At 50.3% G+C, this 71,330-nt stretch overlaps 3 protein-coding genes across 3 annotated transcripts; 1 reads left to right on the top strand and 2 right to left on the bottom strand.

Moving 5' to 3' along the window:
* Positions 1 to 1,285: 1,285 nt before the first annotated feature.
* On the top strand, positions 1,286 to 6,129 carry LOC100193560 (LAG1 longevity assurance homolog 3). The gene is made up of 6 exons (NM_001138669.1): positions 1,286 to 1,601; positions 3,916 to 4,145; positions 4,237 to 4,392; positions 4,556 to 4,741; positions 5,450 to 5,631; positions 5,809 to 6,129. Exons 1-6 carry the CDS (start codon positions 1,452 to 1,454, stop codon positions 5,838 to 5,840), a joined length of 936 nt encoding a protein of 311 aa, NP_001132141.1. The 5' UTR covers positions 1,286 to 1,451; the 3' UTR covers positions 5,841 to 6,129.
* Positions 6,130 to 35,351: 29,222 nt separating this feature from the next.
* Positions 35,352 to 35,936, bottom strand: LOC100276652 (uncharacterized). The gene has a single exon (NM_001150386.2). The coding sequence runs from the start codon at positions 35,855 to 35,857 to the stop codon at positions 35,543 to 35,545; it is 315 nt and encodes a 104-aa protein (NP_001143858.1). The 5' UTR covers positions 35,858 to 35,936; the 3' UTR covers positions 35,352 to 35,542.
* Positions 35,937 to 36,435: 499 nt separating this feature from the next.
* LOC103627347 (GPI ethanolamine phosphate transferase 1) lies at positions 36,436 to 59,830 on the bottom strand. The gene is made up of 18 exons (XM_008647649.4): positions 59,369 to 59,830; positions 59,086 to 59,277; positions 58,560 to 58,715; positions 52,436 to 52,729; positions 51,201 to 51,418; positions 51,021 to 51,095; positions 50,871 to 50,937; positions 50,264 to 50,586; positions 49,666 to 49,899; positions 49,400 to 49,587; positions 49,044 to 49,179; positions 48,842 to 48,950; positions 39,207 to 39,309; positions 38,917 to 39,103; positions 38,231 to 38,329; positions 38,092 to 38,150; positions 37,536 to 37,641; positions 36,436 to 36,863 (listed from the first exon to the last, which is right to left on the bottom strand). Exons 1-18 carry the CDS (start codon positions 59,586 to 59,588, stop codon positions 36,699 to 36,701), a joined length of 2,931 nt encoding a protein of 976 aa, XP_008645871.1. The 5' UTR covers positions 59,589 to 59,830; the 3' UTR covers positions 36,436 to 36,698.
* Positions 59,831 to 71,330: the final 11,500 nt, after the last annotated feature.

Below are 71,330 nucleotides of genomic sequence, written 5' to 3'. Positions count from 1 at the left end.
CCACGAGGACGTTTCACATCATGCGCGCACCATCGTTTTCGCCGTCGTCGGACGTCCCGTTCGTCTTCCCGGCCTTCGCCACGTTCTTCCTCCCCAACCTGCTGCCCCCACCCACGGTCGCAACCGCGAGCCGACCGACGCTCGTCGACGCAGGTATGGGGCGAGTCGGTCATGCTCTTGGCCTTTCTCCATGCGTGCCATCGAGGAGGACACGGTGGCGCCTGCCATGCTTAGGTTATCTTGGCAATGAGTAGTCCAGGTCTGAGATATTGGACAACTAAGGCCTGTAGCGTGCAGCAGTCGGCATATGCTACGGAGTTGGTGGTAGTGTTGTGTCACTTCGGTGGGTCCAGGGTTAGGAAGACACTCGCATTCTCTCGCCCTTCTCGGATTGACGCCTGGTGCAGGTGTCTCTCGGTTTAGAGCTATTCCGGCTGTGCTTCTTTTTCTCTGCTTATGTGCTCTCTTCCCATATATTTAACAATATAATACATATGTCGCCTCCAAATGCTCAGGTCTTTGTCGTGTCCTTCTCCGACAACGAACAAGTATGTCCGCCTCTTCTCTTTCCCTCCTGCTCTACGAAACCTTGAAAGTGGGGGAGGCGAGAGATGGAGGTCTCTGATTTGCTGTCTATGGTACCCGTGCGTTCATAAAAAAAATATTATGCGAAGAGCGGAGACAATCAATCAAAAATCTTGATATCTTTTTATAGATAATTTATGTGTGTATTGTGTGAGCCGTCGCAACGCACGGGTAACCGACTAGTAAAAAGTAAGTGCTACTAAATATACATCATAAGATTAGACTAATGATTAATTATAAAATAAAGTTTCATAATAAATTATTTGAAATAAATAATTACGATCATAGTAAATTTATTTATTATCGACATAAACATTGATACAATTTTCTATAGATTTTATAAAGTTTGATTTGTTCCAAACTTATAATTATACATTTTGAGGCAGGGAGTAATTGGTACAAGCGTGCACTGTTTTGGAACTGCATAATTTCAAATATGGAAAACTGCCCACCTCTAAAGTTTTGTCTCCTGATCTCCTCTTCCGCCACTGAGTAATGATCAGCGATTCATGTTGACGTCGACCAGTTGGCTACAATTCCCAACGTCTTAGAATTTTCCGTACCGTATCTCGGGCAGCGGCAGCGGCAGCGGCAGCGAGTGCAGGACTGCAGGCACGAGAAAAAGTGAAAAACAAAACAAAACAAAACTTTGTGGCAGACGAACAGGGAAAGTGAAAAATCGCTTTCGCACAAGTCGCGGAACAGAGGCAAGCGCTGTGCCACACAGCGGGAGTCCTCCCCGACTCCCCGAGAGATTTGCTGCCCAGAGCCTTCGAATCGGGTTCAATCCCGTCGATCTTTCTGCCCGCCGCCGCCACGGGACTCCAGAAGTTGCCTTCGATTCGGCCGGGGCCGTGGAAGCGGGGATGGGGCTCGGAGAGGCGGCGGGGCGGCTCCTGGCGGCCGTGGACTGGGAGCGCGAGGCCTACCCTGCGTACGACGACTTCCTCGCGCTCCCCGCCTTCGTTCTCTTCTTCCCTACCGTCCGCTTCCTCCTCGACCGCTTCGTCTTCAAGGTGCGACTGCCCTTGCCGTCTTTCGTTTTTCCTTCCGTTGTTTCGGTGAAGGTCTTCGACTCTGGCGCTGAACGCTAGCGCGTAGCTTGCTGCCGACAAACTCGCCTCAACTTTCGGCGGGTTTCGTAACTCTAATTACAGCTTACACAATTGCCTCGGCTAAACTGCTTGTCTGGCACTATTTTTAGTCATCTCATCATCTATCGTGTGTCTTGGGTTAATTTGACACGTGGAAAGCGATTGGTTCAGCGATTTTATCCTTTAAGAGCAATCAAGCTCAAATGATTAGCTTCTCCTCAAGATCTAAAATCATGTCTTTACCTTTTCTTTTCTTCTCATAACAAAATTTCCCTCTCCTCACGCCTATAGCTTCAAAAACTGTTTGGCTCCAAACTCTTATGGCCACTGAAATATGCTTAGCGTATGGGCACAATGTTTCTGCACGGTATCGGGAGTCCAATGCTGTGTAATGGTGGTCCCGGATTCCAGGATTATTCCAATGCTAATGTTGTGCACAGAAGCGGCCCTAGACATTTAAGATTGGGTATTCAAAAATTCAAAAGATCAAAGAAACTAGTGCTCTAACACTATTTTTTGTAATATATTATTGACAAATTATTATAGATCACCAAAAACTTGGGTATTCAATGAATACCCATGAACCACCCCTGGGCCCGCCCCTGGTTGTGCAGCTTCCGCATAGATGGTAACGGGAGTTAATATGGATGCTTACTCTTTTAACATTGGTTCTTGTTAAGGAGGGGGTAGCCTGGTTGGTTGGTTTGCAGACGCTAACAGGTTTCCTGAAGAAATTGCTGGTTGATACATCAGTATGTTAACAGCTGTTCAGACCGGTATTTTTTATACTTAATGAGGGTCACATTATTTAAATCCAACTGGCATACTATTTCTAGGATTAGTTGCTCTTTTTAGTACTGTAAACAGTAAACTAAGTACAATTGGTTGATTCATGATCATGAGTATGAAGACCTGTTTAGAATGTCTTCTGTTGGACAACAATTTCTGGAGTATGAGAGGGCCTGTTTATTTATTAGTCAGCTGAGGATTTTGAGCTCGGCAAATGGAGTAAAATCCATTGAAGTACTACAATACCTGTTAATTACAATATCAAAAGTTCCAGATGTGGAGTGTGAGAACAGTTCGCATCACCTTCATGATTTTCTGGGACCATAAATTTCACTGAGCTTTATATATTCCCTGTTAAAGTGCCTTTTGGTTTTCTATGTTAAGTTTTCTATAGTGATCCCAATAAGGTGTTATTGAAAATTTCTATGCTAGCTATATGTATGAATATTCAGATATGGGAATTAATTATAACCAGTCAGCACCCAGCAGTTGTATTTTGGATTTTGGATACAAGAAATGAAGAGCTATACCATTCATTTTGGTGAAGCTAAAATATTTACAGCGGAATAAATTATGTAAATTTATAAATATTGCTTACTTGGAGGCTATTCAAGATGTTAAGTTCAACAAGATGAAAAATGAAACTGTTCATTTTACCATTGTGTTATTATAGAAAATAATCTACAATCACTTCATACAAATCTGGGTAATGGGGTTTATGGCCCGAAGCCATTTCTACCATTTGTATTATCTTTCAGCTCAAGACATTTTCATTTCCCTGCTCAGATCATTTTCATCAGTACTTATCATTTTTGTCATTATTGGGTTCACATTTGCTTATGCCTTTGAAATATATTAATCCAAAAAGGGTTACATTACAAGGATGCATGTCTTCGGATTCCTTCAAAATACAATTTTGGAGTTGTTTGATTTTCTGCATAGGACGCCACAACTTGCCTAAAGTTAGTCGCTCAAATTGAAGAACTAACCTTAGACATAAAAGTTAGGCAGGTTATGACGCCTTAGGCAGAAAACCAAACACGCCCTTTATGCTTCTATATAGTCTGGTCTCTGATGTTCCAATGGTTTCTCTTTTGATCAACCTACCCTTTTTCACATTTTCATTTCTTATGCATTTATTTTAATGGTCCACCTACTCCTTTTTTTCACTTTTTTCGTCTCGTCTTCATTTATTTTAACCATTGATATATGATATTCCTTAGGTTGTGATTGATCCTTTTGTATCAGGTCATCATTTTCTTTATTCTCATTTTTGCAACCCCCTCTTAAGATTCTGGGGGCTGTGTTGTAAGGGTCCGCTCTTTCTCTCCCTTTAATACAAAGATTAACTCTCCTATGTGTTTGAGGAAAAAAATACATGATGTTCCTTCCAAAGTTTTGTATTAATCGGCAACCTAACTGCTTTTGTTCTCTGTAACTGTTTTAGTGGGTTGCAATGAGGCTTATACATGGGCAGGGACATCAGAGAGCTAATAATGACACAGAAGAGGCAAGGAAGAAGATAAGAAAATTCAAGGAATCAGCTTGGAAATGTGTTTATTTCCTGTCTGGAGAGCTTTTATCTTTGTCTGTCACATATAATGAGCCTTGGTTCACCAATACCAGATATTTTTGGGTAGGACCAGGAGAACAGGTCTGGCCTGACCAAAAGATAAAGTAATTCTTATCCTTCCACTGTACTTTTTGATAGAAATTCTTAATGCTTCTCAGGCTGGTATAAATCTAATGGTTGCACCCTTACTCTCAGATTGAAACTTAAGGCTGTATATATGTATGCTGCTGGATTCTACACATATTCCATATTTGCACTTATGTTTTGGGAAACAAGGCGTTCAGACTTTGGAGTGTCAATGTCACATCATGTTGCTACTGTTGTTCTGATTGTTCTATCTTACGTGTTCAGGTATGTTCCTTATCTTGAATAACTGTTAGATTTTGTTATTTTGTGAATTTGCAACATCATTCTTAGTCATCATTGCTTATTTGTTAATTCCTTTTTCTAACTCATCTCATAATTCATAGACAATTTTTTTAACAATCTTCTGATCTTCTCCTTGGTCAACCAGATTTGCTAGAGTTGGCTCTATAGTATTGGCAATTCATGATGCAAGTGACGTTTTCCTGGAAGTAGGGAAGATGTCCAAGTACAGCCATTGTGATTGGCTTGCCAATGTTTCGTTTCTGTTTTTTGTTATTTCATGGGTTCTTCTCCGTCTCACATATTTTCCGTTCTGGATTCTGAGAAGTACAAGGTAAAATTTTCTGTTCTGACTCATAAGTCTATAAGATTCTTATGCCAAGAAAAATCACCGAGTCAAAGTCTGTTTGCATATACAGTAGAAAGCAGACTGGTATCTTTTTGTTTTATTGTTTGCACAGTGATTTCCACTAGTCTACGACTAAGGATAAAAATGGGTAAAGTGGTAGAACTGAGGGTACAACCCTTCGTATAGTCTGGTAGTAGCATCTTGTACTCTAAAAAGAAATTTTTCTGTACTTTCATTTACCACATAAATAAGTTTTGGATATTTTTTGTAATTTGTATGCACCACTGGCACAAATTAGAGATTTCACACCTTTGTGGACTTCTGATCATATAACTCAGTGTCCATAATATACCATAATAAATAATTATGGACATGTTAAATTCTGATAAGGTACCATACAGATTCACCCCATTGCAGTGTTGGTCCGGTTCACAGTCTGTTTGTTGTGGTGCTTGTTGAGTTTTTTTACTCTGAGGTTGTGGTATTCGTTTGTGAGTTAGTGTTGTTTTCTGTTGTAACTATGGTTTTCCCCTTGTTTTTCACCTTCTCAATTAATACAAAGACCAACTGTTAACCTGCTGGCTTCTTTTTTAAAAAAAAGAAAACAGATTCACCACTTTGCTTGTAGAAGTAAACCAACTCAATGTTTTTGGATTCTTTTTTTCATGATCTGACTAAATCCATTCGTTTCAGCTATGAGGTCTTGTTGACTTTGGACAAAAAGAAGCACAACTTTGATGGTCCTATATACTATTATGTGTTCAATTCCCTTCTATTTTCACTACTTGTTCTCCACATATATTGGTGGGTTTTAATATATCGGATGCTTGTGAGACAAATCAAGACAAGAAATGTTGGAGATGATGTTCGATCTGGTAAGTCCTGTCCTGTCTGAAGTTTTGGTATGCTGCACACGAGCATTTTTTTTTGAAAATGCTGCGCAAATCAGTTTTGTTTGCTTGTGGGTAAAACTTAGTTATAATTATGTTCTTTCAACTTGTGTTGAGGTGAAAAACTTTCTTCGATTTTACTTTGCCTTGCTTTCCATACAGATTCTGAAGGAGAAGACGACCATGAAGATTGATTGGGGGCATCATCTTACTTTGTGTGTTATAACGGTGCTTATACATTCTTTTGCTGGATTCCAACAGATTATGAGAGGACGAGCATTGTTCCTCACGAGATTCACCGAAGCCGGGCTATGGGTTAGTTGTGTCTTGGCTGCCAATTTGTGCTGTACTAAGTATGCATTAGAAACAACGCTGCAATGCATTAGAAAAAAAGCTGGAACTGGATGTCGAATATAACATTCTTTTCAGTGTTCACACAAAGTGCAGCGGTAAATGTAGCACCAATTTAGGGGCCGTTCGTCTCTTTCGGAATGGAGGCATGGAACAATTCCTAGCCGGTTAAGTTTTGATCAGCTGAAATGATTCCTGATCTATTCCTGGACAAACGAACAAGGCCTTAGCATTCCGGAAACAAAAGGACCGGTTGTAAATCAAAGCCTTTCTGCCGACATACCATGTACATTATGTTTGCCAGGATGACACCGCTTGGAGTTTTGTGAACGGTAGCGCTGGCCGCCGGTGAAACGCTTCTCTTGAGCTCCTGTTGTTCCATAGCTGCAGGCTCTTTTTTTAGGCATTAGCTAGCCGACCGTGTGTTTTGTATTGTTTCACCCTGTAGATTATAGTAAAAGGTGAGATAGTAAGACTAGTTGTCTCCAACTATATCCCTTATATTCCTCTTGCGTCTATCCTTTGTAGACTTATTATTTAATATTAAAGTGCGTGCATAAGTGGATTTCCTTCTAACAATTTAGGCCTTTTCGTTTGTGCCGGATTGATGGGTCGGAACAATTTCTAGCTGGATTGCTTCTCTAATTTATATAGACTTTGATTAGCTGGAACGATTCCGGGTGCAATCCAATGTAAACGAACAAGGCCTTAACCTTTTAGGTTAAACCGGTTAGTATATCCACTTTAATATGATGTTGAAGTATATAAATGGATTATCTGTCTTCTTCTAACATCTTAAATTTTTGGTTAAACTGGTTAGTGTGTCCACTTTAATATAATGTTGAAGTGTTCCAACATCTTAAGTTTTTGGATTAAACTGGCTAGTGTGTCTGCTCTAACATTGTATTAGAGCCAGATGTCTCGATTTTTAATCTTGATAGAGGTTTTATTTGTGTCTTCGTCCCTTTATTTTTATGTTTACGTCTTCCTCTTCGACTGCACGTGAGTAGAGGGTCAGGTTATTAAAGTGTATAAGTGAATTGCCTTTTTCTAACAAATTAAACTTTTAGGCTAAACTTATTAGTGCATCTACTCTAACATTTAAAATATTTCTTTTTGTATATCTCATTTCTCTCGGTCTCTCCATTATTATTCTCGGCATCTTGTCATCTACGTCAAAGACTTATGTTAGTGATGTATTTTGCTCTAGTTTTTTTGTACTTGTGTAAATACTCTTAAATATTTATCTATTATCTAAAGTATAAAAATAGATGGAGAAAAAGAGAATGTCTATATAGAGAGGGTGAATGTGTGTTCTCTATATTTAGAGAATGTTTCGATGAATATCGTTAGAGGCCGTAGATAAGAAAATTCCTTTTATATTTAAGGTAAAAAACATATAAAGTTTTTCATTGGAGACAACCTTATTACCCTGACCAGGTGCACGGATTATTCCTCCAATCCATATGCATTGAGATAGATTGAGGTGTAAATTAATCTATCTTAATACATGTGGATTGAATTAAATACTAGAGTAACTAAATAAGGCCTATCGGGTGCAGGTGCAGCGAGAATTTGTGGTAAAAACTAAAGATGGAGAACGGTACAACAGTCAAGCCAACATGTGCGTCGGTACCAATCCAACTATTGAGTTTGGTTTTAGCCATGCAACTCTGACACCATAAATCTTTAACCATGGGACTGTGATAACAAGCAAATTTGACCATCTAACTGATTTTGAAAGGTGGTTTTGTGTTCATCATAAATAAGAAAACTAGTTTTTTTTTTAAAAAAAAATATGGTAACTAATTAAAAGTGCATCTTGTTTCCATGTGAGTTGGTAGTTAGGTGACAAAACAATTAAGCACTAATAAGTTTGATTAGTTTTTACAAACACATGGTTGAAAGATGCCTATAGCGCCTGATTGGTTTACTTGGCCTGCACACCCAGTCCCACGCGAGCCTGGCCGGACAGGTACGGTCATTTCTGGCGTATGTGCAGATGCAGGTAAATGAACTTAGAATGATTTATTTTGCATCCACTCATGCAGCCACCGTTCCTCACGTATAGGCAACCAAACAGACGCTCAGCCAAAGTCAACGCACGCGATGATTCAGGACGATGGAATGGTGCAGATAACCAATAATGTTTATGGATGATGAATGAATGAATGATTGACAAGGAGATAACGATGGCTCTAGGTTAGGTTGTTTAACTAACCATGGTGTGAGTGTATGGGTAATGTGTCTCTTGTCTTATGGTGCGCAGGTGTAGAGTACAAAGATGATCGATGATGAATGTGAACATCAAGCAGGTTTTGCACTGATGGTCTAGGATGGAGCAGTAAAGGGTGGACGCCATAGCTTGGATCGAGGAACTAAAGAAGTCGAAGGACTAACCGTGGGCGAGCGGGTGTATAACACCTAAGGTCATGACAAGTGCAACAGTAGACTGTTGAGAAAGTTAAAATGTTGGTAGATCGTGTAAAATGGAGGCACTGTCATATAAAGTTTCACTACAGGAATTCTGAAGATTCCCGTCGACCGGCTTAACTCCCGTCGGCCAGAGAAAAAGCCGACGGGAGTTAGTTAACTCCCGTCGTCTACCTTCCAGTCGACGGGCCTTAAGTTAACTCCCGTAGGCCCAGACACAGGCCGACGAGAATAAGTTAACTTCCATCGGCTCTAACAAAAGCCGACATGGATTAGCTTATTCCCGTCGGCCTATGCTCTAGCTGACGGGGATTACTGGTTTATGAGCGCCGCGGGGACCCCACGCGGGCTCATTTCTCTCTGTTTCCTCTCAAACCGCCGTCGCCATACCTGCCTGTCCGCCGCCGGCCCCCACCGCCCCCCGCGACTAGGGATGGCAGAGGGTCGGGTTTTATTCGGGTATAATAATACCTGACCCGAAATTGTACCCGAGACTTCTACAAATATCCATATCCACCAAGCCAATCGGGCGAGAAACTGTACTCGTACCCATGCCCATCGGGTATCCACCGGGTATCGGGTATCTAGTGGATATGTTATTGTAGACTAAATAACATTCGATCAGTGTTATAATAAATGCATAAAATATTTTAGTTTACATCTAAGCACCAATGCAACACGAGAATGACTATATTTGGCTACACGTCGATACAATATCTCAACTCATAATTATCACATCCAATAAATTTAAATTTGAGTACAGAGAATAAAAGCTTAATGAGTTCATGATAGTTGACAGTTATAACATTGTAAATGTCTCATTGGTCTCGATTACATTATAGTTGACTGTTAACACAACACAAATTAATATTCATTAATCAACAACACATGCGAGTGAGTTTTCCTAATAAATGTAGCACATTTTTAGTGGATGTAGCACATTTAAAACATTTAAAGGGGTATATTGATATTTCGGGTATCCACTGGATACCCGTGGGTAAAGTATTTTACCCATACCCGACCCAATGTATTTCGGGTATCCGACCCGATAGGACCCACGGGTGAGTTTTTGTACCCGTATCCATATCCGGTGGGTACGAAACCCGCGGGTATCCATACCCACGGGTCCAATTGCCATCCCTACCCGCGACGCCCGCTGGCCCCCCACCGCCCACACCGCCGTCGCGCCCGGCCCGCCCGTCCTCCACCGGCCGTCGCCTCCCACCGTCCCCGGTGGCCCCGTACCGCCCCCCGCGACGCCCGCTGCCCCGCCGGCCCCCACCGTCGCCGGCCCCGCCGCCCCCAAACGCCTCCCGGAGCGCCGTCGCTGCCCCCGACCGCCTCCCGGAGCGCCGTCGCTGCCCCCGACCATCTCCCCGAGTGCCGCCGCCGCCCCCGACCGCCTCTCCGAAGCGACGACGTCGCCCACGTCGTTGAGGTATATACGTCCTTGAACTATTAAATGTTAATGCCTACGAGTGTGATTGTTAAATATGTGTGTACATGTTTATTTTTGTCGGTTTTTTATGACCGATGGGAGTTAACTTTCATGTGATTAGTGTTAGTTTAATAACACATGTGATTAGAGTGTGATTAGAGTTAGTTTAATATCACATGTGTGGCTTGATGTTAGGTAAGTATTAATTCTATTATTATAGTAGATTTAACTTATGTTATTGAATTGTTAAATTTGATGTTATTTATTGATTAGATTTAACTTATAATATTAGGATGTATGAAGGTTTCGATATTGATAAATTTGATGTTATTTATGTATATATATAGGTTTACTACTTACCTATAGATGTATGTGTGACGTGTAGAAACGTGATTGTCTCACACACATTCTTTACTCGTATACACAGCCGCAATAATGGGTGATAGACGTGATTGGATGTATGAAGGTTTCAAGAAGGGTGGGTGTCACATAAGTGAATGGTTTGCCAAGACGCAAATATTTCTGTACCATGCAACTGCTTTTTCACAATGCGAATTTATGGAGGCTTGCAATGCACATACCCAAGCGATGTATCAAGTGAGTATACATAATCTGAACTCTAAATTATTATATTTCAATACAATATCTTCAATAGTAACACATATGTTTAACAGTTAATGCAGCAACAGGGTATGACAACAAATATTCCACCACCACCACAATGGAGCCAGTTTGCAAACACACCAGCTCCGCCACCACAGTTCAACACCCCTCCGACACATATACCTGCACCTGGAGATAGAGTATGAACTCTCGATTAATTTATACACTTGTATACTTTTTTATATTTGTATTAAAAATATTGATATTTGCTAACTTGCATAGATTACGCTCGAAGCGGGTGGTAGTGGGTCTGATCCCGCAGCAGGGACTGGATTTGTTGACTCCCTCTTCGCGTTCCCTCCTCTTGGTGGCGGCAGCGGTCAAAGCTCTAACCACCCAAGTGGTGGTTATCTCTAAACACTTGAACTCATGCACGCTATGTTTCTTAACTCGTGGATGTTATGTTTGTGTAAACACTTGATCTTAACTCGTATTTGAAATGTTTGTGTAAACACTTGATCTTAATTTGTGATGTATGAATCATATCAATGCATGTGTTTGTGATGTGTTTGTTCTGTGTGACGATATATATGTTTTGTGTGCAATTGTGGAGAAATAGTGACCTAATTTGGTGCTGTTTTTGCAGCATTATAGGTTAATTCCCGTCGGCCCAGTTAATTCCCGTCGGCTATGGTCAAACCGACGAGGATTAACAATTAATCCCCGTCGGTTGGAACAGGACGACGGGAGTTAAGACTTATCCTCGTCAGCCCACGTAGCCGACATGAGTTTAGGCTTATCCCCGTCAGCCCACGTGGTCGACGGAAGTTAAGGCTTATCCCCGTCGGCTAGTACTTGGCCGACGGGGATTACTTATTCCCGTCAGCTGTGTCGACGGAAATAAGGTTATTCCTGACACATGATGGCCATCGGCTTGAGGCCGACGGGAGTTAACCAATTACCGACGGGAATTAGTTATTCCCATCGGTTTATAGGTTATTCCTGTCGGTTTTTAGCCGGCGGGAATTAACTAGATTCCTGTAGTGTTTAATCTTGTCGGGGACCATAATTAGGGGTACCCTCAAGGCCCCTAAATCTCAGCTGGTAACCCCCATCAGCACAAAGCTGCTAAGGCCTGATGGGTGCGATTAAGTCAAGGATCGGTCCATTCAAGGGACACGATCGTGCCTCGCCCGAGCCTAGCCTCGGGCAAGGGAAGCCGACCCCAGAGAACCTACGTCTCGCCCGAGGACCCCCCTCCAGCAACAGGCACACTATCGACTCGCCCGAGGCCCAGTCTTCACCGAGAAGCAACCTTGGCCACATCGCCACGCCGACCGACCAAATCGCAGGGGCATTCAATGCAAAGGTGGTCTGACACCTTTATCCTGACGCACGCCCTCCAGTCGACAGAGCCGAAGTGACCGCAGTCACTTTGCCGCTCTACTGACCGGTCTGACAAGAGGACAGCGCCGCCTGCGCCGCTCCGACTGCTGAGCCACCCGACAGAGTGAGGCTGACAGCAGCCAAGGCCGGCCTCGGGCGTCATAGGAAACTCCGCCTCGCCCGACCCCAGGGCTCGGACTCGGGCTCAGCCCCAGAAGACGGCGAACTCCGCTCCGCCCGACCCAGGGCTCGGACTCGGGCTCAGCCCCGGAAGACGGCGAACTCCGCTCCGCCCGACCCAGGGCTCGGACTCGGGCTTAGCCCCAGAAGACGGCGAACTCCGCTCCGCCCGACCCAGGGCTCGGACTCGAGCTCAGCCCCGGAAGACGGCGAACTCTGCTCCGCCCGACCCAGGGCTCGGACATGGGCTCAACCCCGGAAGACGACGAACTCCGCCTCGCCTGACCACAGGGCTCGGACATGGGCTCAGCCCCAGGAGACGACGGACTCCGCTTCGCCCGACCCCAGGGCTCGGACTCAGCTCTGGCCTCAGCTGACGGTCTCCGCCTCGCCCGACCCAGGGGCTCGGACTCGACCACGGCCACGGGAGACAGACTCGACCTCGACCTCGGAGGAGCCTCCACATCGCCCAACCTAGGGCGCAGACCGACCACGTCGACAGGAGGCGCCATCATTACCCTACCCCGAGCTGACTCAGGCTACGGGGAACAAGACCGGCGTCCCATCTGGCTCGCTCCGCCAGATAGGCAATGATGGCGCCCCGCACGCTCTGTGACGACGGCGGCTCTCGGCCCCCTTACAGAAGCAAGAGGACGTCAGCAAGGACTCGACAGCCTCGACAGTTGCCCTCTCGCCAGGCTCCAGCACTCCTCCGACGGCCACGACACCACACGAACCGGGTGCCAAAACCCCTCCGGCTGCCACAATGGCATGTACTTAGGGCGCTAGCTCTCCCCCGCTAGACACGTAGCACTCTGCTACACACCCCATTGTACACCTGGATCCTCTCCTTACGCCTATAAAAGGAAGGACCAGGGCCCTCTTACAGAGGGTTGGCCCGCGCGGAGAAGGACGGGACGGCGCTCGCTCAAGGCCGCTCGCTCCCACTCCCGCGTGGACGCTTGTATCCCCCTACTGCAAGCGCACCTGACTCAGGCGCGGGGCTAACACGAAGGCCGCGGGATCCACACTCTCTCACGCCTGCCTCCCTCCGGCCGCTCCCGCTTCCTTTCCCCCCTTTGCGTTCCGCCTTGCGTCGACCCATCTGGGCTGGGGCACGTGGCGACAATTCACTCGTCGGTCCAGGGACCCCCCGGGTTTCGAAACACCGACAGTTGGCGCGCCAGGTAGGGGCCTGCTGCGTGTTGATGAACAGCTTCCCGTCAAGCTCCAGATGGGCAGTCTCCAGCAACCTTTCCAGCCCGGGACGGTGCTCCGTTTCGGGAATCTTGAGTTCATGTCCCTCGACGGCAGCTACGACATGATACTCCTTCCCCCGCCGTGCGACAACGACAATGGCGGTCGACAACCCGCTCGCCAGCAGGGAAATCGACGACGCCTTCTCCACGTGGTGGAAGGACGACATTCGGGCTTGTCCCGTCCCCTCCCCCGCCGACGGAGGAGGAGGCGGGGCAACCAAGGCCAAGCGGGAAGCGGCACCTCGTTGGATGTCGAGCGAGTCGACGGTGCCGGCGCCCCAACGGAGGGCGCGTCGGGCATCGATCTCGCGTCTGAGACGAAGACGAGCGCCGCCTCCCCGCAACACGCCGATCTCAAGCAAACGCACGACGCCAGCACGCTCGCGAAGGACTTGCTGGGCGTCACCCTCGTACCCGAGACAACGGTGCAGTCAGTCCCAGACGCGACCTCGTCACCGACCGTCGACCGAAAGGTATCGACCGATTCCCATCTCGTGTCTTTTGGATTCGGCCTCGACCCACCAAGCGACTCCTCTTCGGTGAGCACTTTCATAGAGGCGAGTCCAAACCCTCTGGGGTATCGTGTGCGGTCACCCTGGGACCGACTGACGGCCGACTCGACCTACGAGCCCTCGGGGTCCGAGGAAGATGGCGAGCCCGACCTCTGTTGGGATTTCTCCGGACTTGGTAACCCTAGTGTCGTGCGGGACTTCATGACCGCATGTGATTACTGCCTTTCCGACTGTTCCGACGGCAGCCGCGGCCTCGACAATGAGGACCGCGGCCCAAGTCGTGAATGTTTCCACGTCGATCTAGGGGGTCCCGGCGAAGGCGACCATCTTGGTATGCCGAAAAACGGTGATCCCCCTAGGCCCGTGCCTCGCGTTGACATCCTTCGGGAGCTAGCTGTGGTCCCCGTCCCGGCGGGGGGTCCTGACCCACAGCTCGAGCATATCCGCGAGAGGCAGGCCAGGCTCGATGAGGGAGCAGGAACGCTTGTGCCGATCCGCCGGGACATCAGGCAGGAATGGGCTGTCCAACCCCCGGCCGGAGAAGTGCGTCATCTCCCCCAGGACATCCAGCACCGCATCGCCGACGACGTCAGGGTGAGGCCGCCGCCGGATTCCAGCGGAGTCGGCCAGAACCTGGCTGCAGCAGCAATGCTCCTCCGCGCGATGCCAGAGCCATCAACCACGGAAGGGCGACGTATCCAGGGAGAGCTCAAGAATCTCCTGGAGGACGCCGCGGTCCGACGGGCTGAAAGCTCTGCCTCCCGAAGGCAGGGTTTCCCCTCAGAACATCGCGCCGCGACTTCCCGATTCATGCGGGAAGCCTCGGTCCACTCCGGGCGCACGCGCGACACAGCGCCTGCGGCCCCGGGTCGCCTCGGCAACGAGCGCCACCATCACAGCCGTTGGGCCCACCTCGACGACAGGGCGCGCAGAGGCTACCACCCCAGGCGTGGGGGACGCTACGACAGTGGGGAGGATCGGAGTCCTTCGCCCGAACCACCTGGTCCGCAGGCTTTCAGCCGCGCCATACGACGGGCACCGTTCCCGACCCGGTTCCGAACCCCGACTACTATCACAAAGTACTCGGGGGAGACGAGACCGGAACTGTGGCTCGCGGACTATCGGCTGGCCTGCCAACTAGGTGGAACGGACGATGACAACCTCATCATCCGCAACCTCCCCTTGTTCCTCTCCGACACCGCTCGAGCCTAGCTGGAGCACCTGCCCCCGGGGCAGATCTCCAACTGGGACGACCTGGCCCAAGCCTTCACCGGCAATTTCCAGGGCACATACGTGCGCCCTGGAAACTCCTGGGATCTCCGAAGCTGCCGCCAGCAACCGGGAGAGTCTCTCCGGGACTACATCCGGCGATTCTCGAAGCAGCGCACAGAGCTGCCCAACGTCACTGATTCAGATGTCATCGGCGCGTTCCTCGCCGGCACCACCTGCCGCGACCTGGTGAGCAAGCTGGGTCGCAAGACCCCCACCAGGGCGAGCGAGCTAATGGACATCGCCACCAAGTTTGCCTCTGGCCAGGAGGCGGTTGAGGCCATTTTCTGGAAGGACAAGCAGCCCCAGGGCCGCCCACCGGAAGATGCTCCCGACGCGTCAACTCAGCGCGGTGCCAAGAAGAAGGGCAAGAAGAAGTCGCAAGCGAAACGCGACGCCGCCGACGCGGACCTTGTCGCCGCCGCCGAGCACAAGAACCCTCGGAAACCTCCCGGAGGTGCCAACCTCTTCGACAAGATGCTCAAGGAGCTGTGCCCCTATCATCAGGGGCCCGTCAAGCACACCCTTGAGGAGTGTGCCATGCTTCGACGACACTTCCACAAGGTCGGGCCACCCGCGGAGGGTGGCAAGGTCCTCGACAACGCAAAGGAGGAAGATCACAAGGCAGGAGGGTTCCCCGAGACCCATGACTACTTCATGATCTACGGTGGGCAAGTGGTGAATGCCTCGACTCGGCACCGCAAGCAAGAGCGTCGGGAGGTCTGCTCGGTGAAGGTGGCGGTGCCAGTCTACCTAGACTGGTCCGACAAGCCCATCACCTTCGACCAGGCCGACCATCCAGACTACGTGCCGAGCCCAGGGAGATACCCACTCGTTGTCGACCCTGTAAGGAAAATGGACCCCGGGCCATTTGGCTAATTGAGTTTTGGTGTTTGATGAACAACACAATCCGTGAACTTATAAGTCTTCTAGTGTTTGTGTTTGTAGTTCACAGGATGCGAAGAGAATTGGACCAAGGCAATGAGGATGCAACACCTCAAAAGAAGACATAAAAAGATGCATAGGAGTCCAATACTCAAGAACAAAGAAGCCCGAAGAAATCAGCGAAGAAATCCAAGATAAGGGTTGTCAGCCAGCGCCTGGTGGCGCACCGGACATTGGTGTCCGGTGTGCACCGGACTGTCCGGTGAGACACCGGACAGTCTGCGCAGAGAGGCCGCAGAAAGGCGCTCTCTGGCTGTAGCACCGGACAGTCCGGTGTGCACCGGACTGTCCGGTGTGCACCGGACAGTCCGGTGTGCCAACGGACAGACGGCAACGGTCGGATCCAACGGTCGACTGCTACAGGCGCCAACGGTCGGCTGACGTGGCGTGCACCGGACAATGAACAGTAGATGTCCGGTGGTGCACCGGACTGTCCGGTGCACCCGACGACAGAAAGCTGCTGCTTTCTGTCCAACGGCTAGTTTGGGGTGTGGAGGCTATAAATACCACCCCAACCGGCCATTCTCAAGTGTGAGAGCCCAAGCAACATACCAAGGCATATAGTGCACATATCCAAGAGCTCAAACACCCAAGTGCTTAATAGAATCACTCGGTGATTAGCGTAGGTGCTTTGCGAAGTGCTTAGGTTAGTTAGACCGCTTTAGCGCTTGCTCTAGGTGAATCCTAGTTAGTTGAGTGAGTTTTGTAAAACCACACAACCCCTCGGCTCTTGCGTGAGTCGTTGTAATTGTACCGAGTGGGGCGAGAGTCTTGCGAGACCGTGACAACCGCGTTTGTGTCACGGCCGCCACCGTGTACCGGAGGGAACGAGGCCCGCGGCGTTTCGGCCGGAAGCTCGATAGTGGAGACGACAGGGAGCGTCCGAGAGGAGCTGGAAGCGGAGCACCACTTGCGCGTGGAGAAGGCCCGCGGCTCTCTACGGAGTTACTCGACCGTGGTGCTTGGCCCTCGCGTGGGCTTCCCTTTGCGTAGGGGCACCAACGAGGATTAGTCGGGACCTTGCGTGGTTCCGGATACCTCGGTAAAAATACCGGCGTCATCCACGAGAGTTTGCTTCTCTACTTAGCTCTTTACATTCCGCATTTATATTAAGCATTTAAGTTTCAATCTTGTAGTCATACTTATTTAGTATAGATTGAAACTTAGCCTTTTGCGGTAGAGATAGCAACACTTAGACAAAACCTAGTTTGCACATTCTTGTTTTGATTATTTGCATAGGTTTTGCTCTAGGGATTTAATTGTGGCCTAGTTTAGTAAAAGTTTTAGAAGTCCTAATTCACCCCCCCTCTTAGGCGTCACTCGTTTCCTACAATTGGTATCAGAACCCGGTTTGGCTCATTTGAAACGCTTTAGCTTCACCGCTAAAAGAGCCGACGCTTTTTAGAGGAAGGGATGGATACCCATAGGCCACCACACTTCGACGGCACTAACTTCCCATATTATAGTGCTAGAATGGCTTGTTACCTAGAGGCCGTTGATCTAGGTGTTTGGAGAGTCACTCGTGACGGGATGAAACCTCTCAAGAATCCCGAGAAACCCACCACGAGTGAGGAAAAAGAAATTCATTTAAATGCTAGAGCCAAAAATTGCTTGTATGAATCTCTTAGCATGGATATTTTTAATCAAGTATTTACCTTGAAAACTGCTAATGAGATTTGGCTAAAATTGCATGAGCTCCATGACGGCACATCAAATGTCCGTGAGCAAAAACATTGCCTAGTCTTAAATGAGTATAATTCTTTTGCCATGAAAGATGATGAGCTTGTTAGAGACATGTATTCTCGTTTGAATCTAATAATCAATGAGCTCAACTCTATTGGCATTAATAAGCTAGGTGATGCGGACATTGTGAGGAAGATTATCTCCCTGCTACCACAACAAAGATATGGGAGCATCATCACCATCCTTCACAACATGGAGGACTTGAGCAACATGACCCCGACCATTGTGATTGGGAAAATCGCGGCCTTTGAGATGTCGCGAAAAATGAGTCGGGGAGAGGAGCCAACTTCCTCAAAGCCATATGCTTTTGCATGTGATGAAAGGAAGGGCAAAAAGAAGGCTCCCACTCCAAGTTCCTCAAGTGAAGAAGAGGAAGAAGAAGAAAGTGATGATGATGAAGATAATCAACCATGCACATCATCCTCCGAGGACGAAGAAACAATCCGACGCGTCGGAAAGGTAATGAGGATGATCCGCAAGATTAATCTAATGGGTGTGCCCCTGCAGGTCGAGGATCTTCTCTTTAACATTGACAGGAAAAAGCAAAGGAAGAGAGGATGCTTCGCATGTGGGGAGAAGGGCCACTTCAGGGACAACTGTCCAAATATGGCCAAACCCAAAAAGGAGAGGAGCAAAGGCAAAGCACTCACAAGTGTTAGAACTTGGGATGATTCTTCAAGTGAAGATGAACCTCCAAGGACGCGCAGCCACCGGTCCTCGTCACGATCATCACGGTCATCACACAAATGCCTTATGGCAAGAGGTAACAAAAGCATTCCATCCTCTAGTGATGAAAGCAGTAGTGATGATGAAGGTGAGGGAAAGGCCTCTCTAGAAGAGCTTGCGGAAGCCGTAAATTTTTTTCAGGATGTTTGCACTAAGCAAAAAGCTCAACTTAAAACTTTGAAAAATAAGTTGGTTAGCTCTCAAAATGATTACAAAGGTTTGCTAGAAAAATTTGAAACTTTTGCAAACTTAAATAGTGAGCTATCAACTAAAATTGAGCTATTAGAATCTAGTGCTCCATCCACTGCTACCGATGATAGCCTTATTAAAAAGAATGAAAAACTTAAGGCTAAGTTAGCTAGCTCCCAAGAAGCTATTGAAAATTTGCTAGAGAAAATGGAAATTCTTAGCATACACAATAATGAGCTAACTACTAAGCTAGAAAACATTGGTAGCACCCCAGCAGCATCTTTAGTTGAAATAACTGAAATAATTAAGAAAGATGCTTCTACTTCCTGCTTTGATTTAATTGATGATTCTAACCCCTGCAACCAAGTCATTGTTGAGAATATTGTTGTAGAGACATGTTCGGATAAGGTTGCAAAGGAAAATGAACAATTAAAGCAAGAAGTGGCTCGCCTTGGCAAGGCTTTGTACGACAAGAAAGGCAAAGCCAAACAAATCCGACCTCCACAGGATAACACCACTGCGGGAGTGAACAAGCCTGTAGAGGGAGAAACTGTGATTTGTAGGCTATGCCACATGGAAGGCCACAAGTCTTTCCAATGCAAGGCGATGACCGGGGATAAACAAAGGCAAAAGCTCAAGCAAAAGCCATCAAACAAAATCTCCAACACCTACATCAAAAAGGTGAACAAAAAGGATGCTACACCATATTTGATCAAGAAGAAAAAGAATGGAAAGGTGATAGCAATCAAGGCCAACAAGCAAGCCAACAAAGGAAAGGGGGCCAAATGCATCTGGTTGCCAAAGGAGATAATTTCAACCATGAAAAGCACCAAGAAGGTTTGGATCCCGAAAGGGAAGTGAGTGGACCGAAGGTCCTCGGGAAATTTGGAGACTTGGCAAAGTTGGGATGTATATCATGGGGTACATCATATTGGATCAAGTTTATTGCCAAGTGGGTTAGTAAAAACTTTGGACCCAAATTTCCCACCCATGACTAAGGTAACTAGTTTTATTGTATTCTTCATTTTTAGGTATGCGTATCTACTTACCTTCTATCTAGTTTACCTTTCTTGCCTAGTATTACATTTGTTATGTACTTTTGTTTAAAATCATGCATACTAGGTAAATCACATGGTAGGATTGCTTGCTTTCAATTCATATACTTAAGCAAACCTACATGGTTTAAAATGTTTATTTAAGCACGGCACATAGCTTCTATATCACTCCATAGTAAATGATGCATAAATTGAAAATTTTGATTTCTACAAAGTGTATCATTTAACTTATATGTGCCAAAGTTTGGATTATGGATAATTTGCCCCTCTTGATATCAAATCAAAGTGCATGTCTCCTACAAGTATTCAAAACTTGTATGCACACCTTTAGGGGGAGGTTACTATATAATCTAACACTTTGAGACTAACACCTTTTCAAGTCTATGTCATATGATAGTCTCATTGTAAGGAAAATGAAGTCCCCGGAGAATGACAACAATCTTCCACTGCAAAATCTCCAAGAACTCTTATGTCTCTCAAGCTCACCATTGACTTTCAATTGGTATCTTTTGAGACTACATTCAGTATCATTTACATGTCTTCTCCAATATTTGATTAGACTATATTTCATATCATATGCTTTCATGTTGCAAAAATGCATAAGTAGTTAACTCATATTCTGTTACCTATGCATAAGGGAAGTTAGTCTTTTCAAACCATGTCTTGCACCTCTAATTTTCACATGCTTTTTCCTAAGTAGAGGATCTCTGTCAAGGGGAGTATTTCTTCATCTCTAAAGGGGGAGAAAAACTCTTTCTAAAAGAGACAACTCATTTAGGAGGAGTAATCTTTTGAGGACTTCTTCAAGTGGTATCATTCACATAGTTTAATTTAATATCCTTCTAGTGATATCATTTGATACAATTCTTGATGAGGGCAAGCTTTTATTTACTTCCTACATGCTTTTAATGTCTTCCTTTTCGGTGGTTGATGCCAAAGGGGGAGAAGTTTAGGGACCAAAGCAATGAAAACTATATCAAACACCAAACACCACCAATTTAAAATTTTATATCTACAAATGGCTTTTCAAGTGGTTTTGGTTATTTGGTCCAAAAATAGGAAGTAAGTGAATTATGGAGTTAGGGGGAGGCTTAAGTCCATAATATCACATTGTGGGGACAATCATGCATCTTAGCAAGTAGATTGCATATTTTCACTCAAATACTTGTATTATTTGCTTGCTTTGGTTGTGTTGTCATCAATCACCAAAAAGGGGGAGATTGTAAGGAAAATGGACCCCGGGCCATTTGGCTAATTGAGTTTTGGTGTTTGATGAACAACACAATCCGTGAACTTATAAGTCTTCTAGTGTTTGTGTTTGTAGTTCACAGGATGCGAAGAGAATTGGACCAAGGCAATGAGGATGCAACACCTCAAAAGAAGACATAAAAAGATGCATAGGAGTCCAATACTCAAGAACAAAGAAGCCCGAAGAAATCAGCGAAGAAATCCAAGATAAGGGCTGTCAGCCAGCGCCTGGTGGTGCACCGGACATTGGTGTCCGGTGTGCACCGGACTGTCCGGTGAGACACCGGACAGTCTGCGCAGAGAGGCCGCAGAAAGGCGCTCTCTGGCTGTAGCACCGGACTGTCCGGTGTGCCAATGGGCAGACGACAACGGTCGGATCCAACGGTCGACTGCTACAGGCGCCAACGGTCGGCTGACGTGGCGTGCACCGGACAATGAACAGTAGATGTCCGGTGGTGCACCGGACTGTCCGGTGCACCCGACGACAGAAAGCTGCTGCTTTCTGTCCAACGGCTAGTTTGGGGTGTGGAGGCTATAAATACCACCCCAACCGGCCATTCTCAAGTGTGAGAGCCCAAGCAACATACCAAGGCATATAGTGCACATATCCAAGAGCTCAAACACCCAAGTGCTTAATAGAATCACTCGGTGATTAGCGTAGGTGCTTTGCGAAGTGCTTAGGTTAGTTAGACCGCTTTAGCGCTTGCTCTAGGTGAATCCTAGTTAGTTGAGTGAGTTTTGTAAAACCACACAACCCCTCGGCTCTTGCGTGAGTCGTTGTAATTGTATCGAGTGGGGCGAGAGTCTTGCGAGACCGTGACAACCGCGTTTGTGTCACGGCCGCCACCGTGTACCGGAGGGAACGAGGCCCGCGGCGTTTCGGCCGGAAGCTCGATAGTGGAGACGACGGGGAGCGTCCGAGAGGAGCCGGAAGCGGAGCACCACTTGCGCGTGGAGAAGGCCCGCGGCTCTCTACGGAGTTACTCGACCGTGGTGCTTGGCCCTCGCGTGGGCTTCCCTTTGCGTAGGGGCACCAACGAGGATTAGTCGGGACCTTGCGTGGTTCCGGATACCTCGGTAAAAATACCGGCGTCATCCACGAGAGTTTGCTTCTCTACTTAGCTCTTTACATTCCGCATTTATATTAAGCATTTAAGTTTCAATCTTGTAGTCATACTTATTTAGTATAGATTGAAACTTAGCCTTTTGCGGTAGAGATAGCAACACTTAGACAAAACCTAGTTTGCACATTCTTGTTTTGATTATTTGCATAGGTTTTGCTCTAGGGATTTAATTGTGGCCTAGTTTAGTAAAAGTTTTAGAAGTCCTAATTCACCCCCCCCCCCTCTTAGGCGTCACTCGTTTCCTACATACCCCATCATCGGCAACGTCAGGCTCACCAAGGTCCTCATGGACGGAGGCAGCAGCCTCAACATCATCTACGCTGAGACCCTCGGGCTCCTGCGGATCGATCTGTCCTCGGTCCGAACGGGCGCTGCGCCTTTTCACGGGATCGTCCCCGGGAAGCGCGTTCATCCCCTCGGACAACTCGACCTACCCGTCTGCTTCGGGACGCCCTCCAACTTTCGAAAGGAGACCCTCACGTTCGAAGTGGTCGGGTTTCGAGGGACCTACCACGCAGTGCTGGGGAGGCCATGCTACGCCAAGTTCATGGCCATCCCCAACTACACCTACCTCAAGCTCAAGATGTCGGGCCCCAACGGGGTCATCACCGTCAGGCCCACGTACCGACACGCGTACGAATGTGATGTGGAGTGCGTGGAGTACGCCGAGGCCCTCGCCGAATCCGAGGCCCTCATCGCTGACCTGGAGAGCCTCTCTAGGGAGGCGCCCGAAGTGAAGAGCCACGCCAGCAACTTCGAACCAGCGGAGACGGTCAAGTCCGTCCCTCTCGACCCCTGCAACGACGCCTCCAAGCAGATCCGGATCGGCTCCGAGCTCGACCCCAAATAGGAAGCAGTGCTCGTCGACTTTCTCCGCACGAACGCCGACGTTTTCGCGTGGAGTCCCTCGGACATGCCTGGCATACCGAGGGAAGTCGCCGAGCACTCTCTGGATATTCGAGTTGGGGCCCGACCCGTGAAGCAACCTCTACGCCGATTCGACGAAGAAAAGCGCAGAGCCATAGGCGAGGAGATCCACAAGCTACTGGCGGCAAGGTTCATCAAAGAGGTATTCCATCCCGAATGGCTTGCCAACCCTATGCTAGTGAGAAAGAAAGGGGGGAAATGGCGGATGTGTGTAGACTACACCGGTCTAAACAAAGCATGTCCGAAGGTTCCCTACCCTCTGCCTCGCATCGATCAGATCGTGGATTCCACTGCTGGGTGCGAAACCCTGTCTTTCCTCGATGCCTACTCAGGGTATCACCAGATCAGGATGAAGGAGTCCGACCAGCTCGCGACTTCATTCATCACACCCTTCGGCATGTACTGCTATGTTACAATGCCGTTTGGTTTGAGGGATGCGGGGGCAACGTACCAGCGATGCATGAACCACGTGTTTGGCGAACACATCGGCCGAACGGTCGAGGCCTACGTCGATGACATCGTAGTCAAGACGAGGAAGGCCTCCGACCTCCTTTCCGACCTTGAAGCGACATTCCGATGTCTCAAGGCGAAAGGCGTGAAGCTTAATCCCGAAAAGTGTGTCTTCGGGGTCCCTCGAGGCATGCTCTTGGGGTTCATCGTCTCCAAGCGGGGCATCGAGGCCAATCCGGAGAAGATCGCAGCCATCACCAGCATGGGGCAAATCAAGGACTTGAAAGGCATACAGAGGGTCATGGGATGTCTCGCGGCTCTGAGCCGCTTCATCTCCTGCCTCGGTGAAAGAGGACTGCCTCTGTACCGCCTCTTAAGGAAAGCTGAGTGCTTCGTTTGGACTCCCGAGGCCGAGGAAGCCCTCGGGAACCTGAAGGCGCTCCTCACGAACGCGCCCATCTTGGTGCCCCCCGCTGCCAGAGAAGCCCTCTTGATCTACGTCGCCGCAACCACCCAGGTGGTTAGCGCCACGATCGTGGTTGAGAGACGAGAAGAAGGGCATGTGTTGCCCGTCCAGAGGCCAGTCTACTTCATCAGTGAGGTACTGTCCGAGACCAAGACCCGCTACCCACAAATCCAGAAGCTGTTGTACGCGGTGATCCTGACACGACGGAAGTTGCGACACTACTTCGAGTCTCATCCGGTGACTGTGGTGTCATCCTTCCCCCTGGGGGAGATCATCCAGTCCCGAGAGGCCTCGGGTAGGATTGCGAAGTGGGCGGTGGAGATCATGGGCGAGATGATCTCGTTCGCCCCTCGGAAGGCCATCAAGTCCCAGGTCTTGGCGGACTTCATGGCTGAATGGGCCGACACCCAGCTCCCGACGACTCCGATCCAACCGGAGCTCTGGACCATGTTTTTCGATAGGTCGCTGATGAAGACGGGGGCCGGCGTGGGCCTCCTCTTCGTCTCGCCCCTCGGGAAGCACCTACGCTACGTGCTACGCCTCCACTTCCCGGCGTCCAACAATGTGGCGGAGTACGAAGCTCTGGTAAACGGGTTGCGAATCGCCATCGAGCTAGGGGTCCGATGCCTCGACGCTCGCGGTGACTCGCAGCTCGACATCGACCAGGTCATGAAGAACTCCCACTGCCGCGACCCGAAGATGGAAGCCTACTGCGATGAGGTTCGGCGCCTGGAAGACAAATTCTACGGGCTCGAGCTCAACCACATCGCCCGACGCTACAACGAGACTGCGGATGAGCTGGCTAAAATAGCCTCGGGACGAACAACAGTTCCCCCGGACGTATTCTCCCGAGACCTGCATCAACCCTCCGTCAAGACCGAGGACACGCCCGAGCCCGAGGCACCTTCGGCTCCGCCCGAGGCACCCTCGGCTCAGTCCGAGGTACCCTCGGCCCAGTCCGAGATACCCTCGGCACGATCCGAGGTACCCTCGGCTCGGCCCGAGGTACCCTCGGCCCCCGAGGGTGAGGCACTGCGCGTCGAAGGGGAACCGAGCGAGGTCACACCTAATCAAAGCTGGCAGACCCCGTACCTGCAATATCTCCACCGAGGGGAGCTGCCCCTCGACCAAGCCGAAGCTCAGCGGTTGGCGCGGCGCGCCAAGTCTTTTGTTTTGCTGGGAGATGGGAAGGAGCTCTATTACCGCAGCCCCTCAGGCATCCTCCAGCGATGCATTTCCATCGCCGAAGGCCAGCAGCTCTTGCAAGAGATACACTCGGGGGCTTGCGTCCATCACGCAGCACATCGAACCCTCGTTGGAAACGCCTTCCGACAAGGATTCTACTGGCCGACGGCGGTGGCCGACGCTACTAGAATTGTCCGCACCTGCGAAGGGTGTCAGTTCTACGCGAGGCAGACCCACCTGCCCGCTCAGGCTCTGCAGACCATACCCATCACCTGGCCGTTTGCTGTGTGGGGTCTGGACCTCGTTGGCCCCTTGCAGAAGGCACCCGGGGGCTACACGCACCTGTTGGTCGCCATCGACAAATTCTCCAAGTGGATCAAGGTCCGACCCCTAAACAGCATCAGGTCCGAACAGGCGGTGGCGTTCTTCACCAACATCATCCATCGCTTTGGGGTCCCGAACTCCATCATCACCGACAACGGCACCCAGTTCACCGGCAGAAAGTTCCTGGACTTCTGCGAGGATCACCACATCCGGGTGGACTGGGCTGCCGTGGCACACCCCATGACGAATGGGCAAGTGGAGCGAGCCAACGGCATGATCCTGCAAGGACTCAAGCCTTGGATCTACAACGACCTCAACAAGTTCGGCAAGCGGTGGATGAAGGAACTCCCCTCGGTGGTCTGGAGTCTGAGGACAACATCGAGCCGAGTCACGGGCTTCACACCGTTCTTTCTAGTTTATGGGGCCGAGGCCATCTTGCCCACGGACTTGGAATATGGTTCCCCGAGGGCGAGGGCCTACACCGACCAAAGCAACCAAGCCAACCGAGAAGACTCACTGGACCAGCTGGAGGAGGCTCGGGACATGGCCTTACTACACTCGGCGCGGTACCAGCAGTCCCTGCGACGCTACCACGCCCAAGGGGTTAGGTCCCGAGACCTCCAGGTGGGCGACCTGGTGCTTCGGCTGCGACAAGACGCCCGAGGGCGGCACAAGCTCACGCCTCCCTGGGAAGGGCCGTTCGTCATCGCCAAGGTCCTGAAGCCCGGAACGTACAAGCTGGCCAACAGCCAAGGCGAGGTCTACAGCAACGCTTGGAACATCCAACAGCTACGTCGCTTCTACCCTTAAGATGCTTTCAAGTTGCTCGTATACCTCGTTCACACACCAAGTCTGGTCGTCAAGGAAGGGTCAGCCTTGCCTCGGCAAAGCCCGACCCTCCCTCGGGGGCTAGAAGGGGGCAACCCCCTCTGCGTCAAAATTTTCCTCGAAAAAAGAAAAAAAATCTTTTCTGCCAGAATGCCTTTCGTGCTCTTCGACTACTTCAAAAGTGGATCCTGAAAATGACGGAGTACACGTAAGCAGCCAAGGCTGACCGAGCCGAGGGACTCCTATGCCTCCAGGATACGGATACCTCACTCATCACCTTCTGCGATAAGTAACTCGCGCTCGGATAAGTGACTCCACGGACCGAACAAGTCTTCATGCTCGAGAGCTCCTCTGCCGAAATGATTTTTTGGGCCTTCTCGACTGCGTCGGTAACAGAACCCTATGGACGAGTAAGAGCGCGCGTAAGCGGCAAGGCCGACCGAGCCGAGGGATTCCTACGCCTCCGGGATACGGATACCTCACTCATCACCTTCCGTGAAAAGCAACTCTCGCCCGCACAAACAATTCTGTTACCGACAAATGAGTCCGGATACTCGAAACAAGAGGAAAAGAAACGCAGCTTTACAACACGACGACGGTGTGTTTAGGCCTCGCCGGCCGCAGAAAACATACACACACTACAAGACAACCTGATCCTGCAGGCTCGGACGTCGACAGTCGAAGGGGGCAGCAGCACCCTCGGCATCAACTACACCTTCAACGGGGTCTGACCTAGCCTCGGACGGCGACGCGGTCGGAGGGCCCCCACTCTGAAGGACGCCATCAGCACCACGCCCGGGCCATCGCCGCCAAGGTCTTCTTCGAGAATCCGGCCCGAGCAGGCGGCTCGGCCGGCCACCCCGAGGCCTCGGCCAGCTGACCCCCAAAGACATCAGCTCAACTTGTGGCCTCGGCAACTCAACTCCGGCGTCGGTTCCGCCAGTGGACGACCTGGCCAGGCTCTAGCCAACCACACCTCCTTTTCGAAGCCAACTCTGCCTCCGTCCGTGCTGACACCGCTACCTCCGGCTTCGGCTCATCGAAGGGCGGCCGAGGGGTTCCTTTAACTAAGCGAGAGGGGCCTCGGACAGCAAGGCCGATCGAGCCGAGGGACTCCTACGCCTCCGGGATACGGATACCTCACTCGTCACCTTTGCACGAGGCAACTCACGCCCGGTGAAGCGGTTCAGATAATCGACAAGGCGAGTCTTAGTGCTCGAATCGAAGAAAAAACACGGCTCCGTGCCGAAAATGCATACACGTTCAGGCCTCGACAGCCGCATTGAACAAAACGCCGGCACTCAAGGTGCCATTACAAACGGAACTCCGGTTCCGACCCCACAGCAGCAGCCATGATCCCAGTACGGGCGCGGCCACCGGAAGGCTTTCGTTCGCGTCCCTACTCAAGGGATGCGAAACAGACATCAAAGCCAAAGAGCCGGGGGCCAGCCCGTGGGCGGCGCCGATGGCCTCAATGGGGGGGGCTTCCTCCGGCTACCACCACAGCAGCTCAGACGGCGGCGTCCGCCTCTCCACCAACGCCGACGGTCTGCAAGGCGCACCGGCAGGTCCTCACTCCCGTCCTCGCCGCGAAAGCGAGGAGAAGGACGAAATGTTGCATCCTAGCTGGACAGCAACAGTTCGCCTTCCCCGGCATGGCTGGAGGACGCCTCCTCCGCAAGGGTGGAGGATGGTTTCCACCACCAGAAGCTGGAAGAGGAGGTGACCAGCCGGCCCGCGCGGGAGGTGGAGCTCCGGCTCAGCCTGGCCTCCGCCCCAGCAAGGATGACGAACATCCTTGGGGCTGAGGGTGGGACCAAGATCGCAGCCCGGCTTGCTCCTCCCCACCGAGAGGCTGGTGGTCACCGTCTTGGGTGACCGCCGGCGAGGGGATGCAGCCGGGTTGCACGATGAAAATCCTTGAAGCCGAACGATGGCTGAAAGGTACCAACTTCCACGAAGTCGCGTTCCTCCGACGATAAGACGGAAGGGCTCCGGGCGTCCCCCGCCCGGGGGCTCGGAAGGTGGAAAGACACGATGCATGAGGGGAGCGCGAAGACATGGTTGCCCTCCAAGGGGGTCGCCCCCTTTTAAAAGCGACTCTCTCCACTTGTGTCCTCAACCGTTGCGGGTTAAGTCTTCTCCAACACGCTCCAAGATTCTCCCCCCACGGCACGGGGGCTGGGCCCCACGCGTCATGCAAGCCGGTCCGGGGGAGAAGAAGCCAAACCGCCGCGCGCGGTGCATGCAACCACCCGGCGGTTACAAGCACTCCTCCACTTTTGCCCAGACCAGCGGGTGAAAGGGCGGACAACCATGCAGGCGGCATGCAACCGTGCCAAGTGGGCGCGCCCCTTCGACTCCAACAAGCCCAGCATGGAGGTCCAGGCCCACGCGTCACGCAACCGGCGCGCCGGTTGCTACGTGTGAGCAACTGCACCGCCACTCACGCCACTGTCGCGCCTCCTCGACTGCGGAGTCAATACCGCGACTCGAGGCAACCCTGTAGTGCCAGCCAAGCGCGACGGTCAAATGCGGTCAAAATTGGGCCGGCAGTAATGGCGGTGGCAGGCGGGCAGAAGCAGCGGTCACGTCGTCAGCCAAGCTTACGTCCCATCCAGGGGCAGCGAGGGAGCCCTCTCCCACGGCGTGAAGACGGTGCGCCCGTGATCCGTTCCTCGAATGGCTCGCGCACGCGCAACGGCCGCCCCGCGAACCACTCGCCTCGTCGCATTAACTCCGCGGCAGGACAGGCGGCGCCTCAGACGGGAGGAGCAAGCGACGCTTCGCCTTCGCCGTAATGACCGCGTCGAAAAAGGTGCGCCACGTCGTTCGACTTCGCATCCTTTTCCTTTTCCTCTTTCTCTCTCTTACAACAGGGACCGGGAAAGGGGGATACCCCGAAAAGGACCCTTCTCCGTGAAGGAAACAGGCTCCGAGCCTCCCTACTGATCAGAGGTTCGAAGGCTGGCCCCTCGGAGGGGTTCAACAGTCGCCTCAGAGCACGTGGGCTCCACACCCACTACTGGTCAGAGGTTCGATGGCCGGCCCTTCGAAGGGTTCAACGGCCGCCTCAGGCCACTCGGGCTCCGCGCCCACTACTGATCAGGGGTTCGTAGGCTGGCCCTCGAAGGGTTCACAGTCGCCTCAGACACAGAGCGAGGGATGACCATGGGTACGTTCGATACATAACCAAGGCTCGGGCTACGCTCCCGAGGTACCCTAGGACATTTCCGAGACCAGCGGGAACGATCTTGTAACGGAATCCCATCAGAGGGAGGCATCGAGCCCTCGGACCCCGTCGACAGGGGACCGGGTCCGGCAGATCACCCGCAGGTACTTTTGGGCGCGCCTCTGGGCCTCTAGCCGACCCCTATCAAATGGGGCACGGACGTCCGCTCGGATTACCCGCCAGCAGCTCACCGGAGACACCATGTTCGACGCCACCCGAGGGCAACATGGCGCTTTCCCCCCCTCCTCCTTGCGGAAAGGCGACGCAGGGGCGTATGTAAAAAAGTCGAGTCTGTCCCTGACCGTCCTCTCGCCCTGTGCAGAGGCTCGGGGGCTGCTCTCGCAAACCCGGCTCTGGCCAAACCGTTGACAGCGTCAATATACCAGCCCGAGAACTTGGGACCCGACCGTGCACTCGGGCTACGGCCAGCTTGCATGAGGGAACAACTAGACCAGCCAAAGTGTTGCGAAGCGCACTAAGACCTCGAAGGAGTAAAACTACTCCTCCGAGGCCTCAGGGGCTACACCCGGCGGGTGCGCTCGCACGCACCCACCGGAACAGAATGCAACCGAAAAAGGCTGGTCCCCTTGCAAAAAAGTGCGGCAAAAGCCTCCAAGCGAGTATTAGTACTCCCTTGGAGGCTCGGGGGCTACTGTCGGGGACCATAATTAGGGGTACCCTCAAGGCCCCTAAATCTCAGCTGGTAACCCCCATCAGCACAAAGCTGCTAAGGCCTGATGGGTGCGATTAAGTCAAGGATCGGTCCATTCAAGGGACACGATCGTGCCTCGCCCGAGCCTAGCCTCGGGCAAGGGAAGCCGACCCCGGAGAACCTACGTCTCGCCCGAGGACCCCCCCTCCAGCAACGGGCACACTATCGGCTCGCCCGAGGCCCAGTCTTCACCGAGAAGCAACCTTGGCCACATCGCCACGCCGACCGACCAAATCGTAGGGGTATTCAATTCAAAGGTGGCCTGACACCTTTATCCTGACGCACGCCCTCCAGTCGACAGAGCCGAAGTGACCGCAGTCACTTCGCCGCTCTACTGACCGGTCTGACAAGAGGACAGCGCCGCCTGCGCCGCTCCGACTGCTGAGCCACCCGACAGAGTGAGGCTGACAGCAGCCAAGGCCGGCCTCGGGCGTCATAGGAAACTCCGCCTCGCCCGACCCTAGGGCTCGGACTCGGGCTCAGCCCCGGAAGACGGCGAACTCCGCTCCGCCCGACCCAGGGCTCGGACTCGGGCTCAGCCCCGGAAGACGGCGAACTCCGCTCCGCCCGACCTAGGGCTCGGACTCGGGCTCAGCCCCGGAAGACGGTGAACTCCGCTCCGCCCGACCCAGGGCTCGGACTCGGGCTCAGCCCCGGAAGACGGCGAACTCCGCTCCGCCCGACCCAGGGCTCGGACATGGGCTCAACCCCGGAAGACGACGAACTCCGCCTCGCCCGACCCCAGGGCTCGGACATGGGCTCAGCCCCAGGAGACGACGGACTCCGCTTTGCCCGACCCCAGGGCTCGGACTCAGCTCTGGCCTCAGCCGACGGTCTCCGCCTCGCCCGACCCAGGGGCTCAGACTCGACCACGGCCACGGGAGACAGACTCGACCTCGACCTCGGAGGAGCCTCCACATCGCCCAACCTAGGGCGCAGACCGACCACGTCGACAGGAGGCGCCATCATTACCCTACCCCGAGCTGACTCAGGCTACGGGGAACAAGACCGGTGTCCCATCTGGCTCGCTCCGCCAGATAGGCAATGATGGCGCCCCGCACGCTCTGTGACGACGGCGGCTCTCGGCCCCCTTACGGAAGCAAGAGGACGTCAGCAAGGACTCGACAGCCCCGACAGCTGCCCTCTCGCCAGGCTCCAGCACTCCTCCGACGGCCACGACACCACACGAACCGGGTGCCAAAACCCCTCCGGCTGCCACGATGGCATGTACTTAGGGCGATAGCTCTCCCCCGCTAGACACGTAGCACTCTGCTACACCCCCCATTGTACACCTGGATCCTCTCCTTATGCCTATAAAAGGAAGGACCAGGACCCTCTTACAGAGGGTTGGCCCGCGCGGAGAAGGACGGGACGGCGCTCGCTCAAGGCCGCTCGCTCCCACTCCCGCGTGGACGCTTGTATCCCCCTACTGCAAGCGCACCCGACTCAGGCGCGGGGCTAACACGAATGCCGCGGGATCCACACTCTCTCACGCCTGCCTCCCTCCGGCCGCTTCCTTTCCCCCCTTCGCGTTCCGCCTTGCGTCGATCCATCTGGGCTGGGGCACGCGGCGACAATTCACTCGTCGGTCCAGGGACCCCCCGGATTTCGAAACACCGACAAATCTGTTGACTGTTCTACAAATTTTGAGATATTAATCTTTTCTAATTATTGCTTAAACTCCGAAATTAGATCTAAATTAATTTCCGTTACTATGTGGAATAGCAATCTCGTTTCATTTATAACTTTAGATACGAAAGTCCGATCGAGTGCTTCAAGTTGTGTTAGATTCATAATTTTATCTAGCTTAAGCTATTACATTTTGAGACCAATCAGAGTTACAGATTTTGGTCAGCAATGTCTTTACTAACGTAACAGCAATTTGTCCAGATTTATAAAAGTAGATTAAATTGGTCTTGTAATTAAGAGGAGGTGGAATATTTATTTGTAAGCTTCCACAGTCATTCACTCACATTGACCAATCTAGCGTCATACGATCCTACATGAATGAATGTGCGACGGACAACACATACATCTGCATCACCGTCCATATGCCTCCACGCACACATAAACATACACATACAGTGCATCATCCAAACAAATCCAATGACAGCGATATATGTCTGTCGAGCAGATTGAATTATTCATCCTCTCTCTCACTCTCTGATTAAATGAGCACGACATAATAACATGACAAACGAGATCAGCTAATATGTATAGTCGTCAACATATATATAAGAATATCAAAGAACCTGGTAATAAATGAAACGTAGCTGCATGCATGCATAGCGTGGACCGGCGCGGCGGCGGGCGGTGGTGCTGCCGGCCGTGTGCCATCGTCGTCGTCGACCATATATATGCATATTGCATGCTATGCTGGCGTGGGGAAGCGGTAGCAGTCGCAGCTAGCAGAGAACGCGACCCTTCAATTCTTCTGGTGGAAGTTGTTGATGAAGTCGGAGGCCTTGCGGTCGACGTCGGGCTCGCCGACCCACCAGCCGCCGTAGTCCTCGTCGCTGGAGCGCACCTTGCGCGCGTACCCGCCGTCCCAGTCGGCCATGTCGTCGTCGTAGCGCCTCCACTTGCGCAGAAAGCTGAAGATGCTGGGGCAGAAGAACGACTTGCCTCCTCCCATGGCGCGCGGCGGTGGCGCGCGGGATGGAAGAAGCTCTGGCACGGTCTTCTTCGTCAATTTATTAGTTACCCTGGCTAGTAGCTCTCTAAGCTAAGCCTGTCTTGTAGCTACTACGACACAATGCAAGAAGCAAGCTGTTCAGTCAGCTGTATTTTATAGGAGGGAGCTGCGGACCATGGCTTGGTGGATGCAAGCTGGCTAGGGTTCTAAATATATATAGCTAAAGCTAGGTGACGAGAGTGCGGGATCGAGGATCGCAGCTAGCTAGGGGAGCGGACGTCCAAGATCGCGCCATGTGAAATGATGCTAGCTATAAAGCGCGTGTGCTAGCGACGTACACAGCATCAGCAGCAGGAGAAACTTCACGCCGGCCGGGGCGCGCGCGTGGTTTCTAGGCCTCTGCTTTTGTGCCTGCCCGATCGATGTCCCCACAGCAGTCACACACTCACACGCATCGGCTATACTGCTATAGAGATTAGAGAGGTTGCGTCGTTGCACACCATGCAATATATGCAAGCGAGAAGGAAGAAGAATCGAGGAAGCTGCTTCTGCTACTAGCTAGCTAGCTCTTGTTTAAGGGTTACTGCAAAAGCTGTTCCAGGCCCAGTTCCCTTTAATTTGCCTTTGCCACTATAATCAAAGCAGGTGTCTGTGGTTGTTTTTCTTATTACAATAAGGGTTCGCAAAGAGAGCTAGCATTACCGCACTTTTATTCGACGAGATTCAGACATATTATAGCTGTCATCACGTTTGCATTGTAACCATTTTAGTAACCACTATCTTTCTGCCTGGGGCACCGTTCACAGTAGAGCATCTGGCACAGGTCGTTGGGGGCTGGGACGAACGAAGTTGGGCGGCCACAAGGAATAGTGGTAGTCTCTACCTTTAGTTCGGCCACGAAACCACCAGGAAGAACGCTAAACTAACAATACAATAACGGGCCAACTTTATCCTCTAATCTCTCTCTCTATATAGAGAGAGTCTTGACCAAGAAGAGAAACAGCAGCACAAAGGAAGCAACTAAGACTATCTCCGACAGCTTATCCCATCACATACCTATATTTAAACTCCATTTTACAAACAGTACAGTCTATAGTATAAAACAATGTTTTAGGTGTCGTATAGGTGAACTGCTAGATACGGTCTAAGATTGTATAATTTTGGGGGCTAGGACTGCATGTGACACCTCACATTTAGCGAATTATCTAGGGCTCTGTTTGTTTCAAATTATAGTCACTTTTAGAGACCACTAACTATTGGAATTCCTAAAATCCAAACAACTCCCATAAGCCAAAAAAACCCTTAAAGTTTATCCTAATGAGCTTCTGATTGATTCTTGGTTTCTGGGAGCCTTTTTCATTTTAAATGGTTCAAAACCTGAAGTATAAATCTCTAAGAAGCTGAAAAAACGAGCCTAAGTAAAAGGGCATGTACAACCTAGAAACCCTAGATCAAAGAGCCTAGTCTTTTGTAAAAAAATTTCCCCATTCTTTAACATCAAGAGATGGACCACACGCCAGATATGCACTAGTCAAGGTGGGCTGGTGTAGACTTTGGCGATTCGTCGGACCATCCAGTAGAGATATACTAGAGTTTGTTTAGGTTCGCATTTTATTAGTGGTGTTTGCACTAAATAGATTTGTGACACAGCACATTTTGGGTTTTACTAATTTATGGAAGGAAAAGTATATTTTGGTGTGGACAAGATTCAACTTAGGCCCTGTTCGGTTTCACCGGAATAGACCAGAATTTATTCCGGCCCATTAAAATCTATATAAATTAGAGAAGTAATCCGGCTAGGAATCAATCCGGGTTTCCAATCCCTAGCAACCGAACGGGGCCTTAAGGATTTGTTTGAATTTGGATTTTTGGGTGGGCTTCCTGAGGTCAACTAGTCTCGATAAAGAGTACATCTGATCCACTTGGGACCAGGCCGAGTAAGGCCTTGTTCGGTTACACCGGATTGCACCCGGAATCGTTCCGGTTAATCAAAGTTTATATAAATTAGAGAAGCAATCCGGCTCGAAATCATTCCGACCCACCAATCCGACACAAACGAACAAGGCCTAAAACGAAAAGTAAACCAGCTGTATGGTGAAGCACGGCTTCCAGAGTCCATACTAGAATACTACTGGATATGGGCCCAAAATTATAAGAGCAATACTACAGCTGAACTCGTGTTGTTAGGCTCTTGGCATCGAGTGGGTGGGAGTGGCTAACCTCGCGCGCGGCCCAGAATATGGTGGCATTTTTAATTTCCCATTTGGCCAACCGATGCATAGCCTAGCATAGCCTCGTGCTCCTCGTCTGTTCGTCTCCCTCAGGCCTCAGCAAAGCTTCGCGTGATTTTCATCTTGTAGTCTGATCAAATAGAACACGCAACAGTTTGTTCCTATATACGCAACGCTGGTCGTTTTTGCTGCCATTCGTTCCACGTACGTCGTCGAAATGCACGAACGAAATTATAATGATAAAATAAGAACGGTTTCAACCGAATTCAGTTTTGCAGTGCACTTGATATTCTTACAGCTCCGAGGCCGTCAGAAAGCAATTAAGCGGCCTCACGTCAGGCATGCATCTAAAGCTCGAACCAACAATAGGGACAACAACACCGTGGCACGTACATTAATTATATACCACCCCCCGGCCCTGCAGCTGCATGCAACGCGGGCGTGCTCAGTTGTGGCAGACCTTGGCGGTGGGCATGGTGACGCAGATGGCCGCGTACTTCTTCTTCGCCTCGGGGGTCCCGTTCTTGGGGCCCGCCATGGCGGCGCCGGCGCCGCCGATGGCTGCCACGGCCGCCGCAGCAGCCGCGAGCATGACGGCGCGGCGTCCGTCGGCGGCGGGCCTGGCCTCGGTTGCTGCTAGCGTGGCGGGCTCCTGGCAGCGGTCGACCTTGGCGGACCTGACCACGGCGAAGGTGCCGCGGCGCGAGGGCGCGGCCACCGCCACGGCGGCGAAGGACGCCATCATGGTGAGCGACGCCATCGCTTTGCGCTGGGTGCGTGGTGCGGCTGCTGGTTGGTGGTGGTGGTTCGTGTCGTGTGGACGTGGGTCGCTCGCACTTCGTTGGGGAGCTTTTGCCTTTTGGCGGCGGGCCTGCACTGCATGGTTATATTAAGCTGCGGTCCGGAACGGAGAGGACGCCTTATCCCGCCTGGGGGTGAGCGGCCACTGGGCCGCTGCCATGTGGCCGGGCGGCGTGACGTGGCGGAGGGGAGGGCGCGGGTGCTGGATAACCCGTGGTTGTGTGGTGGGAGAGGATAAGGAACGGGCGGACCAGATGCAGCCGATATTTGGGTTACCTGTTGCAATCGCTATCGGTGCCCATCAGCCGTGCTTTGGCCTACTGGCTGCGCGCATCACAGTTTGTGATAAATTAAAGATGCTGGTTCGGTTACGTAGACTAGAGTTCTGCTCCGACTTGGAGTTAAGAGAAATCGAGATGAAACATTTGTTGCTTGCTTACTAATTACTATGCCTGGTTGAGCTGAGCATGCAGTGTAATTTTAAGCTCCGCCTCCAGTGATTGCTTCATCAACTTCAACTCTGAGAAGAACTAGATCAAGACAACTTCAGTTTATCATAGCCCGAGAGGAAAGCTAATATAGTTATAATGGTGTACGTAAAATCTGTTCAGGCTGTAAGTAAGCGAATGAAATTAGCACAAAAATTTGACACCAAGGTCCATTCACAGAAAACAAAAAAGCTAAGCTACAAAACTTTAGCCAAAAGCTAAGCTACAAACTTGATCCCAAAATGAAAGTCGACCCAAAAATGAATAAATAAAAGGATGGATGTATTTGGATTTCTAAATAAACTGAACGATTTACATAACTTTCCGTGCGGTTAGTTGCCGAGACGAGACCAAAATATCTCTAGTGTATATATTCGTGAGGGCAAAGAGCAGCAAAACGAAGACCACTTGGGCGCTCACTATTCCGAAATGGCTAATGCTGTTGCCGATTTCCATCCAACTACCGGTATTCCGTACCTGTGGGTAAAATGAACAGGAATATTCATTACACTAATTTTTTAAGTAGGAAGTCCACATTGAATACATAAGGCTAATGCAGTCATCAGAAAAATGAAATACAAAACGACTTGGTGCAGTTCAAATTGAGAAAATGAACTAGGGAATTGGTGATTGAGTATTGAGAGCAAGGCTCGAGTACATATAGGCAAGGTTACCCACTGGAATAGGAAATAGTCTAATCAGAGAAATCCTTGCCTAATACAATCAACTAACCAAAACAGGGGGAAGGCGCACAAGGCAACAAGCCCGTGCTGCCGTCCACTACCCAAACCCAAGGGACCTAACAAACATAGCAAGATCCCTGCCTAATATAGCTCATGCTAACACAAATTACCAATGATGCAGTCACAATTCAAATTTCCAACGATGCAGTCACAGAGAGAGCCTTTGAGCTCCTGGACAAGGAGTCCACAGATAGTTTGCTACTTTACTCTGTTAGCATATAGCAGCAAAGCAAACTAGAGTGTCCAGAACATGGCAAACCAAACAAAATTTACCAACTAATGGACAAAATTGGAAGAACATTATATAGCAACTAAATATGGTCAAGGTCATGGAGCATGTCTTTTTCTTAAATGTATAATGCATGGAATTAGGTTATGAATTGTAGAAGGGAAAGCGTGTACATACCAGGAAAAAGAAATGAATAGTCATTACATCTGAAAGCAGTATTACAAGAAAATAACAGCCCAGCCGTGGGATACGGACGACCTTGGTGATCGCACTAAACGTACATCTGCACTTGTCACCAAGGTAGCATCAAGTTCAGCGCAAATTAAAAGAAAAAAGTACATATTTAAGCTGAAGTGTTATAGAAAAATGTCAAAGACCTAACATTTGGAGAAAACTGTCTTCTTCACATTTTATTTGTTATAGCTTGTTACCCTGTGCAGGAACTCCCAAAATAATCTTAAAGTTGCTCAACAGATAACTATGCAGATAGTATATAAAGTCTATATAGATATCAAAACGAACATTAAATTATAAATGGATCGTTGCCTGTTTTTATCTTTCTATAGCAAATGGTGACCTAATTTGTGACAAGAACTTTCATTAAAGTATCGTATATTCATATTTTGAAAAATAAAAATAACTGTACACTGAAATCGAATTCAGCACATCTTCATTTAACTTTAACTCCATGACATCATGTAGCATAAAGTTAACAAGGTTAAAAAAAACTTACATGACAAGCATAAACGGAATAAACAACTTAAAGATAAGAAGTCCTGCCATAAGAAATGGCTGCCAAGAGAAAAGAGAACATTAGTGTCGAGAATAATAAGTAAAATGGTCATTCATAGAAATGTAACATATAAACTTACACTAAAAACTGTAATGAATCTGTACACAGACGAGATCTCAAAGCTTGCAATACTTGCAAAATTACCAGTACCAAAGAAGGCGACATTAAATAATATCACCTGCAAGACATAAATATACCAGTAACTACACTATTATGTTTTCTGCTAAAACTACGACAAAACCGCTCTTAGTTTCTATTGATAATAATTGATTGAATATTTACAAACAAAACACATATATGCATATAGTGGAAATATGCAATATAATGCATGTATGAAGATAGTAATACATTATGATCAGAAAAAAAATTGTCAGCATGGCAAGAGTCCAATACATGCATTAATCATAGTTTATTGTTACATGTTATCCAAAATTATTGAACGTATAATCATATGAAAGCAGAAAGCATTTTTTTGTTATAAATATACCAATATCATTTCCTTAAGAAACTCAATATGTTTGTGCATAAATTTCTCAGAGTCCGTTCACATCTTCTACAGAACTTCAGAAATCAGAATGGAGGGAGTAGCTTCCGTTGGTCATCACTATTTCAAATTGTTTAACATCTTTGCATAATTAATCCTAGAGGATTATCTAGAGTAACTACAACCTAATGTCTATTCTGCCATATAAAAAGTAATGCATCCTATCCAAGAGCTTCCACGCCTCTATAGCCCATATGACAAATGAAAATTATCAGACTTACAAATAACAAAGGGATTCTTAAATCAGATAGTCGCAGGTGTCTTTCTTCATAGCCAAAAACTGAGTTATCCGCAAGGCTTCTGCGACGTGCAGAACCACTTTCTTCTGAGCAATACAGGTTGGCAGATTCCACAAATATCCATCCAATGAGTACCATTGCAAAAGCGCTATAGAAAACTGCTTCATAGCTGTGAAGATTTAACAAAATTTGAACAATCATTCTCATGTTAAGAGCTCAGGCACAGCAAAAAGAAATTGGTGTATAAACTACAGCGGAAGGTAACAGCATACCCAATGGAAAGCAGCAGAAATGGAGGAGCAAAACCCAAGAATATAGATGTAAGACGGGATAGAACACTAGGTGGTGAGAAAAGAGGTAGCACCATAGCAACACCTGCCAAATATATCACATTAAAACAGTATAACCAAAAAACTCACAGGTTCAGGATGAACACTAGGCTTGACTTCAAAAAGAATGTGTCATATTTAAAGGGCTCAACAAGATTTCCAATGGACAACGCCCCAACATGATGTAGACCAGTTAAAGTTTAAAATGTTTCCACCTGGTGTTACAGGCTTACAGTTATTCCCCAGAGGCCAGAAGCGGGGACCAATTTTGCATCTTCTATCTCCACAGTTAGTTCTCTCAATGTGAACGCTAGCTCACTTTATATTTCCATTGAAAAACAGTAACAAAAAAGAGGCTATGAATTGTAGGATAGGAAAATTATTATTTTCATAATTCAGTGGAGGATACATTTATGGCAATAATGCCAGCCAACTTTACAGGCCATTGATAGTATTCAGAAGGTTTCAGAAAAACAGCCAACTTTATGGCAATAATGCAAACACAGTTTTTCCATCAGCATGCCCGCTATAGGAAGAAAAAAAAATACATTGCCAAACTTCATGTGGAGGATCAGGTTATTACTGAACAAAATGATAAGCAGGAAGCAATTTTTGATTTCTTCTCTAATCTGTTGGGGACAGCTGAAGAGAGGGAGTACACGTTTGATTTATCTGTTTTTCATATCCAACAGCAAGACCTACCCCCACTGGATGCACTGTTCTCTGCAGATGAAGTGTGGGCAACAATCAAGGATATGCCCTTGGATAAGGCCCCAGGACCTGATGGCTTCACAGGAAGGTTTTACAGGTATTGCTGGAATATTATTGGAGGTGATGTGCTATTGGCCTTAGGCCCTTAGCTGCGACTGCGATCCATAGATGACATGCATTTAATTTCAGTGAAGGAAGAAGAGAATGTGTATAATATGTGGGATGTATTGCATTGAGCCTCTAGAGAGAATATATAGGAGTATATGACTTGGGGGCAAGAAGTCTATCCTAAAGATAAGGAAGGTTATCCCGGGATTACAATCAATCTTAAACCAACCATACCAGATGTTGCCTAATATACTCTAACATGCCTAATATACTCTAACATCCCCCCTCGGTCGTAGCGTTAGCAACACGAACGGACAGACTGGAGAATAATGGAGATATCCCACACAGTCGGAACGCCGGTGCGAATGCTGCGACTGGAGTAGCCCATGCAGATGATAGCCCTTTGTGCCGATAATGTCGAGGTAGCCGAGTGCAAGGGCGTCGAGCCGTCATCGAGGTGCCGTGCGTAGGGTAGCCGTGGTTGAGGAAGTTGTCGAGGACGTCGGAGAAGGCAAGCTGCACAAGTCGCGGGCGCTGGTGCAGCACGCGGGAAGGCCCGCAACGTGCCAGAGGACGTCATGGTGACTGTGGCACTGAGAAGCAGCCGTAGACGAAGGCGCGATGCGTCGAGGCAGATGAGGGTGTCGATGCCGGGGGAGACACGTCAAGCAGTCATGGACGATGCGTGCTCCAGGTTTGCCAAGCCTAGAAACGCGTCGTGGATGAATGCACATGCCGGTGGTGCCAGTACCGGACATACTAGGTAGAGGGCCCCAACCATATGTGCCAGCATCTCAAGGGACTAGCAGAGAAGGCCTCCACGATGACTGTGGTGCAGCACGGCGGGAGTGTCGGCGCAACGCACGGTTGTCAGAGCAGAGTAGATGAACTAGTCGAGGACGAGACGATGATGTTGGCTGTTAGACTACCCGTCTAGGGTTTGGGGTGTTTCCCCTGTAATTACCATCTCACCCTCACTGTATTGGGCCTGGCCCATTTACTGAGTCTATTAATACCACTCCTAGCCCTGTTTAGGGTTTAGGTTCGCATTCCAACATGGTATCAAATTAGGTTTAGGTTCCACCAGCAGCCACAGCCGCCGGGGGCTTTCTCCTCCCCTACAGCCGCCGCCGGCCCCTCCAGCCGCCGGCCTCCCTCCCCCCGTCAGCTCCCAGCCACCGACCTCTCCCCTTCCTCCCTGCTCGCTGCGCCGGTCCCTCTCCCTCAGCCGCCGGCTCTTCCTCCCTCCCTGTTCGCTGCCGCGCTAGGCAGCAGCCGCGCCGCCAGCCGCGTCCGCGCCAGGTGGCTGCCGCGCCGCCGACCGCGACCTCGCTAGGCCCCTGCCGCGCCGCCGTCCGCTCGGGCGCCACCCGCCCAGGCCACTGCTCCGCCAGCCCGCCAGCCGGTCCGCGTCCGGCCGCCGAAGCCCCACCGCGCCTCCTTCCAGGCGCCCCTGCTGCGTCCTCGCCCGATGGACGCCCCCACTGCTGCCACCACTGCTGTCGGACCCAACGTCGGGGTCACCACCGGCCCTGGCATGCACGCTCCTGTTGTACTCAGCAGTGAGCTCGCCCATGGAGGGTCCCCCTACATCGCCGGCCTTGGGCCGATCCACGCTGCTTCTCCGCTGCCCATGCGACGCGGCTCCCCGCCAGGCTTCCCCGCCTTCGCTTCACCCACCTGGAGTCACACAGTCGCGCCCTCCGCACTCCCCACCACCGACTCCCCGCTCGTCGGCACCCTCGCTACGATCCAGGCCGCTGTGACGGCCTCGCGGGAGCGCGAGCGCGCTGCCTCCCTCGCCCTGGAGCGTGAACGTGCCCTGGGCGCTGCTCTGACCACCCAGATGGCCACCACGCAGCGCCTCCTCGGCCGCCCGACACTCGCCGATGCGGAGCCCCCAGAGGACCCCCACGCCTCTGACCTCGACGCCGACCTCATCGCCGCTCTCCACGCTCAAGCCGCCGTCCTGCACAACATCCGGGCCCTCGTGTCCGTGGTGTTGGATCCGGCGTCTTCCCACTACCCCCGTTGGCGAGGACAGGTCCTCCTCACGCTGTGGCGGTTCGTCCTTGACGATCACGTCCTCGTCGACCACGACACTCCGTCGCCTCGCTCCTGGTGCCTCATGGACAGCATTGTCCTCTCGTGGCTCCACGGCACCACCACCGTTGAGCTACAGGACATCATCCGCGACCAGGCGGACACTGCGCGCCAGGCGTGGCTCGCTCTCGAGGACCAGTTCTTCGGGAATCGGGATGCTCGGGCACTCCACCTCGACGCCCAGTTCCACCTGTTCTCTCAGGGGTACCTCTCCGTGGGAGAATACTGCCGCCAGATGAAGGGTCTGGCTAACTCTCTCCGCGATCTCGGCGAGCCAGTTGCTGATCGTACCTTGGTGCTGAACCTCCTGCGTGGCCTCAGCCCCCGCTACGGCCACCTGAAGGCTCTCATCAAGAGGAGTGTGCCCTTCCCCACCTTCCACGCCGCGAGGAACGAGCTTCTCCTCGAGGAGTTCACCATGGCGCATGGGGCGCCCACTCCTGCCTCGGCTCTCTACATCGCTCCTACCAGCGGTCAGCCGCCTTCGGGGGGCCAGGCCACTCGTCCTCCGTCGACCGGGGCTCCTGCCCGCCCTCCACCCGCCGTCCCGACGACCCCTCGTCCGAATTCCACGACCGACGGAGGTCGTCGCTCCCGCAAGGGCGGCCGTGGGGGTGGCGGACCCTCTCGTGGTGGTCCCTCCAGCCGGGGTGGCGGCCACGCGTGGTCGTCCTTCTACAACCCCTGGACCGGGACCATCGCCATGTGGTCGGGCCAGGCACCGAGTGCCCCCCGTCCCTCGGCGCCGGCTCTCCTGACTGCACCTCACTACGGCATGCCCCCGCCACCTCCGTACGGTGTGCCCGTCGTGCCCCAGGCTCCGCCCGCGCTCCTGCGCCCGGGGACCCCCACCTCGACGACTTGGTCCCCGCCGGCTGGAGGTTGGGACAACACCTCCCTCGCTGCTGCTTTCAGCACTATGGCGATGACCCCTCCCTCCTCCGACTGGGTGATCGACTCCGGTGCCTCCTACCATACCACTCCCACTGCAGGCATGCTCTCCCGCTCTCATTCCCCCCTTTCCTCTCACCCATCCTCGATCGTCGTTGGCAACGGTTCCACTCTGCCCGTCACCTCAGTAGGTGCCGCGGTTCTCCCTGGACCGTTTTACCTCAACGATGTTCTCGTAGCTCCCCACATCACTCACAATCTCCTTTCTGTCCGTCGTTTCACCACTGACAACTCCTGTTCCATTGAGTTTGACCCCTCTGGTTTTTCTGTGAAGGATCTGGCCACCAGGACCCCTCTCGCCCGCTGTGACAGCTCTGCACCGCTCTACACGCTCCAGCCCTCCACCGCCGGCGTGTCTCCACCTCCCGTCCTGGTCTCCACCACCTCCTCCACCACTTGGCATCGTCGTCTCGGCCATCCTGGACCCGACGTCTTGACCAAGATTACCAGTAGTCTAGATCCTTCATGTAGTAGGGGACATTTCGAGAGCCTCTGTCATGCTTGTCAGTTAGGTCGACACACTCGTCTCCCATTTACTACTTCCTCTTCTCGGGCTGAGCAGGCTTTTGACCTGGTTCACTGTGATCTTTGGACCTCCCCTGTACTCAGTCTTTCTGGTTATAAATACTATTTGGTGATTTTGGATGATTTTTCCCATTTTCTCTGGACCTTCCCGCTTCGGTTGAAGTCGGACACATTCACCACCCTCACACACTTCTTCACCTGGGTATCCACTCAGTTTCGTCGCCCGGTCCGTGCTTTGCAGTGTGACAATGGCTGCGAGTTCGATAACAACGCCTCTCGCTCTTTCTTCCTCACTCATGGCGTCCAGTTGCGTCTCTCGTGCCCCTACACCTCTGCACAGAACGACCGAGCCAAACGCATGATTCGCACCACCACCAACATGCTCCGCTGCCTCCTCTTCCAGGCGTCTCTCCCTGCCAGCTACTGGGCAGAGGCCCTGCACACTGCCACACACCTCCTCAACCGTCTTCCCTCGAAGGCGGTGCGCCACCCTACCCCTCATTTCGCCCTATACGGCACAACCCCTTCCTATGACCACCTTCGCGTGTTCGGTTGTGCCTGCTACCCTAACACTTCAGCTACCGCTCCACATAAGCTTTCTCCTCGCTCCACCCGCTGTCTATTCCTTGGCTACTCTCCTGACCACAAGGGGTACCGGTGTCTGGACCTCACCTCCCATCGCATCATCATCTCTCGTCATGTCATCTTCGACGAAGATGTGTTTTCCCTTGCTGGCTCCACCCCACCCACCGATCTTGACTCCCTCCTCGAGTCCGATCCGATTCCTCCCCCACCTCCGGCTCCACGTCTTGCGTCGTTACCTGCTCCTCATGCGGCCACGGCGACCTCTTCCGCGCCACGCGCGGCCCCGTCGATCCTGCCTGCGCCACACGCGGCCCCGTCGACCCCGCCTGCGCCACGTGCGGCCCCGTCGACCCCGGCTCGCTTCGCCAACCCCGCACTCGTCTACCATCGTCGCGGCCACACCACTACCTCGGCGCCCCCCGACTCGGGCCCGTCGACGAGCGCGGCCCGTTTCGCCGACCCCGCCGTCGTCTATCACCGCCGCGAGCCGGCCACACCTGCCGCTCTCGACGTTCCGGTGGTTCGCTCCGAGTCGTCCGTTTACCACCTGGTCGCCATTCACCGCGACCCCGGGCACGTCCACCCGATGGTAACTCGGCGAGCTGCTGGCGTTCTCCGCCCCGTCGACCGGCTAATCCTGGCAGCTGCTACGTCTAGCACTCCACCCGACGCTTCCCCGGTGCCCTCCTCCGTTCGCACTGCCCTCGCCGACCCACATTGGCGTCGTGCTATGGAGGAGTACGCGACCCTCTTGGCCAACCACACCTGGGACCTGGTGCCGCGTCCACCAGGCACCAACGTGGTCACCGGCAAGTGGCTCTTTCGCCACAAGCTGACCTCGGACGGCTCCCTCGACCGCTACAAGGCCCGTTGGGTCCTTCGGGGCTTCACCCAGCGCCCCGGAGTGGACTACGACGAGACCTTTAGCCCTGTCGTCAAGTTCGCCACTGTTCGCACCGTCCTCTCCCTCGCCCTCTCCCGCGACTGGGCGATCCATCAGCTCGATGTCAAGAATGCCTTCCTCCATGGCACTCTGACGGAGACTGTCTACTGCAGCCAGCCCACCAGCTTCGTCGACGCTGACCGTCCGGATCTGGTTTGCCGGCTGAATCGGTCCCTGTACGGCCTCAAGCAGGCGCCACGGGCTTGGTACAGTCACTTCGCCTCCTACATGGCCTCCATCGGCTTCGTCGAGGCCAAGTCGGACACGTCCCTGTTCATCTACCGACGCGGCGACGACACCGTCTACCTCCTACTCTACGTCGACGACATTGTGCTCACGGCATCCACCGCCGACCTTCTACACCGCACGATTGTCGCCCTTCAGCGGGAGTTCGCGATGAAGGACCTGGGGCCCCTACACCACTTCCTCGGCATCACCGCCGAACGTCGGCCTCAGGGTCTCTTCCTCCACCAGCGCCAGTACGCCATCGACATCCTGGAGCGGGCTGGCATGTCTGACTGCAAGCCCTGCTCCACGCCTATCGACACTCAGGCGAAGCTCTCTGAGGACGACGGGCCTCCGGTCGCCGACGCGACGTCATACCGGAGCCTCACCGGCGCGCTCCAGTACCTCACGTTCTCCAGGCCCGACATCGCTTACGCCGTCCAGCAGGTGTGCCTGCACATGCACACTCCGCGGGAGCCCCATCTCACTGCGCTCAAGCGGATTCTGCGCTACCTACGCGACTCCCTCAACTACGGCCTCCTACTCCGCCCATCCCCGACGTCGGAGCTCGTGGTCTACACCGACGTTGACTGGGCTGGTTGTCCCGACACGCGCCGGTCCACCTCCGGCTACGCCGTGTTCCTGGGCACCAACCTCGTCTCTTGGGCCGCCAAGCGGCAGCCCGTCGTCTCTCGCTCCAGCGCTGAGGCCGAGTACCGTGCCGTGGCCAACAGTGTGGCAGAGGCCTCCTGGCTGCGCCAGCTCCTCCACGAGCTCCGCAGTCCCCTTCAGCGCGCCACTCTCATCTACTGCGACAACGTCAGTGCGGTCTACCTCTCCACCAACCCTGTGCAGCATCAGCGCACGAAGCACGTAGAGATCGACCTGCACTTCGTCCGCGAGCGTGTCGCTGCCGGTGACGTTCGGGTTCTCAGCGTCCCCACCACGCTGCAGTTCGCCGACATCTTCACCAAGGGACTACCGTCGAGTGTATTCTTAGACTTTCGATCCAGTCTCAACATCTGTACAGGATAGAGTTGTGACTGCGGGGGGGGTGTTAGACTACCCGTCTAGGGTTTGGGGTGTTTCCCCTGTAATTACCATCTCACCCTCACTGTATTGGGCCTGGCCCATTTACTGAGTCTATTAATACCACTCCTAGCCCTGTTTAGGGTTTAGGTTCGCATTCCAACACTGGCGACGAGGTTGTGCTGGACGAAGCGAAGAGGTAGGCGTGGCAACACATCGAGGTTCTTGGAGTCATGGCGGCAAGTGCCACGACACATAGGAAACAAGCCTCGATGGCGCTAGTGGAGAGCGATGGCGGTGTTTCTCAGCGAAGACCTCGATGAAAAATGTGGTGCAGACCGGCGATGGTGGCTGGCACGCCTAGGACAGGCGCAACACCAGCGCAAGGTGTTGACGCAGCATGCAGGAGGACTCGCAGCGCAGAACGACGGGTGTGCCGGCGCAACTCGCATGTGTCGAACAACTTGCCCAAACCATGGGCGGGAGACACGCACCGATGAAGTCGACGGCGATGCAGATGCAACGTCATTGGTCGATGACAGACGACGACGCTGTTGCCCGAGGAGGCGCCGTAGCGACGACCCTCTTGCTTGGCGAACCATCGCGCGATGGACGACAAACGCCTCGGAAGGGTGGTTCACTCGCGATCGGTTCATCAGGGCGACGACGTGCGGGTCGTAGACGACGATGGTGATGTCGATGGTGGAGCCTCCCGATCGGTGGTGGCGACGATGAGCTGGCATAGATGGACGTGCAGACGAAGAGGCGCGACACAAGTAGGCGATCCCGTTACGCTGCATGCCACGCCAGTTGCACCGTCGAAGAAGATGAAGAAGCCGGTGTTGTTGAAGCTGATGTTGAGGGGCGCGTGAGTCGACTGGCGGTGGGCGATTGAGACAGAAACCGGATCACAGACCGGGAAAACAAAAAAAATACGCAGCAACAACAGATCTAGGACTACGTGGACCCGGCTCGCCGGCGCGACCCTGTCGGCTCAACGCGGGCGCGGCCAGACGAGTTCACAGCCCCGACGCGGGCGCAGCGTCCCCGGCACGACACATGGCTCTAGCGCGAGCGCGCAAACCTAGCACGTGGTTTCGGCCGACAGCGAGAGTCGGAGCCGACACCATGGCGGTGCATGTCCCAACCGGCAGGGGGGATTCGACTTGGCCACAACCGTCACCACGACGACGTGTGGAGGTGCTGGATCCAGCCGATGTAGGTCAACGGGGGCCGATCCGAGCAGCGTCGACGGTGAGTTTTCCGATCTGCTACTACTGCGACTTGACGCGATGACGATGATGGACACGACAGATCAGAGGGATCGGTCGCACATCCTACGAGGGCGCTGCCCCCGGCGGAGAGTGATCTCCCCGAGGGCGGCGCAGCGGCGGCAGCGGAAGACGAAGGCCAAGGGTTTGAACCTAAACTCGTGATACCATGAAGAAAGGAGAGAATATGTATAATGTGTGGGATGTATTGCATTGAGCCTCTAGAGAGAATATATAGGAGTACATGACTTGGAGGGCAAGAAGTCTATTTTAGAGATAAGGAAGGTTATCCTAGATATAAGGAAAGTTATCCCGGGATTACAATCAATGCTAAACCAACCATATCAAGAGTTGCCTAATATACTCTAACATGCCTAATATACTCTAACATTCAGGCTATTAAATTCATCATTCATAACACTGCTGCCCAAAAAGCCAGATGCCTGTACAGTCAAGGATTTTCACCCAATCAGCTTGATACACAGTTCTGCTAAGCTGGTTAAAAAAATCATAGCAAACCGCCTTGCCCCAATATTGCCAAACTTGGTCTCTAACAATCAGAGCACCTTCATTAGAGGTCGGAGCATGAAACCATTGGTGCTCCTTAGAGGTCCTAACCACAGAGCATGAAGTCCCAAAACACATAGTTTCCCTCCAAAAAATCTCTCGCCTTGGGAATGCATTAAATATTTACTTAAGCTCATTAGTCCTTGGGCAGACCCCACATTTGCTCCAAGATGCAGGCCTCTAAGTAGAAAAGTTAATGTCTGGGCTTGAGTAGCTTCTGGCCCAGTGGGTCTGTAAAACCCACTTGGACAAGATGTATTTTTGGACCAAATAAAACAAGAAGTTTTAAAACCAAAAACAGATCAAGAACATAAACTACAAAACGAGTAAGCTTCACCAGACCCTTAGGTTGATGCACACGTAAGCATGTGTATGTAGACATACTACATACAAAGGCTAGCTGTGTGTAGGCCTGTAGGGTTTACACTCGTAAGTTGTCGCTTTATAATTAAAAGAAGACATGATGTATAAACAAATCAGGTATCACCATAAAACTGAAAGAGAGGATCCAATGACACTGTAGACAATTAACAGCACAAATAACAAATCAAGTGACTTACCAGCTACAGACCAATTGATAAACTGGTGTAGTGAGAGCAATTCTCTGTTCTGGGACCGGTGTGAGGTAGATAGCCACACCATTATCGAAGATATTGCGACTAAAATAACCTAAAACATGATAAACAGTTGAAACAATGTCTCAAACTTGAACTTCCAAGAAAGAAATGTCAACCACAGGATATAACTATTTAAATTATGCACCTGAACAAAATAGAGTTTAAAAGATTGAGGATCCCGTTTATTTGCTCGAGTGAGATATAGCCAAAAGCTGGAACTATTTGATTTAATCCATCTTGAAGCTAATCCAATAAGTATTATGAGCCCTCCACTAAAAATTCTGCATATAAAAAATTCATCAGACTAAAATCTGCAAGGAAACAACCAATTAAACAATATTTGAAAACATCTAGATGACTAGCAGCTTCTTAAGAAATCATGAATGAAACATAACAACATTAAACGGTATTACAATATATATGTAACAGCTTGTTCTCTACTAGCACAGGATAAAATGTAAGGGAAAAAATGCATGAATCCTGTCAGTGAAAGAAGCATACACCAAGTTGTTGTTTTCTGGAATTTCAGCTGGCATCAAAGTAAATACAGACAGGAACCAGCAAGCAAGCCATATGTATATCGCAAGTGCAGCACTAGCTTGAATAAACAATGCTACATATGTTGAACCGAGTATCCCAAGGACCAAGAAGCACCACGTATAAATTTTCCTATCAAAGAAGCTCATAACCTGCCCACAAGTATCAAATTTCACATCAAATTCCATGAAGTCTTAAAATGATAGCTGTGTCAATATGTGGGTACATACCAGAAACTCCAATACAAGCAGTGCAACAACTGAACTGGTCAGGAGATTAAAAATATACTTGAAGGGCATATTAGCTAGTTCTCTCCATACGGACTTCAAAAAATCAATTTTTTGTACAATTCTTGTCCAAAGGAATATTGTGCACAATACATAAGCATGGTAAAGAAGTGGTGATTTCTCTAGAAGTAGCAAAATGGATGACAAACCCATAAAGAAGCATCCACAAATGTAAACCTGCAACCAAAGGAGATAAAATCAAATCATCTTAACTTGTGAACATGCAGATCAGCATGAAATTAATGTAGTTATCAAATTTGGATGAGCTACTATGATTGCACAAATATAAAAAGTATGCAGCCCTAATTCTATCCAATGCCTACGCTCTATATGCAGGACCAAACCTTTGAATTCTACAGTATCTGTTCTGCAAAGGCAAAAACAAATCTAGGAAAATGCAAACAGAAAAACATAATAAGTTTGAACAAAAAACATATTTGCTGCAATCTAGATTGAGTAAAATGAAAACAGAAACATATGATTTTGTTACACAAAACAGTAGACATAAATATAATAAGGAAACAGTGGAAAGCTACCATACTTTCATGGAGGTATTGTTAGGATACAATTGAGCCCTCTTGAGAAGAATTACAGGATATGATGTATAAGACTGTAGCACATGTATAATGAGGTTCACCATCCATCCAATATATCCAAGGGTAATTGTAGTCATTAACATGAACCAATCATATGTTTGGAAATAATGAAGCCCAGCAAGAGCCAGCCTTCGGAGCTCCTCAGATTGCTCCATGGCAGTTTCATAGTCCCTTCCAGATATAAGATCCTCAATCTGACTGAGCACTAAAGAAAAGTTCGCCAGTGGCTTAAAAGGTTTGAAGTAGAGTGAACTGGATTCCTTCAGCTCTGAGATCGATAAGGGAAGACATGCTTAGGGGTAACAGTATGGTTTGTTGTTTAATTTGGTAGTCTTGGTCATCATACTTTTTCATTAAGGAAAAAAGAAATTGAATGACTGCTGAGATTATAGCTAACAGCATGGAGTAGCCTACTGTTATGGGTGACTCTAATTAAAGATCAATAATGATGTCTCTAGCACCCATTCACAATACCATACTACAAGCTTATAAGCATGGAGTAGGAAAATTCTGCAGTTCAAGTATGTAACAAAAATTGTTTTGAAAGGATACGTGACTTTCGGAGAAACTGGTTAAGAATTTGCTTTGTATTGGCCAGAACGGCTTCAACTTCATCAGCCTGTATATAGGGAACAAACTTTAACAAGCAGTGTTGAGCCAAGCACAACAGGTTTTTTTGCATAGCATACAGTTATTTCTGACCTTCCTTAGTTTCAAATAAGGAGTAGGTAAGCTCCCCACAGAATTCATCGGGCATGGCAAACCCACAAGTGTAGCCTGCAAAAGTTGTGAAGAATTGAGAAAAGAAAAAGGGTTTACTTAAGAAATCTAAATAAAATTAAGAACTGAATATATGGTTGCACATGGAGATTTTCAAGCCACCATTAGGGGAGCTATGTCAGCCTGGTTGACATCTACTCTTTCAAATCCTTCAAGGGCCCAGTCTTTTGGAGTGGGTGTATCATGTTTGTGGTTATCTACAAACCGAAAGCCGTCATCAGGTTTCTCTGTATAAGCCAGGAACTTTGGGCTTCTAATTCCAGCACCCCATGCCACAAGAGGAGTATCTGTGTTTGAAGGGTGTCCGTCTCCATGGCTTCCTGTAGGTAGCAGTGCTTTATCATTTTGGCATCATAATAAAGGAGTAATATTGAGACTAACATAACATACTAACAAATTAACCAATAAAAATGAAGCCTTTGCAATTAGTAATAGCCTAATGGGTCAATGACCCTCACCCTTGTGATTGACCCAAGACAGCATTGCATAAACCATAAATTGCAAGTGTGCAATTAAATTTAGTGTGCTAGAAAGAATTACATGTCAGGATTGGATTTGTCAATACAACTAAAGAATGTGGCTGTGTAGGCGCTACAGAACATAAAATGAGTAACCTTATAGGTAGGTAATGCAACTAATTCATTGTGCAATCCAGATTGAATTACTGCAACCAATAAGCCATTCATTTTGGGCAGCTGCTGATTAGGGGATACTTCCCAGTTCCCACATCTATATTCATAGATTTGCAGTGGAATAGTTTTATTTTCATTTCTGTATTTTTGCTAAGGTGAGTTTATTTATGAACATGCCCATGCACGTGTTTCCTTAAGAGAGAAGAGTTTTACAGCGCTTTGGCCCATGGGCGAGATATTCAGAAATACCAAAGAGGTGGAGAACACAAAATCAGGCGCAGACATACAGACGTATACTTATAGAGATTACATGGCACTAAGATTTACGACGGAACACCAAAGCGCTAGCTCATCCGTCCACCCAGGGTAAGAAGACCGATAGGGCCTAGTACCCCACCGCAACCCAATCATTTCCCTCATTGGCAATCATCGTTGTCAAGGTGGAAAGATATATGGGGAATGGTACAATGGTAGTATTCAAATCTAATTTAATTCCCAAATTTCAAACTAAAATGGAATGTTTCAAGCTCATCAGTTTTACAGTTTCCTGGTGGTGACAACTGAGATGCCACACTCTCCCGGAAAAACATAACCAGCCAGTTGCCTCTGACATCCTGGACCCTGGCAAGAAATCTAGCTCTAAAAAAACTGTATAAACATGAGCAGCAAAAAATATATTTGTGAAACCATTTGATGTATAATTACCTTTGTCACTCATTCCATGATCTGCAGTAAACACGTATGCTGTTTGATTGTCATTGAAGTAGTTCTCCATAAGATTGTACACACTTTCAGCTATTTGGTCAACAACCTTGACATTGTTCAGGTATATGCTTGAATAGGGTCGGTGTGCATGGCCATTGGTATCACAACCCAGTAAATGCAAAAATATAACCAACTTATCTTGTAGGAGTAACTGCCTCAATTTAATATCGTCAAAAGACCTGTTGACAAGATCTTGAAACTGGTCAAATGACCAATGATCCAGAAATGATGCATCTGCAATCAAGGTCTCTAACAAAGTAAGAACATGACTCCAAAAGGGAAATAAATTTCAAAAGCAGAGGATTGATGATTTACATGCCGTAATGTTGACTAAAAAAATAAAGTTTTCTTTAAAGAGGGGCACAGTGTCATGTGCGGGCGCACATATAGGCGCCGCCGTGACGCACGCCGCGCTGCAGAACACGCTGAACGCGCACAGGAGGAGGCCACAACCAGTGGATAGATTTAGAAATAAAGATAAGGCTAGAGAATAAGATTGAGATGAGAGAATTGTGGAGAGTTAGTTGGCAGCAGATAAGTCCAAGAAAATAAGAGTTAGTTGAGAGTTTATAGGAGAAGTTAGTTAGCCATAGGGCTATTTATAAGCCACATGGCAGCAGGGAATAAAACAAGCAAGATTATTATTTCCTAATCTCTATCTCTCTAAACAAGCCGACGGTTGAGGGGAAAAACCTCACCGGCGACGACGGACCGTGGCTACGAACTCCGTAGTCAGGGGCCAGCTACCCTAGGTCGGGAGGTCCTTGACAACCTGGTATCGCGATCCAGTCGTTCCTCGACTTCTTCCACCCAGCCGCAATCCCAGCCAAGCCCACCAACCTTGCCGCCTTACGCCGACACCACCTCTACCATGGCCGAGCCAACCACCTCTGATTTGGCCAAGATAATCGAGACCCTGACATCAACGGTCGCCGCCCTCCAATCCTCTGTCGCCGAGCTCCAGAGGGGAAAGACCTCCTCGTCGGGCGGCCATGGGACCAATGATGGGTAGCACCACAATGATCGACCGCCGCGCTTTCAAAAGATGGATTTCCCCCGCTATGATGGGAAATCTGATCCACTGATTTTCACCAGTCGGTGCGAATCGTATTTCCATCAGCAGCGCATCATGGAGGAGGAGAAGGTATGGATGGCCTCCTACAACCTTGAGGAGGGCGCACAGATGTGGTACCTTATGGTCCAGGAGGACGAGGGCACGCCATCCTGGCGCCGCTTCACGGAGCTGCTGCACCTTCGGTATGGGCCGCCCCTGCGTTCCGCGCCGTTGGCCGAACTAGCGGAGTGTAGGCGCACCGGTACGGTTGCCGAGTACCAGGACCGGTTCCAGGCCCTGCTTCCTCGCGCGGGACCACTCCAGGAGGCGCAGCGGGTACAGCTCTTCGTCGGCGGACTCCAGCCGCCACTCAGCATCGACGTCAGGATCCAGAATCCTCAGACGTTGGCCGTCGCCATGAGTCTGGCACGCCAATTCGAGTTGCGCGAGCAATTCGTCGCCCCGGCCGCGCGCGCTCCTGGGCGTCCTCTACTGCCGGCCCCTGCCGCCCGGCTGGCCCTACCCGCGCCGCCAGGAGCCAAACCGGCTGCGCCGGGGACCATTACCGTCGAAGGCCGCACCATCAAGCGCCTCTCGCAGGCAGAACAAGAAGAGCGCCGCCGCCTTGGCCTCTGCTACAATTGTGACGACAAATTCACAAGGGGCCACAATCGCATCTGTAAGCGGCTGTTCTTACTGGAGGGCCTTGAGGAGGAGGAAGATGAGGCTGTCGAGGATACCGGGACTGAGGAGACCCCGGTATTCTCCCTCCAAGCTCTTGCGGGCGTGGCGCTCACCGACACGATGCAGCTGCAGGTCACGCTGGGGGCCACCTCCATCGTCGCCATGCTAGATTCGGGCAGCACCCACAACTTCATATCGGAAGTCGCGGCTGCACGCACGGGCCTGCCCCTCGAACACCGGCCACGCCTCACGGCCATGGTCGCGAATGGGGAGCGCGTCGCGTGTGTGGGTGTCATCCGCAACGCACCACTGGACATCGGCGGCCACTGCTTCCCTGCTGACCTATACGTCATGCCTTTGGCGGGCTACGACGTGGTCCTGGGCACCCGATGGCTGGCAGCGCTGGGACCGATCATGTGGGATTTCAGCAACCACGCGATCTCCTTCACCTTCCAGGGCAGGGCGTTCTGCTGGCAGGGGCTCGCGGCCTGCCGACCGGCTACTGTCAGCACAACCACCGCCACCAGTACACTCCTCGACGAGCTCTTGGCGGACTTCGACGACGTTTTCAGCGAGCCTCGCGGCCTACCTCCCCCACGCAGTCGGGACCACAGCATCACCCTGGTGCCGGGGGCACCGCCGTGGCAGTACGCCCGTATCGCTACCCCGCCCTGCACAAGGACGAACTGGAGCGTCAGTGCACAACTATGTTGGACCAGGGGCTCATTCGGCGCAACAGCTCTGCGTTTTCGTCCCCGGTGCTCTTGGTCAAGAAACCGGACGGCTCGTGGCGGTTCTGCGTCGACTACCGCGCGCTGAACGCCATAACCATCAAGGATGCGTTCCCCATCCCGGTCGTCGACGAGCTGCTGGACGAGCTCCATGGCGCCAGCTTCTTCACCAAGCTTGACCTCCGATCCGGATACCACCAAGTCCGCATGAGGCCGGCCGACATCGACAAGACAGCATTCCGGACGCATGACGCCTTCTTCGAATTTTTGGTCATGCCGTTCGGACTCTGCAACGCGCCAGCCACCTTCCAAGCTCTCATGAACGACGTGCTGCGCGCGTACCTCCGCCGGTTTGTGCTTGTCTTCTTTGACGACATTCTGATCTACAGCTCATCCTGGGCAGACCACCTGCGCCACCTCCGCGTCGTCCTCTCGGTGCTCCGACAACACCGTCTCTTCGTTAAGCGTTCCAAGTGCGCTTTTGGCGTGAACACCGTCGCCTACCTCGGCCACACCATCTCGGCGTCGGGCGTGGCCATGGATCCGACCAAGGTGCAGGCCATCCGTGATTGGCCGCAACCGCGCTCGGCCAGGGCGGTGCGTGGATTCCTCGGGCTCGCAGGCTACTACAGGAAATTCGTCCACAACTACGGCAACATCGCAGCCCCCCTCACCGCTCTCCTGAAAAAGGAGGGGTTCCTATGGAACGACGACGCAGCGGGGGCCTTCAGTACTCTCAAGGAGGCCGTGACATCCGCACCTGTACTGTCGCTCCCTGACTTCACCAAGCAGTTCGTCGTAGAGTGCGACGCTTCGACGTACGGCTTCGGCGCGGTGCTCGTCCAGGAGGGCCACCCCATTGCTTTCTTCAGTCGGCCGGTGGCTCCACGTCACCGCTCCCTCGCAGCTTATGAGCGGGAGCTCATCGGCCTGGTACAGGCCGTTCGGCACTGGCGGCCATACCTTTGGGGGCGGCGTTTCACCATCAAGACGGACCACTATAGTCTCAAGTACTTGCTCGACCAGCGCCTCGCCACGATTCCGCAGCACCATTGGGTCGGCAAGTTGCTGGGGTTCGACTTCTCCGTCGGGTACCGGTCAGGCTCCACGAACACGGTGGCCGACGCCCTCTCCCGCCGCGACACTGAGGAGGGCGTCGTGTTGGCCATTTCTGCGCCGCGCTTTGACTTCATCGGCCGCCTGCGTCACGCCCAGGCTACCGATCGGGCACTGGTGGCCATCCACGACGAGGTGCGCCGAGGCACCCGCACCGCGCCCTGGTCGGTCGTCGACGACATGGTCGCCTACGAGAGGCGCCTATACATTCCCCCCGCCTCTCCACTACTGCAAGAAATTTTGGAGGCTGTCCATGGCGACGGGCATGAGGGCGTCCACCGTACACTGCACCGGCTCCGCCGTGATTTCCATTTCCCCAACATGCGACGTTTGGTGCAGGAATTTGTGCGGGCGTGCTCCACTTGTCAGTGGTACAAGTCCGAGCATCTCCATCCAGCAGGGTTGCTCTTGCCTCTACCCGTGCCCTCGGCGGTCTGGGCCGACATCGCGCTGGACTTTGTGGAGGCGCTACCCCTCGTGAATGGGAAGACGGTGATCCTGTCTGTGGTTGACCGTTTCAGCAAGTACTGCCACTTCATTCCACTCGCGCACCCGTACACGGCAGAGACGGTGGCACATGCATTCTTCACCGACATTGTGCGCCTCCACGGCGTTCCGCAGTCCATCGTCTCCGACCGCGACCCCGTGTTCACCTCGACGTTCTGGCAGGAGCTCATGAGGCTTATGGGTACTAAGCTTCACATGACGTCCGCTTTTCATCCCCAGTCGGACGGCCAGACGGAAGCCGCCAACCGAGTCATAGTGATGTACCTGCGCTGCTTCACTGGAGATCGCCCCCGCCAATGGCTGCGCTGGTTGCCGTGGGCTGAGTACACCTACAACACCGCGTACCAGACTTCGCTTCGGGACACACCGTTTCGGGTGGTGTATGGCCGAGAGCCACCTTCCATCCGCTCTTATGAGCCGGGGGAGACGAGGGTGGCAGCCGTCGCCCGGGACATGGAGGCTCGGGAGGCCTTCCTGGAGGAGGTCCGCTACCGCCTAGAGCAGGCCCAGGCAACCCAGAAGCTTTACTACGATCGGCACCACCGTCAAGTCTCCTACCAGCCAGGGGATTGGGCCCTTCTTCGTCTGCGGCAGCGGGCAGCTTCTTCAATGCCCAGGACCACCACGGGCAAGCTCAAGCCTCGCTTTGTGGGGCCCTACCGCGTCGTCGAGCTCATCAACGACGTCGCCGTTCGCCTGGCCTTGCCGCCAGGGGCGCGCCTCCATGATGTGTTCCACGTGGGTGTCCTCAAGAAGTTTGTCGGCGTTCCACCAGCGTCCCCGCCTGCCTTACCAATCATCCACAACGGCGCCGTGGTCCCTGAGCCGCTGCAGGTTACTCAGGCACGCTTGGCACGAGGCGTGCGTCAAGTTCTCGTCCACTGGAGGGGCGAACCGGCCGAGTCTGCTTCCTGGGAAGACCTCGACGAATTCCGCAGCAAGTACCCAGACTTTCAGCTCGAGGACGAGCTGGGTCTCGAGGGGGGGAGAGATGTCATGTGCGGGCGCACATATAGGCGCCGCCGTGATGCACGCCGCGCTGCAGAACGCGCTGAACGCGCACAGGAGGAGGCCACAACCAGTGGATAGATTTAGAAATAAAGATAAGGCTAGAGAATAAGATTGAGATGAGAGAATTGTGGAGAGTTAGTTGGCAGCAGATAAGTCCAAGAAAATAGGAGTTAGTTGAGAGTTTATAGGAGAAGTTAGTTAGCCATAGGGCTATTTATAAGCCACATGGCAGCAGGGAATAAAACAAGCAAGATTATTATTTCCTAATCTCTATCTCTCTAAACAAGCCGACGGTTGAGGGGAAAAACCTCACCGGCGACGACGGACCGTGGCTACGAACTCCGTAGTCAGGGGCCAGCTACCCTAGGTCGGGAGGTCCTTGACACACAGCCTTTGGGCCTGTTTGGTTGGAAATTGGAAAAGGCTGACTGGATCAGGCATGCATCCCAGGCGTCCGATTAGACCAGGATGTGTTGCATTTGCCTGCCAGGCCTCCAACCAAACAGGCCCTTCATGTATTTAAAGAGGAACAGGCATTTATACAGTTTGTGCAAAAAAACAGATTTATTACTTACAAATTAACCTAGACATCTGTAGAATTCATTATAGTAGTTGTGATTTGCAGTAAAAAAACTCAGACCAAGAGTAAGAAATAATTTCAAAGATAATTTATATACATAATCCTTCTGCAAGATGAACTTTTAGATTAGTATCAATATTTCAGGAAGAAAGGATGTGCAGTATGAGAAATCACAAAGTCATTTAATGCAGTGAGAAAAGCACAACGTGGTTCCAAAGAAACGATGTGCAGTATGAGAAATCACAAAGTCATCTAATGCAGCGAGGAAAGCACAATGTGATTTCATGAATTCGACAGTACTTGCATGGCAGTTACGAACGTACAATAACATAGTAATGCCTTAAGCTTCAGGAAGCTACATGTAATACCAATCAATCTGACCTGTTGCAAAGTCTTCATATTCATGGGGATAAGTGTCCCAGGTACTGTGAGGTAGGTTACTGCAGAATATAGGAACAATATCTGGACTTCCAAATGAGATAGTGTGCCGACTCTGATTGAATACAGAATCAAACTCAACTGGATTGGCCTTCCATCCTGCCAAATACAATACTCACTGTTTCACTATTAGGGCATAACATATAACACTTTAATTCAACTAAGCAATATTAACCAAGTGCAGGATGTCAGTTATGCGCATTTCTCTCAGTTACAAAATATTGGTACTAAGCACTACATTCAGTACATGTTTTTTTGGTTAACAACCATAAGGTTAAGAGTACCAACTATTATTAGTTCAGTAGCAACAACTACCGAAAATGTCAAAGCAATGCAATGACACACTAAACGTGCATGATACTTGAAAATTAAAGTAAACTGAATGGCTTGTGAAAACATTGCATCAAGTTGAATAACGAACAGCCTGATGTGGTACACGTACACTAGAGCTAGCACCGGGGCAGCGCACCTTTGGTGACAGCACTAGGGTCCTCGTAGAAGCCAGCGATGAGGGAGACATGGCCGGGCCTGGACTCGGTGGGCGGGCGCGCGTGGCTGACTCCCCACCGGCCCTTCTCCTCGATCACACCGCGCAGGAACGGCGCTCTGTACCTCCCCCGTTCGTCGGGCTCGAAGAACTTGTCCGCCCTGAGCCCGTCCGCTGCACCCACCAAAAAACCCCAGCCAAATTTACACACCCAACATCGAGCCGAAGCTTACTGAGACGGGATCAGAGGATCAAGGGGACACACCGACGAGGAGGACGAGGCGCTTGGCGGGGGGCGCCGAGAGGCGAGGCGGCACGGGATCCATGCCGTGCACGATGGGGGACTTGAAGTATATGTCGAAGATGCTGAGCATGTACACGGCGTGGAGTGCGACGCCGAGTACAACCAGCCACCGCTCACGCCGCCGCGTGGAGGCGGACGGCGAGTGCAGCTCCGTCTGCGGGCGCGGGCGGCCGGCCATCATGAGTGACGGAGCGCCGGCCGAGTCGTGAAGGTGCGCGGTGGTGGATCTCGGTTCTGGAGGTGAGCGCGAATGCGAATGCGTCGTAAAGACTGACTGATTGACGGGACCAAACACGCACAACGCCTAGAGTGTGCGCACGGATCCAGGAATTCCAGATCAAGTTACACTTTCAGGTTTTTTCTGGTTAATCGATTATTACTACTGTACTAGTACTAACCAGGGTTGTGATTAGGAATGAAACCAAAAACCCTCTGCTATTTCCGTTTCCGCCTTTTATCACCGTAAACATGATTGAATCAGAAATAGTCGAAAATGGAAATATGAGCGAGATAAACGAATGTATAAAAATAAACAGAAATGAAAATATTAGGCGTAAACTCGTAATTTAGGGAGTGTTTAGAATGACTCTAGGTTCCAAGTTTCCAATTCTAGTGTAGGAGTTATAGTTTATAATGTCAATTTAAATAGTTTTAAAAATATTTTTAATCTAAATAAAAACAAAATAACTTATATAAATGTGGCTTACAACTCTAGCTCTACGGTTTTATGGAGCATCTAATAACCTGTTCCACCAACTCTACCAAAAATTATGGACATGAAGTTGTATCAAACAGTGTCTTAATATAGACACATGATATTGGTGCCTACCGATGACTGACTGGTAGGGCGATAATAAAACAAATATATACAGAGAAAAACACTTTATTGTTGTTTGCTTGCTAGTAATATATACCACTTGTCATTAAGGAGAACCGGTGTCTAAAATGATCTCTTCTACTATAATTTATCATGTAAGAATATAAGGCCTTAGCTAATGCACTAATGCATATTAGGTTGATTTCGGGTTTATCAAACACCGGATATACGGGTTCAACCCAGCTAAAAACAGGACCCCACAAATACGATCGAGATAGACCGTCTGTCATTTCCATTCGGTTTCTGGATTTTTCCGAAAACAGACAAATCAAATGTGGAAAACAGTACGAGTTAGAACAAGATTTTTTCTATCCATTTTTAACCCTAGTTGTGATAACTTTCTACAAAGAAAATAGGTAATTAACTTTATTGTATGAATATCTTTTTCTAAGTTGACAGTGGCAGGTTTCTCCATACATCGTGAGTCCAGTTTTAATGAAGTTTTTGAAAAGTGTTTCGTTTATATATTAGCAAATTTGCGGAGTTGACAAATTAATTTTAAGAGAGATATTGAGAGTTTGTTAGAGTCATTTAGATTAAATTCATTGGCACAATTATCAACACAAAAGGCTAATCTGACAGTCTTACTAATTGTGTCCTCAAACTCTATTGAGACTTGAGAGATGAGACTAGTCTAAGGGTATTTCCAGCAGCTCTCATATTTATTTTCTATCTTACCTTTTATTTCAAGGTTTATATGCAAACAATGCTATCTACAATACAAAACAATGTTTATATGCATGGTCTGTTGGATAGCATAAGAGTTAATCTCGGTATCAAAGTTCATTTGGTTGTCGCCAAATCAGTTGAAAAAATGTTTTGGATTTGCTAGAGTGGTTGATGGGTGTAAAATTGTATACTTGCTTTATCTCTAATGTACTCTATGCTAGCTTCTAATTAATCTAGTAGCTTAGTAAAAAGTATGTATTGATTGTAGCAAGCTACTTACTAGCAATGCTAAAAAGACAAATATGATAGATAGAATAAATAGACATAGTTTCAATAATAGGTAGGGAGTGCAATCATATGAAGCAAGAGATGACATAAAATATATCCTCAAGGTTTGGTTTTTCGCCAGCAACATATATCCTCATCGTGATGAGCCCAAACTAGATGTTTTATGTGCTAATTAACAGCGCTTGCCAAGCCTATATTAAGGATGTTGTAAGAATAACTCTAGAGAGACACTCCAACAAGTCAATGTTTTATTGTGGTATCTTTTCACGAATCTCCCACGAGGAATGAGCACAAGAGCCTTATCAATAATATGTACTGTAGATACCTAAATCAAGTTCCATGGTGAAGAATCTGTATAGAAGGGCACATGGGCTCTACCACGAGTCCAAGGACTCAACGATCAAGACCAGAAGAAAACCTACAACTAGGAGGATTCTAAAAACATAGATATGGCAAAGATCTTATTGAAATATAAGAAATGTCAAATATGCCAACAGATAAGGAAGGTACTCATGTAAACATAGAGTTTGACTCTTATACAACTCGATATCAGCTCGATCCTGACTCCAACCAGGTAACTGACTCGGTGTTTATCCTGTAAACCACAACCACACCTTGGAATATAAAAGGAGGGACAGGAAGCCCCATGAGGACAGAAGACATCTTATATCGTATCAAAGCATATATCACACATAGGACGTAGGGTATTATCTTATGTCGAGAGTGCGAACCTACATAAATCTTTGTGTCTCATGTGCCTTTAGCTTTAGCTTTCGATCACATGATCTACCCCATATAAACACTATCAACAGTTGGCACGCCAAGTAGAAAAAGTAACATAGTCAACCGGGAGTTGGTGGCAACCATGAAGTTTGCATAGGGCGACGAGTTCATCTTCGGCACACTGTGATTCGTCGTCGATTCATTCGGCAATCTCGGTGTTGGGGACTTGTTCTCAAATGCTTCGAAATAAGAACAAGGCAACATAAAATGTTAAATGTTAATGCCCTTCGTCCATTGAAGCATTATCTCCCCAAGGGTATAATGAACTTCGAATGAAGGTCATGAGCATAAATCACGAAGGTCATACCTTCGTGATTAGAGTTGTGAAATAATGAAAGATGAAATATAAAATATAAAACATGAAGGAATAATATATCAAAACACATAAACTTATTCATATATTTTATTATACAAACTTAAATATTAAAACATAACATTTAATCACATTTATACCTTCATCTTGACAGAAGGCAATAATCCAAGTGTAGCGTACAAGTGATTACAAGATTCCGTGAACAGTACGGGGGTATTGTTCATCTATTTATAGGCACAGGGCGCAGCCTCTGTGGAATTACATTTATGCCATTTACAATCGATTACAATTATGACACAAACTATCATGGGTCTATTGGTCATTTCATCTTTAAGTCGGTTCACTCCTTCGTCTTGAGACATGTCACTATGCCGAAGCTTTATGGGTGATAGCTTCGGCACTACTTTTGAGACGATCTGCCGAATGTGTTTCTTTCTTCAGGATCTTCGGCTATGAAGCATACCCCCAACAGTAGCCCCTCCGCGGTGCTAGATTGTTTTTCGTAACGAGCTTGATCCGTGAAAAAGTCTCCTAGACTTCGGGATGCCGAAGATCCGAAAAACACCTTCCGTGAGCTCGTTGCCGAGAAACGATTAAAATAATCCGAGCGCGAGGTGGCCCCACCATGCAGCAGTTACGCGCGTCCTGGCGATTCACCTTCTCGGGCTCTGTGGCCCACCGTTCAGTGGGTGCGGGCGGCTGTTTGTCCGGTACGGAAGACTTGACGATTTACCTTCTCACCTGCGGCACTATATAAACAGACGGATAGGTGTGAAGTTACCACAGCATTCATTGTTATTGCACTGTTTTGCTGCCAAAAATTTGACCATAGCCGAAGCTTGCTTACTACATCCTCAACCGAAGCTATTCATTTTTCTCAAGCTTCGTAACAAGAAAGAGCTTCGGCAAAGTTAAAAAAAATCAACTTCGTCAAAAAACAAGAAATTCAATCATCAGATGGCTAGGGTACGCTCAACAGCTAGGGTTACTCGCGATGGAGAGGAAGCCGAAGGTTCCGAAACCGCTCCAATCTCTGAAGTGATGAAACGGTCAGGGCTGGTAGTATCGGAGGATGCACCTGCCGCTGAAGCTGAGAAGGTTGGTGCTGAGGAAATTGAATCTGAAGATGATTACAGCACCGTGCCATCGAAACCCAACCACCTGGAGTTTGGGAAATCCACCATTACCGAAGGTGATATGTCTAAACTGATGAAGTTAGGCTATTTCAGTGAAGCAAAAAAGGAGCTAGTTCGTTTTGGCGGAGAGGAAATTACTCCGAAGCCGGAAAAGGATGAGGTGGTAGTCTTCAAAAGCTTCTTTAAAGCAGGATTAAGGTTTCCTTTGAATGGGATGATTGCTGATGTTTTGAAGAAGTTTGGGATTTATCTTCATCAGCTAACTGAAAGGGAATTAGGCTTACACCTAGTTCCTATATAATTTTGGTGGTTGAATTGCCCAACACAAATAATTGGACTAACTAGTTTGCCCAAGTGTATAGATTATACAGGTGTAAAAGGTTCACACTCAACCAATAAAAAGACCAAGTTTTGGATTCAACAAAGGAGCTAAGTGGGAACCGAAGGCCCTCTGGTCTGGGATCACCGGACTGTCCGGTGTACACCGGACAGTGTCCGGTGCACCACCGGACAGTGTCCGGTGCACCAGAGGACTCCAGCTCAAACTCGCCACCTTCGGGAATTTCCGGAGGCACTCGCGCTATAATTCACCGGACTGTCCGGTGTACACCGGACAGTGTCCGGTGCGCCAAGGAGGAGCGGCCTCAAGAACTCGCCAGCTTCGGGAAACGCCAACGGCTAGTCCGCTAAAATTCACCGGACTGTCCGGTGCGACTCCAGAGCAACGGCTAGTCGGCGCCAACGGCTACCTGCTGCGCATTAAATGCGCGCGCAGCGCGCGCAGATGTCAGGCGCGCCCATTCCGGCACACCGGACAAGGAACAGTAGATGTCCGGTGTGCACCGGACACCCAGGCGGGCCCACAAGTCAGAAGCTTCAACGGCTAGAATCCAACGGCAGTGATGACGTGGCGGGGGCACCGGACTGTCCGGTGTGCACCGGACTGTCCGGTGCGCCATCGAACAGACAGCCTAGCCAACGGTCAAGTTTGGTGGTTGAGGCTATAAATACCCCAACCACCCCACCATTCATTGCATCCAAGTTTTCCACTTCCCAACTACTACAAGAGCTCTAGCATTCAATTCTAGACACACCAAAGAGATCAAATCCTCTCCAAATTCCACACAACACAAAAGTGACTAGAGAGAGTGATTTGCTTGTGTTCTTTTGAGCTCTTGCGCTTGGATTGCTTTCTTCTTTCTTGATCCTTTCTTTGCAATCAAACTCACTTGTAATTGAGGCAAGAGACACCAATCTTGTGGTGGTCCTTGCGGGAACTTTGTGTTCCAAGTGATTGAGAAGAGAAAGCTCACTCGATCCGTGGATCGTTTGAGAGAGGGAAGGGTTGAAAGAGACCCGGCCTTTGTGGCCTCCTCAACGGGGAGTAGGTTTGCAAGAACCGAACCTCGGTAAAACAAATCTCCGTGTCTCACTTGCTTATTCGCCTGGGATTTGTTTTCCGCCCTCTCTCGCGGACTCGTTTCTTTATTACTAACGCTAACCCCGGCTTGTAGTTGTGTTTATATTTGTAAATTTCAGTTTCGCCCTATTCACCCCCCCTCTAGGCGACTTTCAACTTCAAAGAATGGTAAATTTCTCTCTGCTGATCTAGATATGAATCGATTCAAAGATGCCAGTCTTCCTGTCAGCCGTTGGGCCCCCTTCTTTATGCTTGGCGGCTCCATCCGAAGAATAGCTTCGATTTTGCTCGGATTAGCTTCGATCCCTTTCGTTGAAACTAGACAACCAAAGAATTTTCATTTCTTTACTCTGAAGACACATTTTTCTGGATTTAATTTCAGGCCAGCTTGCCTAAAATTAGCAAATGTTTCCTACAGATCAGCAATGTGATTTTCCTGCTTCGTGCTCTTTACTATGATATCATCAACATATGTTAGCACATTTCTGCCTATCTAAGAGTGAAGGATTTTGGCTGTCATTCTACTGAAGCTTCCTCCGGCATTCTTGAGCCCCTCAGGCATCCGAAGATAACAATATGTACCACTAGGGGTTATGAAGCTGGTTTTTGGCTCATCTTCCTTCTTCATCCAGATTTGGTGGTAGCCTGAATAACAATCTAGCAGACTCATGAGCTCTGACGAAGCTGCTGCATCTACTAGAGAATCTATTCTTGGTAATGGGAACTCATCCTTTGGACAAGCCTTGTTGAGATCAGTAAAATCAATATACATTCTCCATTTACCATTGGCCTTTTTCACCATAACAGTGTTGGCTAGCCATTCTGGGTATTTTACTTCTCTGATGACTCCAGCACTAAGAAGTCTTTTCACTTCATTCCGAGCACCTTCGACTTTGTCATCAGACATTTTCCAAAGCCTCTGCTTTCTGGGTCTGAAGGATGGATCGACATTGAGCGAATGTTCAATGACGTCCCTGTTGACACCACAAAGATCATTGGCTGACCATGCGAAGACATCTTTGTTGTTGAACAAAAACCTTATTAGAGTTTTCTCCTACTCCTCAGATAATTGAGATCCCAGCAATACCTTCTGCTCTGCTATATCTTCACATAGAAGCATGGGCTTCGGCTGATCGGCCGAAGCAACCTTATCCCTTCTGTACTTATACTGCTCACAAGCTTTGGCTCCATCTATATTATGGATTGCTTTTGAATCTGTCTAGTTTCCTTCAGCCTTTCTGGCAGCTTCCTGACTTCCATGAATAGCAATAGGCCCTTGATCCGAAGGTATCTTCATGCATAGATATGCTGGATGAAGAATTGCTTCAAAAGCATTGAGTGTCCCACGACCAATGATTGCATTGTAGGGGTACTCCATGTCGACAATATCAAACACAACTTGCTCAGTCCTTGTATTGTTGACAAATCCGAAGGTCACTGACATCGTGATCTTGTCGAGTGCTACGATCTGCCTTCCTCCGAAGCCACAAAGAGGGTGTGTAGCATCATGAATCTTATCCTCTGGCTCTTGCATCTGTCTAAAGTCCTTGGCAAATATAATATCCACTGCACTGCCTGTATCAACCAGAACATTGTGGACCAGAAATCCCTTGATGACACAAGAAATGACCATAGCATCATTGTGAGGGTAATCCTTGAGCTGAAGGTCCTCCTAGGAGAAGGTAATTGGGATGTGGGACCATTTCGACTTGATGAAGGGTCCTGCACCCCGACATGTTGTACCCTTCTCTGAGCCTCCTTCTTCTGCTTCTTGTTGGCCAGCTCCGAGCATGAACCGCCTGTTATCGGGAGCATCAGCTTCGTAACCGAAGCAGCTTCAGCTTGGTTGTTGAACGAAGCCATCAGCTCAAAAAGTGGAAGTGAGTTCACCGAAGGTGGGCACCAATGTTGGGGACTTGTTCTCAGATGCTTCGAATTAAGAACAAGGCAACATAAAATGTTAAATGTTAATGCCCTTCGTCCATTGAAGCATTATCTCCCTAAGGGTATAATGAACTTCGGACAGGGTCATGAGCATAAATCACGAAGGTCATACCTTCGTGATTAGAGTTGTGAAATAATGAAAGATGAAATATAAAATATAAAACATGAAGGAATAATATATCAAAACACATAAACTTATTCATATATTTTATTATACAAACTTAAATATTAAAACATAACATTTAATAACATTTGTACCTTCGTCTTGATAGAAGGCAATAATCCAAGTGTAGCGTACAAGTGATTACAATATTCCGTGAACAGTACGGGGGTACTGTTCATCTATTTATAGGCACAGGGCGCAGCCGGTGTGGAATTATATTTATGCCCTTTACAATCGATTACAATCACGACACAAACTATCATGGGTCTATTGGTCATTTCATCTTTAAGTCGGTTCACTCCTTCGTCTTGAGACATGTCACTATGCCGAAGCTTTATGGGTGATAGCTTCGGCACTGCTTTTGAGAGGATCTGCCGAAGGTGTTTCTTTCTTCAGGATCGGGATCACTCCAAATCCTGTAGCAATATCAGTGCTACATGATCAAGATACTAGATATTCAATCTCCACCTAGGTGATTTTGGGTCAATCAGATCCTATAACATCAACTCCACCTCAAACTCGACTGCTACTTCGACCCTAGTTTCAACTCAAACTTGGACATAGGCTCAAACTCGAATTCATATAATATTGAAGACCGCTTCATGTTCATGGTTGTCCATGCATAAAAAATACGCAAAATATAATATTTGGATTTATAATAGTAATAATATAAAAGTAACACATCCAATAGCCTTAAATAAAAAAATGTGATACCATATATACAAGTGTAATAATATACTATACTATTACACCATACATATATGGTCCATACTCCACGCATACATAGTATATCCATGAGTATACATACATTCATTAAAAAATAAAGTAATGAAGTCATAATAATCTCAGGTTTATAGGGTCTGGACTACTCATCAACCAAATATAAAGTGTAAGACAATAATAATTTTACCTTATGAGGCTCATGAGCTTGTTCGAGCCAACTCTCGAGCTGGCTTGTTAGCTGCATAAGGTAAAATGTTAGCTTAGTTCATAAAAATATAAATGAGTTGATCAAGTCACTAACGAGCCAAACCGAGCAAGATATCGAGCTTCTAATCTAGCCCTAACAGAGACCCTAATATCTAGGGTTGTGTTTTGGCACATGGCCTCCCATCCTAACAGTACATGGCACCTAATATTTAGGGCCCAAAAAGCAAACAAACATGTAGCCCAACGGGTTCAACATTCGCCGGACCAAACTCTACCTCACTGGTGCTTAGTGTGGACCATAAATAAATTTTAGTTCAAAAATAAATAAAAATAGAATATGATCCTAATTCGATTCAATTCTTAAATTTTATAATGTAAAATTTCCTATTATCACGCTGCTGGCGGTGCACAAGCACATTACAAATCTCGAGCATGATTGGTTCAGCTCGGCCTAGCTCGCACTTGTCGAGCTAGGTTCCTCGGTGACAAGCTCGTAGTCGCAGTCCTATTTGTTTGGTTGTTTGCTTCTCTGGCCAGGGTACACAGGTCATATGATTGAGTGCTTCAACCTTATGCTACGTTGAGCGAGACACAAACATCTCAAGCGCCCACACCTCCGCCGCGAGTCCTTTATGTTAGAGTACCTATTAGTGTTTCGGTACTCCCCATGTGTATTTACTGTTTTGCCCCTATTGTAATGGGCTTGGCCCATCTAACTTAGGCTATATATTCATCTCCCAACCCTTGTTAGGGTTAGGGTTTCCTATTCTAACTTGGTACCAGAGCTAGGTTTAGTTTTTTTCTCTCTTCCCTCCCTGCCGCCAGCCGCCGCCACCTCAGCTGCCGGCGTCCTCCCCTCGGTGCCGTGATCCCCCCTCCTCACCTCTGCCACCGGGGCCCTCCCCTCGGCGGCCGTGCTCCCCCTCCTCCCTGGGCGTCGCGCCGGCCGTCCAGCTGCCAGGGCCTCCCGCGCCAGATTTCTCTGCCGCCTGCTGCTACTGCTCCGACCGCCACCTCCTCTCCTCCCCCGGCTGGGCCCGCGCCGTCTTGACCCGGCCTCGGTGCCTCGCCTCGTCGCGGCCGTGTTGTGCCCCCATCTGGCGCGCCCATCACTGGGGCCCCCATCTGCTGCGCTCGCCGACGGTGCCCCCATCCGCGGCGCCCGTCACCGGCAGCGGCGCGGTGCTTTTCCCCGCTCGCCGGCGAGCCCTGCCTGTGCTCCCCCGCTCAGCGCACATCTTCGACCTCCTCCACTGCCCAGCCGCAGTGTCCTTCTCCATCCTCTACCAACGCCGCCGTTTCTCCTTGTGCTGGCGCTACAATCGGCCTCCTCCCCTTGTTCCTGTCGGCCGCTGGTCCCCAGCCGTCGGGCACTGTCGGCCCCTGCTCCCAGTCATGGCACCGTGGGCGCTCCCCTCAGCAGTCGTTCCCTGCTGTCGGGCATCGTCGGCCCTAGCTCCCAGCCGCGCCGCCCGACCCAATCCCGGCGGCTGCGCGTGCCCTTCTTGACGGCCCTCCAAGCAGTCGTCCCCTCGCCATCACTCCTCGCTACTCGTGCAGTTGCGTTACTCCTACCAGTGTTGTCTCCACCCTCACTGGTTCCATGGCATCACCCCCGCCATACATGAGCTTAACCTCGCCCGCTGCTCTCGTGGTTGTGCGTGCCCTCCTCCACGACGACCAGCTCATCCGGGGCATGTTCGTGTCCTTCGATCCAGCCTGGAACCCTATTCTCCGGGACTGCGTCGAGCTCCACCCTCAGGTGGGCCGTCACGTGCCTGGACCGCTTGTCTTCCCACGTGTTGTGATCGCCTCCCTAGCGGTCGAGCCCGTGTCATCTCCCCCCTTCCTAGTGCCTCTATCGGGGCACCTTCTTTGGCCCTCTCCGCTCACATCGTACCTTTGCCGTCGCCACCTCCCCCCGCCGATTGGGTGGTCGACTCTGGCGCCTCCTTCCACACTACTCCTACTATTAGCTCGTTATCTCACTCCCATCTTCCACATCCCTCACACCCTCACTCTATCGTCGTGGGCAATGGTTCCACTCTCCCGGTCACCTTAATCGGTGCATCGGTTCTTCTGGGACCATTCCACCTTAACGACACCCTTGTTGCTCCTGGTCTGACTCATCCCCTTCTCTCAGTTCGTCACTTCACTAGTGACAACCATTGTTCGATGGAGTTCGATCCCTGGGGGCTCACCATACGCCACCTTCCCTCGCGTGTCGTGATCGCTCGCTATGACAGCTCCGGCCCTCTCTACTCTCTTCACTTGCCCTCCACTAGCCTCACCAGCGTAGCTTCCCCCCATGCCCTCGCTACTACCACCACCTCCGCCGTCTGGCATCGTCGTCTCGGACACCCTGGACCTAACGTGATGTCTCAACTTTCCAGCCACTCAGATATCTCCTATTCCCGGGGCTCCTCTGAGCGCCTCTGTCATGCCTGTCAATTCGGTTGTCACTCTCATATTCCCTTTTCCACCTCCACGTCTAGGGCTGCTCAGCCCTTTGACCTTCTACATTGTGATCTCTGGACCTCTCCTATCCTCAGCCTCTCTGGTTACAAATACTATCTGGTCATTCTGGACGACTTCTCTCACTTTCTTTGGACTTCCCCCTTCGGCTGAAGTCCAACACATTCACCACCCTCACCCACTTTTTTGCCTGGGTCTCCACCCAGTTCTGTCGCTCGATCCGTGCCCTCCAGTGTGATAATGGCCGCGAGTTCGACAACCACGCTTCCCACTCTTTCTTCCTCACCCACGGCGTTTAGTTGCGTCTCTTGTGCCCCTACACCTTCGCCTAGAACGACCGGGCAGAGCGCATGATTCGCACCACCACCAACATGATCTGTTTCCTTCTCTTCTAGGCATCTCTCCCAGCAAGCTACTGGGAGAATCCCTGCACACAGCCACCCACCTTCTCAACTACCTCCCATAAAAGGCGGTGAGCTACCGCACCCCCTACTTCGCCCTGTACGGCACAACCCCCTCCTACGACCACCTCCGTGTGTTCGGATGTGCCTGCTACCCTAACAATTCCGCTACTGCTCCCCATAAGTTGTCTCCACGCTCCACTTCCTGCCACTTCCTTGGCTACTCTCCTGACCACAAGGGGTATCGCTATCTTGACCTCACCTCCCATCGCATCAACATCTCCCATCACATCGTTTTTGACGAAGATGTGTTTTCCCTTTCTAGCTCCTCCCCACCCACCGATCTCGACTCCCTCCTTGAGTCTAATCCGAGTACCCATCCTTCCCAGGCACCTCGCCTCGCACCCTTGCCTGCACCTCGCGCGGCCCCGTCGATCCCGTCCATCCACATGTGGCCTCGACGCCCCCGCTCGCACGTCTGCCTATGCCACGTACGGCCCCGTCGACCCTGCCTATGCCACGCG

The sequence above is a fragment of the Zea mays genome, chromosome 5 (genome assembly GCF_902167145.1).
Source record: "Zea mays cultivar B73 chromosome 5, Zm-B73-REFERENCE-NAM-5.0, whole genome shotgun sequence".
NCBI lineage: Eukaryota > Viridiplantae > Streptophyta > Magnoliopsida > Poales > Poaceae > Zea > Zea mays.
This window is presented reverse-complemented; position numbering and strand designations above follow the sequence as displayed.

Excerpts from the sequence above, each read along its gene's own strand:
- LOC100276652 (NM_001150386.2), bottom strand. The coding sequence starts at position 35,857 with ATGGCGTCGCTCACCATGATGGCGTCCTTCGCCGCCGTGGCGGTGGCC.
- LOC103627347 (XM_008647649.4), bottom strand. The coding sequence starts at position 59,588 with ATGATGGCCGGCCGCCCGCGCCCGCAGACGGAGCTGCACTCGCCGTCC. Across the intron at positions 49,900-50,263 it reads CTAACAATACCTCCATGAAA|GTTTACATTTGTGGATGCTT; the intron begins GTATGGTAGCTT and ends CTTTGGTTGCAG. Across the intron at positions 39,310-48,841 it reads TATCAATTGGTCTGTAGCTG|GTGTTGCTATGGTGCTACCT; the intron begins GTAAGTCACTTG and ends TATATTTGGCAG.
- LOC100193560 (NM_001138669.1), top strand. The coding sequence starts at position 1,452 with ATGGGGCTCGGAGAGGCGGCGGGGCGGCTCCTGGCGGCCGTGGACTGG. Across the intron at positions 4,742-5,449 it reads TGGATTCTGAGAAGTACAAG|CTATGAGGTCTTGTTGACTT; the intron begins GTAAAATTTTCT and ends CATTCGTTTCAG. Across the intron at positions 5,632-5,808 it reads TGGAGATGATGTTCGATCTG|ATTCTGAAGGAGAAGACGAC; the intron begins GTAAGTCCTGTC and ends CTTTCCATACAG.